Raw genomic sequence first — 72089 nt, 5'->3', positions numbered from 1 at the left:
GAAAGTGCAGTTCCATGGGGACAATCTGGGGGTGGTTCAGGTGATTAACAGAGTGACGGCGTCCTCTCCCCCGGTTATTCGGCTATTGCGGCACGGTAAACGTGTGGACTGACGACCAGGTTGCCGCCTTGCATGTACGAGAAAGAAAAAGGGATTTTTAATACAGCTTACCTGTAAAATCCTTTTCTTGGAGTACATCACGGGACACAGAGCGGCATATTCATTACTATACGGGTTATATGGAGTACCTTCAGGTGATGGACACTGGCAATCTCAAACAGGAAGTCCCCTCCCTATATAACCCCCTCCCATAGAGGGAGTACCTCAGTTTTGTAGCAAGCAGTATGCCTCCCAAAATGTTCCCCATAAGAGGGGTGGGAGCTCTGTGTCCCGTGATGTACTCCAAGAAAAGGATTTTACAGGTAAGCTGTATTAAAAATCCATTTTTCTTTCTCGTACATCATGGGACACAGAGCGGCATATTCATTACTATACGGGATGTCCGAAAGCAATGCTTTAATGAGGGGAGGGAGACATCTTCACAAGACAAAAGGATTTAATTTAAAGGTACACTCAAATAATAATAATAAATCCAACTTAGTCAAGAAAATAAATTTAAATTTAAATTTAAATCAAGGGTGCCCCCGATCCCGAGGGTCTTAAATCGCAGCCTGCAGTACTGCCTGCCCAAAGGCTGCATCTGCATTCCTTCTTACGTCTAACTGGTAAAATTTAGTAAACGTGTGGACTGACGACCAGGTTGCCGCCTTGCATACTTGAGCCATAGAGATCTGATGGTGTGCTGCCCAGGAAGCGCCCATGGCCCTGGTAGAATGAGCCTTTATTGACAAAGGAGGAGGCAACCTCTTCAAGCCGTAGGCCTGAGTGATTAACTGTTTAATCCATCTCGAGATGGTGGACTTTGCAGCTGCCTGTCCTTTCTTGGGCCCATCCGGTAAAATGAACAACACATCTGTTTTCCCGAATCTTCTCTGTAGCTTTAAGATAGGCCTTCATGGCCCTGACAATATCCAAGGTATGCAGCAACCCTTCCTTTCTAGAAGTGGGTTTCGGAAAGAAGGATGGTAGTACCAAATCCTGGTTTAGGTGAAAACTGGATATAACCTTTGGTAGAAAGGAAGGGTGAGGACAGAGGACCACCCTGTCCTTATGCAGAATGAGATATGGTTCCTTACAGGATAAGGCTGCCAATTCTGACACTCTTCTGGCAGAAACTATGGCGACCAGAAATACTAACTTCCTTGTCAGTAAAACCAAAGGAATTTCAGCCAACGGCTCAAAAGTTTGTTTCACGGTAGTGGTATGGTCAGACATTGTGGGCAGGTCATCATGGAGGATGGCCAGGTCGGTGGAGGGGGTGAACAGGGCCAGGAGAAAGATTAACCGGGATGTGGCGAAGTTCGTGATGAAGAATGGCATGTTGGTGGTCAGACATCCGGAGTTAGAGGTGGATACGTGGAGGTATCTGCGGGGAGATGGAGTGCACTTGACGGACGTGGGTATTGACATGTGGGTGTTGGGCCTGCAAGACGGCGTCCAGCGAGCGTTGAGGGTGTGGAGGTGCGCCCAAAGGTAAGGAGTTACCTTTGGGTGCTGGTGGCGGGTGTTTGGACTTTGCAGGAGAAGAAATTACCCCAAAAGTGGATGCCATTACCCAGAGGTGGTATGGGTTCTGAAGGGGCTGTTAGTCCAGTTTACCGAGTGTAGCTGGGAGGTTGGTTAATGGGGGCACTGCGGTCAGTGGTCGTCTCTGAGTCAGCTTGTCGGCTTGAGGCCTATGACCAGAGGTAAGGTACCGCAGTGCTCAAAAGGTTTTAGAATGGTTACAAGTTGTGTTAATGTGCCTGCAATGTCCAGCACTAGTAGGGTTAAAGGAAAATGTTGTTGTATCTCAGGTATACACATATTTATGTGTTAAAATGTTATTTAATATTTAAAAGGTTATTTAAAAATAAATGGAGGCTGCTACGGCCAGTTTTTTACTCCAACAGTACAGTGGTGGTCTCAGTTATTTATTAAAGGTAAAGGTTGAGTAAAATGTGGGTCTTAGCAGATAAGGGTTATGTTATGTTATACCATAGTCAAGTGAGGCCCGAAGACAGAAGCTGCAATAGGCGGAGGGCCGGCCATGACAGGGTTAACTAAAACCCTGGTCTGGTCGGTAGGAGTGGTCAATGATGGAGCAGAGCGAGGGGAGGGGAGGTTATAAATTCCCCTCCCCTCGCTTCCCGGGCTAACACACGAGGGGAGAAGTTTCCCACCCACCCTCCCTTTGTTGGTTATTTGGTAGGGGGTACTTGGTTTGCTGGTATGGTAACTATAAGTTATACGGTGTTTGGTGGTTTTTGGGTGCTTTCCTTGTTTTTGTCTCTCCCACACAGGTGCGAAGTTAAGATGTTGTGGCAGCGGCAGGTGTTTGGACTTTGCAGGAGAAGAAATTACCCCAAAAGTGGATGCCATTACCCAGAGGTGGTATGGGTTCTGAAGGGGCTGTTAGTCCAGTTTACCGAGTGTAGCTAGGAGGTTGGTTAATGGGGGCACTGCGGTCAGTGGTCGTCTCTGAGTCAGCTTGTCGACTTGAGGCCTATGACCAGAGGTTAGGTACCGCAGTGCTCAAAAGGTTTTAGAATGGTTACAAGTTGTGTTAATGTGCCTGCAAAGTCCAGCACTAGTAGGGTTAAAGGAAAATGTTGTTGTATCTCAGGTATACATATATTTATGTGTTAAAATGTTATTTAATATTTAAAAGGTTATTTAAAAATAAATGGAGGCTGCTACGGCCAGTTTTTTACTCCAACAGTACAGTGGTGGTCTCAGTTATTTATTAACCACTTCCGGACCGCCGCATGTACATTTACGTCGGCAGAATGGCACGGACAGGCACATCAACTTACCTGTACGTGCCTGCCTAGACGTGGGTCGGGGGTCTGATCGGGACCCCCCGGTACTTGCGGTGGTCCCCGTGGCTTCAGGAGCGATCCGGGACGACGGCGCGGCTATTCGTTTATAGCCGCCCCATCGCGATCGCTCCCCGGAGCTGAAGAACGGGGAGAGCCGTATGTAAACACGGCTTCCCATGCTTCACTGTGGCGCTGCATCGATCGAGTGATCCCTTTTATAGGGAGACTCGATCGATGACGTCACACCTACAGCCACACCCCCCTACAGTTGTAAACACACACTAGGTGAACCCTAACTCCTACAGCGCCCCCTGTGGTTAACTCCCAAACTGCAACTGTAATTTTCACAATAAACAATGCAATTTAAATGCATTTTTTGCTGTGAAAATGACAATGGTCCCAAAAATGTGTAAAACTTGTCCGAAGTGTCTGCCATAATGTCGCAGTCACGAAAAAAAAACGCTGATCGCCGCCATTAGTAGTAAAAAAAATTATAATAATAAAACTATCCCCTATTTTGTAAACGCTATAAATTTTACGCAAACCAATCGATAAACGCTTATTGCGATTTTTTTTACCAAAAATAGGTAGAAGAATACGTTTCGGCCTAAACTGAGGAAAAAAAATATTGAATTTTTTTCAAAATTGTCGCTCTATTTTTGTTTATAGCGCAAAAAATAAAAACCGCAGAGGTGATCAAATACCACCAAAAGAAAGCTCTATTTGTGGGGAAAAAAGGACGCCAATTTTGTTTGGGAGCCATGTCGCACGACCGCGCAATTGTCTGTTAAAGCGACGCAGTGCCGAATTGTAAAAACCCCTTGGGTCATTTAGCAGCATATTGGTCCGGTCCTTAAGTGGTTAAAGGTAAAGGTTGAGTAAAATGTGGGTCTTAGCAGATAAGGGTTATGTTATGTTATACCATAGTCATGTTTATTGCTGTTTTGGTAACTCAGCTAAAACCAAATATTTGCCAATTTGGCATAGTTATGTCTCTAGCGGACTGTGTCATAATTTACCTGCTGTGCGCTTATTTATGTTCAAATTGCCATTCGCTAAATCCAAAAGCCCAGTGGGCTGAACGAAAAAAATTATTGACAGCTGTAATAACAATCCCACGTTAGTGCAGCAATCTTCCCTGCTATTCTTTTGTGTTCTGACAGGGGGACATCTGATTGGGAGCGGCTTCTTTCACAACAGTGAGCAGTAAGGATGTGCAGTAACCTCTAGTAACCTCTAGTAACCAATCAGTGAGCCTAGACCAGTTCTTTCTTTTTACAATATTAAGGCCAAAGAGAATGTATGGCCAGGGTCCAAAAAGACGGCCCTGGTGATGAGGATTACTGGCCACAAATACACAAATAGTGCTGACAATGTCCTGATGGTATTTGGACGACCTAAGTTAGGTAAAACTTTTCCAATGGTCTAGAGAAGGTATGTCAGACAGAATGGTTGTGTACACACAGTTTAAAGCCACTAAAACCACTTAGTGGCATATCCACTCCTGTATGGCCTCCCTTACATTGTGACATTTGGCTGCAGAAAGCAAACTGATAATCCCGATCCCCTAGGGACCATTTGTAATCCAAAGGTTGTAAGTACTGCATAGCTCCCAAGTTCTTGGAGTGTAAGATATTCTTATCAGATCCAGAAATGTGGCCAACTCCCTGATGGTGCAGCGATCAGTATTCCATTGTAGGGTGCATACAAAGCAAAAAAAAACTTCCATTTGAGGATGCCCCACAGATGCTCAATAGGGTTTATAGGCCTCTTCCTGTGCTGATGTGTCCTCGGAACCAGCGGTGCTCCGTAGGCATTCAAGGGGCTACGCAGGTACGCAGGCAAAGAGATGCCATGCGGTGCTTCAGCTGGTGTGCTTGGGGGACAGAAGCTACACTGGGCCAGAGGTTCTGTCAGCTTTGCAGGGGCAGGCTCAGAGGTGGTTGACGCCTTGCCAGCTTAAGCCAGGAATGGTGGTTTGCGACAATGGTACCAACCTCCTCTCCACCGTGCGACAGGGACAACTGACCCATGTGCCCTGTTTTGCTCATGTCCTTACCTTGGTGGTGCAGCGGTTCTTGGGCAGGTACCCGGGCTTACAGGATGTCCTGAAGCCAGGGACGATCCTAGGGTCACAGACGCCTGGGTGCAAAAATATTTCTGGCGCCCCCGCCTAGGCGTGGTCATTTTAATAACTCCTCCCTTTTACAGATGTTTCTATGGCAACGACCCAAATCAGAGATGCTCCCCTAAGGAGTCTTCATTACCCTGGGATCCTCCCATGATCTCCTAACAGTGAGTGCTCTAGAGAGGGCTTCTGTTATAGAGTCTGTTAGAGAGAGCTTTCAGACATACTGCAGGAGACGGTCAGAGACTGCAGAAATGGTACAGAAGATGGTCAGAGACTGCAGACATAATACAGAAGATGGTCAGATACTGCAGACATGATACAGAATATGGTCAGAGACTGCAGAAAAGATACAAGAGATCTATGCATCAATTGCAGCCTCATCAGTGCCCATCCAATGCAGCCTACCAGTGGCTCTGTGACGGGCTCCCCCTCTGGTCCTCTCATCTGCCACCTTCTCCTTCTTCCCACCCATGCTCTTTATTCCCTAATACTTGGGCACCATGGTACCTTCACCCACCACTCCGCTGTCTACAGCGTCCCACTGCTAGGCAACCACGGGGGAGGAGCCGTGACACAGACACAGACGCTGGGATGGTAGATTGGGGCGGGCTTCAGTAGGGGCTGAGGACGATGTTTTCTAAACAGGGCGCGGTGCTGGCACACCTACACACACACAAGGAGAAGAGGAGGGAGGGTAGCACTTTGGCGTCTCCTTCTCTGCGGCGCCTGGGTGCAGTGCACCCGGTGCACCCTTCCAGGATCGGCCCTGCCTGAATCAGGCCAGGAAAGTCTGTGTGCATTTCCGACGGTCATATAGACCTCCAAAAGGAATACAACCTGCCCAAGAACCGCCTAATCTGTGACATGCCCACCAGGGGGAACTCTACGTTGGCCATGCTGCAGCGGCTGCACACGCAGCAGAGGGCCATCAATGAGTATCTGTGTGAATATGGCAGCAGGACAGGGTCAGGGGAGCTTGTTTTTTTTCCCCACGCCAGTGGGCCATGATCAGGGATGCATGCACTGTCCTGTCACCATTTGAGGAGGCCACGAGGATGGTGAGCAGTGACAGTGCATGCATCAGTGAGACTGTCCCTCTTATTCACCTGTTGGAGCACACACTGCGTGGAATAATGGACAGGGCCCTTGAGGCAGAACAGAGGGAGGAAGAGGAGGACTTCCTTACCTCTCAAGGCCCCCTTTATCCAGACAGTGTTCCTGCTTGCCCACCTATCACACAGGAAGAGGAGGAGGAGGAGGATTGTGTCAGCATGGAGGTGGAGCCTAGCACTCAGCAGCAGTCTTCAAGGGATCGATTACAGTCCCAAGGAACCCATGGACTTGTACGTGGCTGGGACGAGGTGGCTGCGGATCATGTCGTTCTCAGTGACCCAGAGGACTCCGCACCGAATGCCTCAGCAAACCTACGTTGTATGGCCTCCCTGATCCTGCAAAGCCTGCGGAAGGTTCCTCGTATTCGTGGTATCAAGGAGAGGGATCATTACTGGCTGGCAACCCTCCTTGATCCACGTTACAAGAGTAAGGTTGCAGACCTTATCTTGCCGGCACGAGGGAGCAGAAGATGAAACATCTTCGGGAGGCCTTGCAGAAAGGTCTGTGCAACGCGTTCCCAGATACTGGGAGGTTACAAAATCCTGGACAACGTGTTGCTGAGGCTTCGGTCAGTCACAGAAGGAGCTGTGGAGAAGGTGGCCATCTGACCGATGCGTTCAGACAATTTTTTAGTCCGCAGCCCCAAAGTATGACCGGTTCCAGCAACCATCGCCAGCGTCTGTTTTACATGGTGCAGGGGAATACCTAGGGGCAAGATAAGACTTGGACACCTTTCCCACCGAAAATCCTCTGGCTTACTGGGTCTTGAGGATGGATCACTGACCAGAGCTTGCACAGTACGCAACTGAGCTACTGGCTTGTTCTGCATCCAGCGTTCTTTCAGAACGCATATTCAGTGCTGCTGGAGGCTTTGTAACCGATCACAGGGTTCGCCTCTCCACCGACTTGGTCGATCGACTGACCTTCATAAAAATGAATCAGGCTTGGATCACCAACAGCTACCAAGCACCTGATGCTGATGTAACTGAATAATTTTTTTTGAAATGTCAGATCCCTTCAAGACTGCCTATGCTGATGCTGAGTGACTATCTTGTTATGCTGAGTGACTATCCTTTTCCTCCTCAATGATCATGCTGATAGCTTGTAAGAAAATGTTTGGTTCTGGGCACTGCCACCAGTGGCTAAGGCCCAATTTTTCTGCCCCTGTTTAACAGGGGCGTGTAATTACAATTTTTGATGCAATACTTTGCAACGGGCTCATTCCTGCGCTCCAACTAGAGTATCTGTGAGGGGTTGCAGTGTTGTGGCACCAGCACCAGTGCCTAAGGCCCAATTTTTCTGTGGCCTGTTTAACAGGGGCATGTAATTACAATTTATGATGCAATATTTTGCAGCGGGCTCATTCCTGCGCTCCAACTAGAGCATCTGTGAGTGGTTGCAGTGTTGTGGCACCAGCACCACCCCCACCACCAAAGGCCCAATTTTTCTGCCCTATTTCAACAGGGGCATGTAATTACAATTATTGATCTAATATTTCACAGCAGGGCCATTCCTGCGCCCACCAAGAGTAACTGTGAGGACTTACAGTGTTGTAGCACCAGCGCCAGCACCAAAGGCCCAATTTTTCTACCACTGTTCAACAATGGCATGTAATTACAGTTCTTGATATAATAGTTCACACAGCAGGGCGTTCCAGTGCCCACCAAGACTAACTGTGAGGGCTTACAGTGTTGTGGCAACACCAACACCTAGGGCCCAAATTTATGCAGAGTATATATGGCAGGGCCCTACTTTCAAACATCCAACTTACAAACGACTCCTACTTGCAAATGGAAGGAGACAACAGGAAGTGAGAGGAAATCTACCCCTAGGAAGGGAAATTCTCTTCTCTAAGAGGTGTCTCCTGTCCACTGATGCTTTATCACCAATCCTTGTTTCACTAAAAAACCCAAATTTTCAAAAAATCATTTGTCATTGGGACAAAAAGTGAATTGCAATCTTCTGAACAGATGCACACAGACAGCAAAACAAATGTTACAGGGGTGATAACCCTTCTCGATGTTTTCAGAAAAGCTTAAAAATAGATTTTATGGCTGGAGCTACACTTTAAAAAAGTACCAGTTCACAATTACATACAGATTCTACTTAACAACAAACCTACAGTCCCTGTCTTGTTTGCACCGCCTGTATACTGCCGTTCAAAGAATATAGGGCCAAAGGGGCTTGTAATGACCTGGGGGGAGTGGGGGGAAACCCACTATTTTTCTCAATGATTTTCATCCATATTGCAGGGACCAGACATTACATTAAAGCCGCAAGCAGTTTTAAATTACTTTTTTCTTATAGTAATCTAATTTTGTGCAGGGACAGTTCTAAACACGTGCCACTTCACAGGCATACTATAGACACCCAGCAGGTACTTTATTTGTTTTCACTTTAAGCATCATTAAAATTACTGCTCCAGAAAAATGACCGTTTTTAAAACTTTTTTTCCATTGATACATGTTCCCTGGGGCAAGACCCGGGTTCTCCCGGGTTTTACGACAATTACTTGCATATTAGGCTTTGAAATTAGCACTTTTGAATTCGAACGTTCGAGTCCCATAGAAGTCAATGGGGTTCTAAATGTTCGCGCGAACGTTCGGTCCGTTCGAAGGTTCTGGTGCGAACCGAATGGGGGATGTTCGGCTCATCCCTACTGATAACCTTAGACCATTTAGAGTAAGAATCATTAACCACTACTCTCTGAATTCTGTCTTTTAGCCAGTTTTCTATCCATTTACAGACTGATATTTCCAATCCTGTAGACTTTACCTTACACATGAGCCGTGTGTGGGGAACTGTATCGAACGCTTTCGCAAAATCCAGGTATACCACGTCCACTGCCACGCCTCTGTCCAAGGTTTTACTTACCTCTTCATAAAAAGAAATCAGGTTTGTCTGACAACTTCTGTCTTTCATGAATCCATGCTGTCTGTTGCTTAAATAGTTTATTTCCAGCGAGAACTCATCTACGTGGTCTTTTATTAATCTCTCCAGTATCTTCCCAGCTATAGAAGTTAAACTAACAGGTCTATAGTTACTTGGTAAAGCGCCAATCCAGTGGTACTATTCATGTCATTAATGAGTCCCTAAAGATTAGATACAGTGGCTTTGAAATGACAGAGCTAGATTCTTTTAGGATCCGTGGGTGGATGCCATCAGGCCCAGTTGCTTTATCCACCTTTATTGTGTATCATTTGGGGCTTTGTCACTACTACCCCCATTATGGACATGAGCTCCCCCATGCTCCTTTGTATACACAGAGCTGAAAAAATATTTAATAAAATAGCCTTCTCTTTGTCCCCAGTCACCCACTCTAGATTATTTTGTAAAGGGCCTACATGCTCAGACTTGACCTTTTTACTATTAATATATTTGAAGAATTTCTTGGGGTTTGTCCTACTATCTTTTGCAATCTGTCGTTTATTTAGAATTTTTGCATCCTTGATTTCCTTTTTACATATCCTGTTATATTCGTTGTAACATTTAAACGACACTAGTGTTCCTTAATTTTTTAAAAGCTCTTTTTTTTAGTTTATAGCTTTTTTTAACTTTGGCCGTGAGCCATAAAGGTTTTATTTTTAGCCTTTTAAACGTATTGCCCATGGGAATATACTTTGCAGTGAGTTCACAAACAGTCTTTTTGAGGAATTCACATTTCTGTTCTGTGCCCATTGATGCAAATATTCTCTCCCAGTCTAAGTCCTGGAGAGCAGCCCTCATCCTTGGAAAATTTGCTCTCTTGAAATTAAATGTTTTTATGTTTCCTGTATGTGGTTTTTGCTTACAGCTAACATCAAATGAAATCATGTTATCGTCACTGCTACCCAGGTGTTCTTTTATCCGAATGAACATTAGTAAAACGCTCTGCATTGTTTGAGATTACCAGGTCCAACAGAGCCACATTCCTAGTTGGGGCCTCAATAAGCTGGACCATAAAATTGTCCTGCAATAGGTTTATACTTTTTTGTCCTTTAACTGTCCTAGCAGTGCCATCACTACAGTTAATTTCTGGGTAGTTAAAATCCCCCATCATTATCACCGTCCCAGCCCTTGCTGCCCTTTCCATCTGTGCAAGAAGCTGAGTCTCCACCTCATCATTAACATTGGGTGGTCTATAACAAACTCCAATGATTAACTTTGAACTACGCACATCTGTATGCAGTTCCACCCATAATGCTTCAGCCTCATCACACTCTCCATCAACCAGGTCCTCTTTCACGCTTGCTTTGAGGTCACTTCTCACATAGAGACAGACCCCGCCATCTTTCCTTTTTACCCTGTCTTTCCGAAAGAGTGCATAGCCAGGAATATTAATGGCCCAGTCATGTGAGGAATGAAGCCAAGTTTCAGCAATACCGATTACATCATAGCTCTCCTGATGCACCAGAGCTTCCAACTCACATATTTTGCTTGGCTGATTCTGGCATTGGTGAACAAACACTTTACTGCATTAATATATTTTGACCGGTCACATATTATCCTCTTGGGTGTTCCGAGATTGCAACTAGGACCTGCTACTCTACTTACCTTGGGTTTATGTGCTTTGGTTACCCTACCTCTAATACTACCCTCTTGAATATGTGTCACTGACTATCTCTATCTCTGGACCCTCCCCCCCGTCGCCTAGTTTAAAAACCCCTCCTTTTTGGCCATCCAGCTGATCTGCACCCTCCTCATTTAGGTGCAGTCCGTCCCTTCTATAGTACTGGTTATCGACTGAGAAGTCGGCCCAGTCCTCAAGAAATCAAAACCCCTCTTTACTACACCAGCTCTTCAGCCACTTGTTTACTTCCCTAATCTTCCTCTGCCTTTCTGGTGTGGCTCGATGTACCGGTAGTATTCATGAGAATACTACCTTGGAGGTCCTTTTCTTCAATTTAGCTCCCAAGTCCCTAAAATCGTTCTTTAGGACACTCCATCTGCCTCTGGACTTTGTCATTGGTGCCAACATGCACCCCAGCCCCTCACAGTAATCTGTCCACCAGATCCGTGATGTGCCGAACCTGAGCGCCCGGTAGACAACATACAGTTTGGCACTTCAGGTCTTTGTTACAGATTGCCCTCTCTGTCCTTCTAAGAATTGAGTCCCCTACCACCAGAATCTGCACTCGCAGACCAGCGTGCACCCGCAGACCTGCGTGCACTCGCAGACCCTTAGACCTGCGTGCACTCGCAGACCCACAGACCTGCGTGCACTCGCAGACCCACAGACCTGCGTGCACTCGCAGACCCACAGACCAGCCTGCACCCACAATACACAAGTACTAACAACCAACAACAAAATATATGGTACTGTGGTACCCTGCATTTAAGTGGGAGCAAACAAACATGCAATTGATTGATGTGTGGTTCATTCTTAAATGGCACTCGTGCACAACTGCAAAAGTCAACACATTTTGGTGTGATGTGGGAAAATGCACAAACCAAAAGCTGTGACGTCATCTGTTGGTAAGATGCAGGCAGGCAGGCGGCTTACACAGCTTTCAATTCTGCTGTCAAAAGTACAGATAACTGCATAGATGGGAAGAGAGCCTGGAGGAAGAATGGGATGTGCTTTCCCTCCTCTCTGTACACAGAACCTAACACAGTAACCTTTCATTAACTGAACAGGGATTCGTGTCATTTTGCCACAGCACCCCGGTTGAAAAACACTGCTCTAGAGGGTATGTTTTAGGTACAGGTTTTCAACAGAGATACATACACTAAGGTTTAGCTGGACTTATAGATAGATAGATAATATATATTTAGATACACACACATATATACACACACACACACACACACACACACAGTGCCTTGCAAAAGTTTTCACACCCCCTTGGCATTGTTTGTGTTTTGTTGCCTCACAACCTGGAATTAACATGAATTGTTTGAGGATTTGCATAATTTAATTTACAGAACATGCCCACAACTTTGAATATGTTTTTTTTTTTTTATTGTGAAGCAAACGACAAAATAACAGAAAAAGTGAATGTGCATAACTATTCACCCCCCTAAAGTCAATACTTTGTAGAGCCACCTTTTGTGGCTATCACAGCTCCAAGTCGCTTTGGATAAGTCTCTATGAGCTTGCCACATCTTACCACTGGGATTTTTGCCCATTCCTCCTTGCAAAATTACTCCAGCTCCTTCAAATTGGATGGTTTGTGCTTGTGAACAGCAATCTTTAAGTCTGACCACAGATTTTCTATTGGATTGAGGTCTGGGCTTTGACTAGGCCATTCCAACACATTTACATGTTTCCCCTTAAACCACTCAAGTGTTGCTTTAGCAGTGTGTTTGGGTTCATTGTCCTGCTGGAAGGTGAACCTCTGTCCTAGCCTCAAATCACACACAGAGTGGTACAGGTTTTACTCAAGAATATCCCCTGTATTTTAGCACCATCCATCTTTCCCTCAACTCTGACCAGTTTCCCAGTCCCGACTGCTGAAAAACATCCCCACGGCATGATGCTGCTGCCACCACCATGTTTCACTGTGGATGGTGTTCTTTGGGTGATGTGATGTGTTGGGTTTGCGCCAGACATAGCATTTTCTTTGGTCGAAAAAGTTCAGTTTTAGTCCCATCAGACCAGAGCACCTTCCTCCATACATTTTGGGGTGCTCCTCATCAAAGATTTGGATTTTTTTTTTTATAACCTAACCCTGACTTGTACTTTTCAACAACATTGTCCCTTAGTTGTTCAGAGAGTTCCTTGGTCTTCATGGTAGTGTTTGGTTAGTGGTGCTTAGATGTTGCAGCCTCTGGATCCTTTCAAAAAAAGGTGTGTATATGTAATGACAGATCATGTGACACTTAGCTTGCACACAGGTGGACATAATTTCACTAATTATGTGGCTTCTGAAGGTAATTGGTTGCACCATAGCTTTATATGGGCTTAAGGCCGGGTTCACACTGGTCCGACAAACGCTCCGACATTGGAAGCTCATGTCGCATGACGTGTGAAAATCAATGTTTCCCTATGAGAGCCGTCTTAACTGGTCCGACTTTGAAAATGCTCCCTGTACTACTTTGATCCTACTTCAGCCCATTGAATATCATTGAAGTAGGATCAAATAGGATCCTTGTCCTTACCATCCGACTTTTGAAATCCGACATGTGATTACAGCAGCAGTAAAAGGAATTTATCTTACACTGAGATTGTTTTGATTGGTAGGGCCTCGTACAGACGACCGAACCACAAAGGATTTAGTTTGTAATATGGATAGACAGACTTTATTAGCACCAAAATCCAAAATTCCTTATCAAGGGGACATATCCTTTGTATCTGGCTTTCATAAACAGTACAAAAGCGTTGAAAACATTTTCAAACAATTTTGGCCTATTCTATTGAAAGACCCTTATCTTTCTGTGGTGTTACCAGTTAAACCCAAATTCTTATACAAAAGGGCTCCTGGGTTGAGGAATATGGTAGCACCCAATGTACCAGACCCCCCCCAAAAAAACTCACATTTCTTGATGGATCTGGTTTCTATTATTGCACCAGGTGCAGATCCTGAAAAGCCACCAACAGACAGGGTAAGAAAAAAAATTCAAATTCAAATCTAATGTGACCCAACAGGAATTTAATATTAAGCCATTGATTACCTGCCATTCGAGATTTGTTACCTATGTCCTGGAATGCCCCTGCTCTCTCCAATACGTGGGGCGCACTACCAGGGAGCTCAAAGTCAGAATTAATGAGCATGTGGGCAACATACTTAAAGGTTATCCTAATCATAGTGTGTCCAAGCATTTTGACCTTTGTCACAATAGGGATCCCAAATTAATGACTTTTTATGGGATCGATAAGGTCACTAGTCATTGGAGAGGGACCGACCTCATTAAATCTGTATCCCAAAATGAGACCCAATGGCTGTACCGTTTACGTACGATGCAGCCTCAAGGTCTATCAAAGAATATTATGTGTCCCATCTGTAAGAGAATTGCGGATTGATTGGTTTGTGCCTATTGTGTGTATAGCAATCAGGTATTATACCCAAATAAGATTATGCATAGACTGTGATAAGGGACTATTTAATCACGATGTTATGCCTATTTTAAATATATATTGTTTTTACTAATTATTGTTAATATATGGTAAATGTTATCCCATGCTCAGCAGTGAATTGCGATAGGTGAGCAAATGCCGCTGCACGATACGGGACTGAGGCTGTTGAATCGTCTCTTCATCTGTCACTCTATTCGGTTACTGGGTATTTAAAGCATTACACGACATGAATGGGTACGCTTCCTGATGACGTAATTTATACAAAACGTACGTCGAGGCGTACACTATTCACGTACTACGCAACTTCCGGGTCTGCTGGTTGTCGGCACTGACACGCACGCTTCACAGAGAGCTCCATCGCTGCAGCTTTCCGCAACGGAGACCCTCTCCCTACTGATCCACGCTTACAGCCTCAGTGCCTGGTAAGGAGCCATTTGGCTAATTTTTATGTTTTATAAGTTTTTAATAAAAGGTATCACACTATTATGGTCTCTATTCCAGTTTATGTATCTCCAAACTGACTGCGAGATTGGAACCTGGGCATATGGGACAGTGTTTCCCAAAAAGCGCTTTTGACTTCTTTTTAATTAAAGAGTCAACTGGAGCTGGTAAGGAGCCATCTTATTTGATCACGTCGGGTGTCATATTTTAATATATGGTGAAGGCTTTATGAGCACGGAGTCTCTTTCACATCAATCAATGTTTTTTTGTACACATCCAGTGTTTATTTTGGAAATTATTGAACACATTATTTTGAGGACTTTATTACATGTATTTGCACATTCGGATTTGATCATGCATGGACTGCATATGGATTTTCATGGATGCACATTTATATATCAATTTTGTTATTAGGGTATAACTTATAACTGAAAAATTGTTTTATGTATATAAATTTCCTAATAATTTTACTTCACCAACTTAGACTATTGCGTTACGATTCATCACATATCATTCAGATTAAAACATTTAACCAAAGGCTGTAATGTAACAAAATAGGTAAAAAGCCAAGGTGGGGGGGGGGGGGGGAAAACTTTTGCAAGGCACTGTAATATATAATTTTCTTTTTTTTTTATATACACTGATAACACTTTACTGATCATCTACCTAAGGTTAAATGCTTAGGTAGAGCATTTCCACCCCTTTGAAAACGTGTGTTGACACGAAATGCATCAGGGATGACCTCATTGTTGCCATCATTTTTCCGATATGCACTGTATTCCTTACCGATATGTAAGTGCAAATTCTTTATTAAATTTTGATTGATTTTTACGGTGTCACACTATGGCGTCCCCCCTTCTCTTTTTTACATTCATGTGGGATCTGTAAACACGGATGTTTATCTCCTGCCATTCCTGAGTGAGAGGTTCTCCAGTCTGGTTCCATGTTCCAGGAATTTCGCTTCACATCCATCTACCCATATTCCCATCCTGCAGAGACTTCATATCTAGTGTTCAAACACTTATCAAGCCCGATCGACTCTGGAAAAGTAATTTTCACAGAGTCCATTCATTCTGGTAAGCCTGCATCTATACCGGTGGTGGGATTTCTTTCTTTATTTGGAATTCTAACTCCATTCACATTTGCTTCATCACTGAAAGTTATTGTTTTAAATCACTCAATTCCGGTTTGAGTTGATTGGTCTTTGGACTATATGATATTCACTCATCACGTGGCACCATTTGGACTTTATATGTATATTGTTTGACGTATTTTTTCCTTTTCATGTGCATTTTTCATTTATTTTGTTTATGCAAAAACAATTTTTCTGACTTCATTGTCACATTTATTTTGATTGTATCAGAGCGCTGCACTCCTTTGTCCACATAAGGTTAAATGATTGTTTGATAAATATGCGTTAAAGAAATATTTGGTGGCTCATGCACATGTGGCATTTTTTTTTTTAAGTTGTATTCAATATATACCATCAGTGTCTCCCAGTGTTAGTTCTGCTGCAGCCCAGTCCAAAGGGCTTGGGGAAGACTGACACTGGTTTAAAGGGATACTAAAAGTTTTTTTATTTTATTTTTTAAAACAAACATGTCATACTAACCTCCACTGTGCAGTTAGTTTTGCACAGAGTGGCCCTGATCGTCCTCTTCTGGGGTTCCACGGCAGCTCTCGTGGCTCCTCCCGGCAGGAGCTAACCTCTCTCTGGGAAACTCTCCAGAAGAGGTTACCTTGCGGGCGCACTCCCATGTGATACACTCGGCGGCCATAGCTGGCACGTGTATGACTTAGCCCCGCCCCCCAGCATGGGACAGCCAATGAAGAGCCGACAAGAGCTGGGGGAAAGCAAAGCAGGATCACACTCCCCGGAGATTCGGGGCTCAGGTAAGTAAAACAGGGGCTCGGGTAGGGCAGTGACTGCAAGGTGTTTTTTCACCTTAATGCATAGGATGCATGAATTCAGGAGTGCGCAATATTTTGAAGCGCGAGGGCCACTAGTGCCTCGTTTCCACCGAGCGGATCGGTACGCTATTTTGGGTGTTTCCATTATGAAAGTGTGCCACTAAACCGAACCGGACCATTCTGGGTCCTGCTTCAGATGTGGGGCCATAGAAAATGGAACGGTTCCATTAGGGGAGGAGATGCAATACATTCCACTGATTGGTGGACGCGCTAGGCATTTTTTCTAAATCCTGTATGGTCCCCGACGGTCCGATTTGCAGTGGAAACGCTCACGAGAATAGACCAGTCCATTCTAAACCGTTCCAAACTAACTGACCCGAACCGTTCCGTGGAAACAAGGCATTAGTAACCGGTCGCGGGCAACAATGAGTGGAGCGGGTGGCATGTCCCTGTCTGCTCTGCTATTTTTTTGCAGCTCTAATTGGAGGTAGGACACAAGTCAGTTTATGTCTGCCACTACTTAGAGGTGAATGGAGGGTCCAATTGGTTGGACTGACCATGTGAAAGGGGCCCAAGGCCGCTTTCACACTGACGTTCTGCGGTTTACCCACACCGTGGGTGCAACACAGTGTACCTTTGGCTTTCCTGCACTTTGCAATAGACTTCCATTATATTCTGCAGGATTGATGCACTTTCAGAAAGCTCACAGGTAATAACAGAAGTCTATGACTCAGTGCAGGTAACCCGCAGGTCAGTTTGAATGCAGCCCAGTAACCACTGCAGAACAGATATGCCCATATATACACTGATTTTAGTAATAAACTGACCTTTAATATCAGCTTTCTATTTCATCCCAGAGTAGGAGTTTGCGGGCCACTGGTCACGCACCCCTGCATTAAGGTGAAAAATGCCCAAAGTTTTACAATCTCTTTAAGGCCAATTTGGTACTGGAAAGTTTCCTGTAAGATGTAGAGAAAGAAGTGTTTGCAGGGATATGTCTGCCAGCGAAGGGCCCCTGTGGAGGAGTGTGTTCACATAGAGGGGCTATGGCGTGTCCCTGCAGATAATCTCCCATCAGCAGGAATGGTAGAAAAATCTGGGTATGCGTTCGCTGAAAAATGCAGCATAAAGATTCATACCAATGGTAAAAACAGGAGTCCAAGTGCGTTTTGGTTTTGACCGCATTCATGATTTCTAAGGTCAGCCATGTGGCTTTCTTTGTCTATCTGAAGTGCACGGCTTACAAAGACGGGGGTGGGAAATCATACACACTGCCCCTACACAGACATGCTTATACACTCCTAGTCATTGGTTGAGATTTGTAAAACGCCTCCTGTTTGCCTGTGCTTGATTGGCTGATAGTGAAGCTACCAAACTCTATTGTTTTGGCTATAAATAAACAAAACAGACATTTAAGACAAGTCTGCCTGTGGAGTCAAGGATGCGAGGACTGGGGCAATGTCAGTTTTACTCGAGAAACAGGGTTGTACCAAGATACATTATACTAAAAGGCTGAAGAGGGGCACTTATTAGCGCAGGAGACATGGATTACACGTAGCGTAGAGAGAAATCTCCATATCACTGGAAAAAACGCAGCATACATATGCATACAGCTGTATTAAAAAAATATATATATTTATATAATCTCTATCCATCAGCAGTAAACATGTGCTGTATTTAGATCTGTAGAATCAATACTAGAAAATCTGTATCGGTTTAGTCTTCAGCCTACAGAGAGCCAATGACTGTCAACCGGCTCTCTGCTGTGCTCCAGCACTCACTGCAGCCGATCCGGACACCTGGGCAGATCCTGTGATGCTTTAGCCCACTGTTAGCTGAAAACGAACAGCACCATATAGCTGAACCATAGATGTATAGCCAAAAAAAGCTTTGGCTGTACTTTTGCGCTAGTTCCTCACTTAATCTATTAACCTCAGGATTGTATGTAGCATATGGCTGTTTTATTTTATCATTGTGGACAGATTCTTGGGTGGTGCTGGGGAGGACCCAGCTGTCATGATACAGGTGGGTACCAATATCAAAGTTAGATGGAAGCTGGAGAGTTCTATTAAAAAATACCACGCAGACACAAAATTTCAGGGACTTAGGAGATAAACTGAAAAGGACCTGCAAGGTAGTATTCTCAAAAATACTACCTCGAGCGACAGAGGCAGCAGGAGATTAGGGAAATTACACCAGCTCCTCTGCAACTTTTTAGTGAGGAGTTCGAGCTCCTGGACAACTGGGCTGCCTTCTCAGTCAGTTATCGGCTCTTTAGCAGGTGCAGAGCTGGGAGAAAAAGATGTCTGAAAGGGCTTTTAAACTTGGTGTTGGGGGATCCAGAGCTAGCCAGCATGAAGCAAGTTTCAGCGGGTAATATTGGGGACATTAGCGATAGGGTGACTACAATACCAAAACCCAAGGTAAGCAAGTTGGTGAATCCTAATTGCAGCCTCATATCTAAAATATATAGATACATAAGCCGGAACCACATTCTCCTAAGTCAGCGCCTATGCTCCATTTGGCCCTATGTGTTTGCAGCTTTGGGCCTATGGTGATCATTTCCCAACTATTTCTTTGGTTTCACACATGGGATCATATCAAACTGATTCTCTGTGCCAATGCAGACAAGTAGTACTAGACAGAGAACAAACAATTTAACTTTTCCAACCCAACCTTACACTTTCAGGTGTTGCCAAGGACAAAAAACACTTGGAATATGCAAAATGATGATCACCACAAAATGTGAATGATTGCGGTCATGCACTCCGAAAAGTCTTACATTCTTTTATACACAAAATGGAAATAACAAGGTTTCTATTTGGGTACATACTGTATTATCAAGATATACTGATTAAGTACATATTGCAGAGAACATACAATACAGAATATGAAGAAAAAAAATAGAAGTTCCCTTCCCCTTAATACTCACAACTGATATTTGGTCATGTGACTGGGTATAGAGACAGAAAGACACCTTAGATAGCCAAAATTACAAAAATCAGCTTCACAGCTCCCAAATAATGACGATACATAAGTGTTGAAGATGTCTGTACTGGCCCTAATTTACAGTTACTGGGGTAACTTTATGGTGGAGATCAGAGTCTACTCATAAGTAATAACAGCATTTATACAACATTCAGACTGCTATATGCCAAAAAAAAAAATATTCTCTCATCTGCTTTCACATGGTATACTGTGGTGTGTGTGTAGCCAGCTAATCATCTGCAAACCACTTTTTTCCCCAGCCTCATATAAAGCAATAGAACACATGATTGCAGAAACGACCCTATTTGGTTGGCTATGGGATGTATAAATAAAATGGCTTATTAGGTGGCTGTCAAGTAAAATGTGATTTTGTCATATCTTCATAACATGATGGCAAAACACTGACAGTTTGATCCAGCAAACAGACTAAGTTCCAGAAAATGCCACGGATCATTAAAACCATTCTGTGATTTTTTTTTACCACTACTTAAGTGCTTTTTTGGCCCTTACAGCGTTTACATGATTCACATGACTGTAGATACCTATGAAGAATATAAAACATGATTATTTCTGAAGAAAGGCAAAAAGGGAAAAGTCAATGAGCAACCCATTTCTTCAAAAATGACAAAACTGACTTCCTGGTAAGCCGTTTTAGCTCCAAGGTGCCATTTTGATTAATCCCATTTTTTTCCAGAAAGGCAATTGGATTAAAGTTTAACTTAGCAAGGCATTCTGTATTAAGGGGATTAAACATATGAAAAAAATATATATTCATATACACTCCATACATATATGCATGTCAATGTACACAGCTTTCTGTCCTTACAATATACTGTTTATATGAAACCTTTGAGGCCATAAATATGGGAGCGGTCACTTGCTTAGCAAGTAAAGGTGCAGACCTGTGCTGTAATCCCGAGCCTGACTTGACTACCTAGTGAGACACTGATCTGAATCAAGTATGCAAGGATTTGCAGAACTGGAGCTCAGACATTCTAATCTAGACTGTGCAGGTCACATGCTTAATCCAGATTAAATGTCACATGGTAGTGTAGACAGGAGCGGGGTGACAATACTGGAGCCTGCACGTAAAAAAAGAAAATAAAGCAATGGCAGCTCCCATGTTTTCTAACCTCACGGGTACCCTTTAAGAACTTTTGATGAACAGGTTCCTCAAGTTCGATCAGAAGCACTTTTAGCATTCTGAGAGCACCTCTACCCTTTTGTACCCACCACCAAAGCTACTAAAATGGAGGAGGGACAAGAGGGCAAGGAAATGGAAAGTTAATCAGATCATAGTTCATATTTATATATTTATAATACATATATTAAAAGTGACTTAAGACTTAAAAATTGAATTAGTATTTATACAAGGAAAAAAGTGCAGGTGGAATGAGATATCCATCAGGACGCTGATCATTTACAAACTGGAGTGGTGAAGATGGTACAATACAGGTTCACAGCGTCTATCTTAGCCCCTTCAGAGCCAGAGTTCATTCTGGTTCTGTGAGGACCAAGTATGATTAGAGTGGATTTCCAGTCTCATCTCAGATTTTCTTGTTGGTTTATTTCTTGATCTGAAGCTTTTAATGGTATTGTAATTATGGATATTTCTGTGTTTTGACTCCTTTCTCCTCTACCAAATAGGCGACAAGTGAGAAGGAAGGAACTCAGTTACTACTACAGCACTGGCTCCTAGCAGGAGGGTTGTTTTCCTGGAGATCAACCCCTCTGTTCCTTCCTGGGGCTCCTTGTGCACTTTGGGGCTCATTCTTCGGCAACTTCTTAGCTAAAAGAAGAAAAAGAAATGAGTGCGATATACTGGTGCAAGCAAAAAATAAAGTAATATTTGCAAATATTCTATGCTCAACATGTCAGAAGTAGTGGCAGCTGTATGCCTGTCAATAATTATTCTACAACTTCTTAAATTGCAAGCATAGACTTTTTTTTTTTTTTTTAAAGGATTGAAAATATTTTTTTGCCATCTGTTCTGTTGGACATTTTACTTCACTTTTTGGGGGTTGCAACAGCAATAAATATTCCCAGTGAACACAGACATAAAAACCTTATACTTTGTTTACCCAAAACACGTTAGCCTGTTATATTTGTTGCAATTTATATTAAACTCCTTAAAAAAACTCACCTTCCATCTTGCATTTGACTGGACATCGGGCGCTCCTTTCTACCTACTCTTTCTAGTTCACATGTGGATACAACCATAAGGCTGTACCCAGAGGTAGCAGCCCAGTTCCCAAAAAGGGTCACCCATCGCCTACTTTCAAAGAAGGACACAAATCACTGGAAGTAAAATCCTTTTTCAGCACGCACCCACAAACACCGACTTACTGAGTCAGTCCAGCCTGGTCTCCAACCCTAATAAGGACCTACATGGCTTTGCAATTTATCTCTTATAGGGGACGATTAGAAAAGGTAATGTATTTAGAGTATTAGATAAAAGGTCACATCAAAATCAGGCTTTAAATACTACCACCACAATCGCAGCTACTTAAAGGGGGGGTTCCGCGGGAATTCGTTTTTTTTTTTTTTTTATGTGCATCTGCCGCTCTTTATATCATTAATGGTGTACTCACGTGTCCCATTTTCATAGCCCTCCGCATTGTCATTCTGCCGTAAAAAAATAATTTATAAAATTCTTTGCTGAACGGTTCCATCTTGCTTGAGGGCACTCTGAAGCCCACAAGCAAATCCTTCTGGGATACAGTGAATGCTGATGTCCCAGCATTCACCGCTCTGTCCCGCGCATGTGCAGTGTTGATGGCGAGCGGCGCCGTCAACACTACACAGTTGCCATCACAACGGCCGGCGTACTGAAAAGGTCACGCCCCAGGAATCATGGGGGGTTCACAGCTAAACCGACACGCCCACTCCCGCGGGAGCTAAACCAGGAAGTGCCTGGTTCAGACATCGGAAACCACGGTATAGGATTTATTTAAAAAAAATAAAAATAAAATTGATAACCAACTTTAAAGATTGACACTGAGCCGGTGTGATTAACAATGACTTAAATTAGGGTGAACCTCCGCTTTAAAAGCCCAAAAAGGAGGGGGGGGGGCAAAATCTATATTCAGTGGTTTGTTATGCAGATACATGTCATGTAATAATAAATGTCAGCTCCATTTATCTTTGAACAGGAGCATTCTTATCTGATCTCATAAAAGGCTTCCTTCAGATGCCATTTGCAATTTACTGTGCAAACACTATGGCTGCGCTATGAGCAGCAGGATGATCAGTCCCCTCACGAGTGTGTAAACTGATCAGCGCTTGTGCCAAGACCTCATGTCGTCAGCGTGAAATGAACAGTGGGCAGTGTTATTAAAACGCAAGCAGGAACCCCCTTGCTCATCTCTGCCCACTCCCATGGGTCATGTAAACCTCTGTGGGTCCATAATTCTCCACTCTATCAATTCCATCTACGTTCATGTCAAGTAAAACGCAAGTATGTTTATCTCCCAAATAAAGACTAGCGAGAAATCTCACCTATAGCCATAAATATTTCATTCACATTCATAGCGGTTTTAGCAGACGTCTCCATGAATAGCAAGCTGTTGTCATCTGCATAGGCTTGAGCTTCCTGAAACAAAGAAAAAAAAGGTGGTATGAAAATATTCTGGATGCTCTCTCTGTATTGGGAGGGGAACAAAGCCTAGCAAGCTCACCTGAAAATCTACAGCTCTTTTGCTGGAGAGGTCAGCCTTATTCCCAGACAAGGCAATTACAATGTTTGGACTAGCTTGCCTCTGAAGCTCTTTCACCCAGTTTTTTGCTCTTGTAAAGGTTTCCTACAGTGGCACAGAAAGAAAAAAATATTACAATTCCATAAGTTTGATGGGAAAAACATAAAATAGTGTAATCTTTTAAATTCATATAAAGTACACATACAAGTTTGCTTGAGACTCTGACCCATGCTTCTGGAGCAGACAGGTGCACTTTTTTGCGAAAAAAAAAAAAAAAAAAGAGAAGAAATTGAAGGCTGACCATATCTTCAGGCATCTCATTTATGAACAAAACAAAGTGGAGGCACCTGACTGCATCACGCAGTCCTAGGCCTCTAGGAGACTGTCATGGTACAGCCCAAATCGAAAAAAGAACCCCAAGTAATTGTTTAACCACTTAAGCCCTGGACCAGGCCACTTTTTTGCGATTTGGCACTGCGTCGCTTTAACTGACAATTGCGTGGTCGTGCGACGTGGCTCCCAAAACAAAAATGGCGTCACCTCCCCACAAATGATCACCTGCAGGTTTTGTACTATAACAAAAAGCGACAATTTTGAAAAATTCTATAATATATATATATATATATATATATATATATATATATATATATATATATATATATAAAAAAAAAAAAAATCGCAATAACCGTTTGATTTGTAGACGCTATGACTTTTGCGCAAACCAAATAGGCGATCGTTTTTTGGCATTTTTGTTATCAGTAATGGTGATTTTTATCGTGACTGAACATTATGGCGGAAACATCGAACACTTTTGATGCCATTTTGGGACCATCCTTATTTATACAGCGATCCGTGCTATTAAAATGCACTGATAACTGTATAAATGTGACTGTCAGGGAAGGGGTTAACCACTAGGGGGATAGGAAGAGGTTAAGTGTGTCCCGTCACTAGGCAGAACAGGGAGATGCCTTGTTTACACAGGCATCCCCCTGTTCTGCCGCTCTGACACGATCGCGGGACACGAGCGGACAAAGAATCTGCAGGTCCCGCGGGCATGGAGCTCGCGGCAGGGGCGAGCCTGTGACATGTCCACATGGCGGCAAATTTAAAAGGGACATACCTGTACGGCCATTTGTCGGTCCGTGCCATCCTGCCGACGTAAGAGTGCGTGCGCTGGTCGGCAAGTGGTTAAGGGCCGGTTCACACTGGTGCAATGTCAGATTGGATGCGATTCACACCACATTGCAAAAAAACAAAACAAAAAAAACATGCGATCTCTAAAGATCGTATGGCTGAATTTGCATCAAACTCGCACAGGACCCTTTTTGTCCACAGCAGAATCGGATCGCATGGATGTTCACATGGGAGGACAACAGAACCAATTAAGTCATTATACAATTTTTAACAAAATGGCGCCATTACGATTCCACACATTGGTTTTTATGTTTGTCTTATGCACATATGTTACTGTCAGCTCACCTTATAGTCTGCTGACCATACCAATAAAGCATTCTTTTTAATTGACCACCCATGTTGCACCTCTTGTCAAAATCCACCTATACTTTTTATAACAATTTTTTGCCTCTTAGGGATTGCATCACAGGTGGCTCTCCATCCCTTTTCTGGGACGTACACAGCTTGGCTTCTCACAAGCCAGTTACTTTTATGGCTCTTGCCTTGGGGGCGACTAGGACAGGCCGGGAAATGATCTGGATAAACTTTTAAAAGTCTCTGGTTACAAGTCTCCCACCCATCCACTGTCTGTCTGTAAATATGCTTTATGTGTCCATATGGATAGTCACACATTGTGAGGAGTTATGATTTTGATGCATCTTTTAGACAAAATAATGCCCTTGAAGTTGACAACTTCATTAGGTCGAAACACATTGGTTACAAGCGTGTGGAAGCAATGCAGTACAATTTGAGTATATCCACCCCATGTCTATATGTTGCTAGTATTTGATGGACTGCGTCTACTTTCTGCAACTAGAGCTCAAATTTTAAAATGCACCACTTAAATTTTCCTATTCTTTGGAAATGGTTTTTCAGGTTGTGCAGCTTTCAAATTTAACCACTTCAGCCCCAGAAGGATTTACCCCCTGAATGACCAGGCCATTTTTTTTGCGATACAGCAGTTATTTAAACTGTCAATTGTGTGGACGTGCGATGTTGTACCCAAACAAAATTATGGTGGCATTTGATCACCTACGCCCCCCCACCCCCCATAAAACAAAAAAGGCTACATATATACATATATATACACACACATACATACATACATACATACATATATATATATATATATATATTTTTTTTTTCCCCCCCTTCATATTCATCAGTTGAAAAAAAAAAAAAAAAAATTCCAATAAGCACATATTGATTGGCTTGCGCAAAAGTTATAGCATCTACAAAATGGGGGATTTGTGGCATTTTTATTTATGTATTTTTACTAGTAATGGCAGAGATCAGTGATTTTTAGTGGGACTGCGACATTGCGGTGGACAGATCGGACACCTGACATGACACTTTTTTGGGAACCAGTGACATTACAGTGATCAGTGCTAAAAACTAGGGGTGTCAAATTTAATCGCTGCATTGCGATTCGGGCGGCACCGATGCATGCGACCGTAATAATCGATGTTTAGCCCCGTCCCTCTCGGGAGAGCGCTCCATTCAGATGTTACCTTATGGTGCGCTCATGTGACTGCCCAGCCCCGCCTCTCTCCTCTCTGCTTTTACGTCTCTGCTGGCGTCAGCCCCGCCCACTGACTATCAGATCAGTAGAAAGGCGGTAGGTGCCGACGCCAGGAGAGACTGGACTGCAGAGAGACACGCAGTGCAGACTTTTTTCACCGGACCGGCGGAACCCTGCCTGGCTGAGCCTGCCCTGGTGAGTGTAGTAGTCTGTTTGCAGTTCTCCAACTTCCGTTGCAAGGCCGCCTGCCATAATTGATAAAAAGGGTCAGGCTAGGTTGGGACACAGTGACTGACACACTAGACTGTCTCTCTCGTCTCTCTCAGAGAGAGAGCAGACAGGCGACAGCCTGCAGGACTCATCGTCTCCCCTGTCCCCTCACTCCAGTGATCTAGCCGGGAGCACTTGAGTGGGGGGGGGGGTGCAGTGTAGAGAGAGAGAATGTATTATAGTGACTCGAGTGAGTCCGACGACTTCAGTCACCAGACCCCTGGCCTGGCTGCAACATGTGATGTCTACAGGCAGCGGTTATCAGACAAGAATGGCAGTGGTGTGATTGTACAGAATTACAGATGTTCACAATCTGTCTTGCCACCTCCAGTATCCTGTCTGCCATCCTCTGACTACCTGTTCTGTACCCTGTCCGCAGTCTCTGATCATCTCCTGTACCACGTCTGCAGTCTCCGGTCATCTCCTTTAGTATTTTGGGGAGGGGGGGGTCCGAGAGAGAGCCATTCGCACTTGCGCTGCAATCGTGGAATCGAATCGTGGACTTGATAATCGTAAATCGCATCGAATCGTGAGACTGGTGAAGATGCGCAGCCCTACTAAAAACATGCGCCGACATTGTACTAATGCCATTGGCAATGAAGGGGTTAACTTCAGGGGCGATCAAGGAATTAAACAACGTGTTCCCCATTTGCATTTTGCAACTGTATGGAGGACTGTGTAACTGGGGAAACGCACAGATTCATCTGCCTGCTTAGCAGGAAGACGCATCTCAGTGTCATCCGACAGAACGGAGATCTGCCTTGTTTACTTTGTCAGAACCCCATTCTGTCCCTGCCCGGGAACAGTCCCGCTGATTGGCTCCCCTGTTGGCCAATCTTAGCGTGCACACAAAAGATAGTGCATGAATCGCCATGCCGGTAAGGCAATTTGCGCAGCCGAGCCACCTTGCCGCAGTACGCCTTTCGGCGGGCAAGTAGTTAATGTGTTTCTCCATATTTATAGGTTATAAGCACCGTTTAACCCATCATCCGAAAATGGAAAGTGTATGGCACAATAGTAAACCTACCAAAACATAACCGTCCACCTAAACTGACAGGCCAGGCAAGGAGAGCATTAATAAGAGAAGCAGCCAAGAGGCCCAAAAATACACGCCACACACTTAAGACATTTGTTATATACACACACACACACACACACACACACACACACACACGAAAATACTAGAATATCGTGCAAAAGTTAATTTCACGAATGCAACTTAAAAAGGTGAAACTAACATATGAGATAGACTCCGTGATTTGTCATAATTGTGACAATTATGGCTTACAGCTCATGAAAACCAGATTACATGCAATCAATAAAACAAGGACTGTACATAGAACAATATCGGACCTCTGAAAAGTAGAAGCATCCATATGTACTCAGTACTTTGTTTGGGCCGCTTTTGCAGCAAATACTGCCTCAAAGCGGCGTGGCATGGAAGCGATCAGCCAGTGGCACTGCTGAGGTGTTATGGAAGACCAGGATGCTTTAATAGCGGCCTTCAGCTCTTCTGCATTGTTGGGTCTCATGTCTCATCTTTCTCTTGGCAATGCCCCATAGGTTCTCTGAGGTTCAGGTCAGGCGAGTTTGCTGGCCAATCAAGCACAGTAATCCCACGGTCATTGAACCAGGTTTTGGTGCTTTTGGCAGTGTGGGCAGGTGCAAAGTCCTACTGGAAAATAAAGTCAGCATCCCCATAGAGTTTGTCTGTGAAAGGAGACATGAAGTGCTCCAAAATCTCAGGGCTGCGGTGACCCTGGACTTAATGAAGCACCACCGTGACCAACACCAGCAGATGACATGGCTCCCCAAATCACAGACTGTGGAAACTTCACACCGGACTTCAAGCATCTTGCAGTGTGTGCCTCTTTCTTCCTCCATACTCTGGCTCCATGGTTTCCAAATGAGATGCAAAATTTGCTTTCATCGGAAAAGAGGACTTTGGACCACTGAGCAACAGACCAGGTCTGTTTCTTTAGCCCAGGTCTGACGCTTCTGATGTTGTTTGTAGGTCAGGAGTGGCTTGACAAGAGGAATACGACATTTGAAGCCCATGTCCAGGATCCGTCTGTGTGTGATGACTCTTGATGCACTGACTCCAGCCTCAGTCCACTCCTTGTGAAAGTCGCCAACACTTTTGAATGGCCTTTTCCTGACAATCCTCTCCAGGCTGCGGTCATCTCTACTGCTTGTGCACCTTTTTCTTACACACTTTTCCCTTCCACATAACTTTCTATTAATGTGCTTTGATCAGCACTTTGGGAACATCCAACCTTTTACAGTTACCTTTTGAGGCTTTCCTCCGTATAGAGTGTGTCAATGATAGTTTTATGCACAACTGTCAGGTCAGAAGTCTTTCCCACGATTGCGATTACTACTGAACCAGACCCCTGACATCTCCCCTTTGAGACAGAGAAAGGGACTAAGGACAGATTCCCCAGTCCCTTTCTCAGCAGCCTCAGCTAAAATGAATGGAGAGAAGCTCATCTCCGTTCATAAACTGAAGCATCGTAAACACAGGTTACGATGCTCAGTTATGTGAATGGATAGAGTCAGTGGGGGAGAGCGGCACGGAGGGGGGAGAAGATGGCATGGGGGAGAGGGCAGCACGAAGGGAGAAGGCAGCACGGGGGGAGGGGGAAGAGAGAAGGCAGCATGGGGCAGCATAGAGCACGGGGGGAGAAGGCAGCACGGAGACTTGCAATTCCCCAGCCGCACTGATCACCCTGACTGCCCAGGTATCGGGTGAAGTATCGAAGCATCGGAGCATTTTTCTGGCTGGAAAAAAACCCAGAACTGTAAATCCAAATAAAATCCTCTCCAATAAACCAGTCATAAAGCTGAGGTAGCAGAGTTGACCAAGGCGCCAGAAATTCAGCAGTCATTCATCAGAAGGGTAAGTCATACTAGCATGATTAAACAAGAGGATCCTTGCAAGCAACTTCAAGGGCTCATTCACACTATATGCAATGATAATTTTTCAACCTACCAGTCAAAATAACATACTGAAAAGTAGGCAATTTATGACCAGATCTCTTTGCAAGAAAAATAAAAAAGTAAATATGCAGATGATTTTAAGTTGAAGTGAAAAACACATACTGTATTAGTAATGTCATATACTACAATAGCCGCTTGTGCTCCTCTGTAGTACATGGGGGCCAGGCTGTGATACCTCTCCTGCCCAGCGGTGTCCCAGATCTCAAACTTCACCGTTGTGTCATCCAAACATACTGTCTGCGTTAGGAATGCAGCTGAGGACAGAAACAAAAGGGAATTAGAACAAGGACATTAAAGTCAATTTTTTTTTCTAAACAGTACAATCTGAATCACTGTATAAAAAGTCTAAAAGCATCGTTTCCCACAGTAAGAAAATATTTTTATACAAACACGCACTTATTAACAAAAATAGGGTATTTTGCACAATCTACGGTCTTACAATAGGGCTCAGCTAAAGTAACCTGCAAATGTCAGGCGTCAGTAGTGCAAACGGGGGAACCTGAGAAGTGGAGCATCAGGGCTGCTCTGTGCAAAACCACTGCACAGAGCAGGCAAGCACGATCCGTTTGTCCTTGATTAACCTTTTGAGAGGCGTTACCTCTTCTGCCCCGATCTTGATACTGTGCTTGCCAACAACACAGGTTAATCAAGTGAGATACTACTTGAATTCAGCATCCCAACCATGCAGCCAGGGTGCTCTAAGCATATGTACAGACCTCAGTCCCATGCAAGGCACATTTCAGATGCTTGTAACAAGCCATAAAAAAAAAAAAACACCAAACACCACACACACACACACACACACACCTCAACCCAGCAGGCTATTAATGAAAAACTGAAGCGCTCGGGAGGAGATCATGTACCAACAATCCGATGTTAGTACAGCGATCTTCCTGCTGAGCTACCAGGCCGCGTGTTCAGGGCTTAAAGCACAAGGCTCCAGATTAAATGTTTTCCCTCTGCTGTATGAGAACAGTGAATCCTGAAAGGTGATCACACCCTCAGCCAGTCTAGTGGTATGCCAATTATGGTTGGTTACTGTTGCATTTACTGTAGATGCAAGAATATAAACCGATTGCTTTTGGGTTTAATACCAATTTAAGGGCGTTTCCAGCCCGCATAGTGAAATGTCTGAAATGGCAAAATGTAGAAGAAAGGTCTTCTACAGAGACCCAAGACCTGGAACCAGGGCCGCTGATAGAAATCACGGGACCTCATACAGCCTACCTGATGGTGCCCTCTTCAGCCCCACCCCTCCCCCCCTCCCCCCCAGACCCCGGCTTGAAACAAAGTGCAGGTAATGGTGGGGATCAGTGACTTGACAATGGGACATGCCAATGCCATTATGTGCTGCAGACAGTGCTCTCTATGCAAATTCCATAACGCATGAGCTACCTGCAGTGATAAAAGTGCCACCCATGCTGCCAATGCCATTACGCATGTGCTGCCTACAGAGACAGTGCCACCCATGCCGTTATGGCATTTGCAGCATGGGTGGCACTTTTGTTACTGCAGGCAGCACATGCGTTATTGAATTGGCAATGCGAAATGTGGCGATTGCTTGTTGGTGAATTTTTTTTTTTTTTATTATTTTTTCTGCATTCTTTTATCCTAGATTGTCCGGGGTCCCCCCTCCCCCTGCTGGCCAGGCCCGGTACAACAGAGCCAGTTGTACTGGCTTATCAGCGGCCCTGCCTGGAACAGCAGAGGCCAGTCCTCCAGATACAGGGCAATAAGCACTGCATCAAAAAGGTCTGGAACAACCCCCAGTAACTGAGCACAAACAGCCGAAAGGGCCTAGAGTAGACATGGAGATTCCCATGGACGTTTGCGAGGACTCTGCCTTACCTGACAGAGCTGGGGAAGACTCCAATGATGATAGCCCTATAACAATGATCCCAGATTACAGGCGTCGGGTCCTTCCGATACAGCGTACACCCCGCCAGAAAAAAAAAAAAAAAAAAAAAAGAAGGCTACTATGTTCTAATTTTTAAGCAAATTAAAATCATCAGCCTCCAGTGAATATAGTGAAAATAAACTCAGAAAAAAAAAAAAAAAAAAAAAAAGACACACACCTAACGATTATTTTCATAATCTATTAGTTGGCCGATTAAATCGGAGAATAGCCTTAATTTTTTTTTCCAAAATACTTCAATGGAGAAGCTGCAGAAAAGCATGCAATGTGTTTTTGCAGCAATTTGTGTTTTGTAATCTGCCCAACAAATAGGCCCAATTTATTTATTTTTTTAAATAATAAAAAAAAAAAAAAAAAAAATTTGGGCCCATTTGTTGTTGGGCAGATTACAAAACACAAATTGCTGCAAAAACACATTACATGCTTTTCAGCAGCTTCTCCATTGAAGTATTTTGGAAAAAAAAAAAAAAGAAGAAGATATAGAGATTATATATATATATATATATATAACACACACACACACACACACACACACACACTTTTTTTATTATTTATTAATTATAACCGTTTCGTGTTAAGTCCTTGCCCTTTCCAAAAACGCAGTAGCAAAAAAAAAAAAAAAAAAAAAAACCCACACATGGATGTGAATGTGTCCCATAGGAAAACATGTAAATGAACTGTAGTGCGTTTCTGCAAAAAGCACCAAAAAACAGAGGTGTGACCCAGACCCGAGATGTTTAGCAACATAAATGGGGTCAAAAAAAAAAAAAAAAAAAAAAAAAAAAAAAGGGTACAAAAAAAAAGAGCAAATAATCGCTACTGTAAGGGGTTCATTTTTTTTTACCGTGGGACAGTGAAAGTAATATTTACAGTAGCGATTTGCGTTTCTGTACTATAAAGGGCTAATTTAAGTTACTGGCCGATTATTCGATTATGAAAGTTGTAATCAATTAATTTCATAATCGATTAGTTGTTTCGGCCCCAATATATACACATACACCATTTTTAATTACTCACATCTACACACTGATTTGCACAGTGAGAGGTTAAATGGAAAAAGCCTGTGCACAACTGTACTTTTGACCTAATCACCTGACATAGCAAGATAAAAATGAAAGAACTTGCTGACCATTTTCCTTTTCCACTCAGCAAGGAGTTTCCTGCCCGGAAGGTCAGCATGCAGTAACAGTGAATGATGGATCTCTCATTCATAGAAAAGGCACCTCATAACAGCCACAGTCTTCTCAGATAAATATATAGTGCTGCACCGGAAAATGTCAGTCGCCTAAAATGCCCACGATTTTACTGTGCTTATGGTGTGGTTTTTCAAAGGACACGTGACTCAAAAAATGCATCAAACACACGGGCGCATTTCTGAAGCGCTCTTGCATTTCAATGGGAGGTGCATTTTTGGCACTTTATTTTACCTGACCAAATTTGCACCAAAAATGCAGCAACCAGGATTTTAACACCGCTTCAACAGGTGCCGATAATGGGGACAATAAATTCATATTAACCAATGGCACGGCTGGGCACAAGCACGTACAGGAACGTCCTCTTTAAGGTCGCGGGCGCGCGACCTGGTCTGAAGCTCCGTGACCGCGGGACCCGATCGCCGCTTGAGTCCTGCGATCGGTCCCCGGAGCTGAAGAACGGGGAGAGCTGTGTGTAAACACAGCTTCCCCGTTCTTCACTGTGGCACCGTCATTGATCGTCTGTTCCCTGTTATAGGGAAACACGATCAATGACGTGACACATCCAGCCCGCCCCCCTACAGTTAGAAAACACAGATGAGGTCACACTTAACTCCCAAACTGCAATTGTCATTTTCACAGTAAACAATGACTTTTTAGCTGTGAAAATGACAATGGTCCCAAAAATGTGTCAAAATTGTCCGTCATAATGTCGCAGTCACAAGAAAAAATAAATAAAAATGCAATAAAACTATCCCCTATTTTGTAAACGCTATAAATTTTTCGCAAACCAATCGACAAGCTTTTTGCGATTTTTTTTTAACCAAAAATAGGTAGAAGAAGAATACGTATCGGCCTAAACTGAGAGGATATTATAGCAAAAAGGAAAGAATATTGCATTTTTTTCAAAACTAAAAACCGCAGAGGTGATCAAATTCCACCAAAAGAAGGCTCCATTTGTGGAAAAAAAAAAAACAAAAAAAAAAAAAAAGAAGGACACCAATTTTGTTTGGGAGCCACTTCGCACGACCGCGCAATTGTCAGTTAAACAGTGCCGAATCGCAAAAACTGGCCGGGTCTTTTACCTGCCTAAAGGTCCGGGTCTCAAGTGGTTAATAAATAAAAAGCTCAATACATACATTTTTTTTTTTTTTTTTAAACGTAAATTTGTTTCGGCCAAGTGCATCCTGAATTTTCAGCTTCTGCACTAGAATTTTTATTTAGTTGCACAAAAAATATATTACATAAAACATTTCTGTGTAAGTATAAAGCAATTTCAGGCAACAAGGGAAAGAAAATACACCATCAACACCATTCAGCAAGTCCCTTACATACACACTGCTGATTCAGGGTCAGTACCAATTGTACTTTCTGAAACATGGGCTATGCAACTTCCTCCCACTCTGCTTCATGAAGCACCAATCCCATTTAAACGGTCAAGGCAGGTTTGTATCTGATCAGTGGCTGTAGAAATCATTTTAACATCAGGCTTTCTGTAGGCTACAAACAGGAATACACATGCAGCAGATGCCGTCTAGGATCACCAGATTAACAAAAGGGGGAGACTGGTGCAGAGAAAAAAAAAAAAAAAAAATTATGGATTTTATTTTAGAGGCACTTTATTACAGTTAAAAGTGTAACTAAAAAATGGAAACGTTTTTACTTTTGGATAGTCTGGAGAGGGATTAGAAGTCAGATTTTTATTGCCATCTGTGCCTTCATTAGAGAGATTTGTCTTACCATTTTCAAAGTGAAAAAAAAAAAAAAAAAAAAAAAAAAAAAATAATAAAAAATAATTATATTATATAAGAAAAATATATATATTTTTTTTTTTCCATTCCTGAATTTTGAAGTCACCGTTAGAACAGGAATAGAGGGGAAATCTGATAGGGTAAAGGAATAGCCGATTTATGATCAAAGTATAGATATTAAATGTATATTTTGTTAGAAGTCGTATTTTGTAAAAGCTGTTGTGTTCAAATGCCATTTACACCTCCAGCTGTGAAGATGGCCATCTCTGCCTTTTCCCACAGAGCCACTGGAAGTAACAAGTTTATGCGAACAAGTATTTTGCATTTGAATCAAGATTTGACTTCAAATCTTTAGCTAGTTACCTTTAGTAGTTACCTTTAGCTAGTTACCTTTTTGTAAGACATAACATTTGTATTAGCTATTCTAGCCAGTTAGAGCAATAGTGAATCCAACACCATGTTGTGCTGCTCTCCCTGCATGTAGCCAACTACATGCTTGTATAATAAACACATCTATCGTGTTTCCCTGAAAATGAGACCTACCCTGAAAAAGACCTAGAATAATAAGCCCTAGTTTCAAAAGTTTGTAAAATCCTTTAACCCACTCTATTACAGTAGTATATAATGTACAATGTGCGTGTTCCTGTAATAAATGTTGGGAAGAGAGCTGCAGCAGGTCACAGTAGTGCAGAGCAGTATTTGGCACAATTACAGAAACATACACATTGTACATTATATACTACTGTAATAGAGTGGATATTAGGATTTTACAAGCATTTTAACTCAATTCACACTGGGGATTTTCATCAGGCAGGGAGGGAGAGAAGACAGCACATTACATGGCAAGACTTAACCTGAAAATAAGCCCTACTAGGTATTTTGTTGGCAAAATTATATTTGTACTCAGAGTCTCAGGTAATCGTGCTAGGGAAAGGTCTGAGGGGAAACAGGGAAATTGACCTGAGGTGTGCCGGGGTCACGTGGTCGGTATGCCTAAAAGGGGGCATACCCAAGTAGAAGTAAAAGAAGAAATAGTAAGAAAAAAGGGGATGGGTGGGTGGGACACAAGAAATCGTCGCCCAGAAGGAGGAAGGAGGGTGGGTTTAAATACCAATCAATTCACACTGGGGATTTTCATCAGGCAGGGAGGGAGAGAAGACAGCACATTACATGGCAAGACTTAACCTGAAAATAAGCCCTACTAGGTATTTTGTTGGCAAAATTATATATATTTATTATATAACACACACGCTTATTTTTGGGGAAACGCAGTATTTTTCAATCTGGCTTCAACAGTCAAAATGTAACTGAAACCCATGAGTTTTTGGGCTACCCCTGAACTTCCAATGGGGACGCCAAGTTCCGATGACCCTGCATTCACCCAAAAAAAGTTGGTATTGGGAGGGTGAATTTGTGGGCAGAAAAGTGAATGAAAATTCCCCCCCAATTGGACACAAATTTGCAAAATAAAACAATGTAATCTGTCAGGGGTTATGACCCTCTGTTACTCTATCCAAAAAGTCAGTTTTAAATCAGAAAAATGTTTTGGGCTTCATGTACACTGCTGCTGGTAAAAATAGGATTTTTTGTACTCACCGTAAAATCCTTCTCCGTTGTCCATGGACACAGCTCCTTAAATATTGACAAGTGGCTATGTTCCTGTTCATAGGACGTCGAACCCCCTGCACAAAATTACCTACCAGCGAGCGGGTCGCTGAAAGAAAACAGCCAAGGCTGAAATCTATCCCTTAAGGCAAGTTTCTGATCACTCCACGCTGTAAAAACAGTAGGACCCTGGAAACCGAATATGTCTGTGGATGCCACTTCATCATCTCCTCACACATTGAGGCCTTCCAAGTGCGATGGTAGATCTTCCGTGAAGAAGACTTCCGTGCCCTTAGACCTTGGTCCCTTAGTACCTGGCTTTCAATAGCCATGCCGTTAAAGCCAGCGACTAAAGCAGGATGAAGTATGGGACCTTGAGACAGAAGGTCCTCCCTCACTAGCAGCCTTCAGGGTGCATCCGCCACCAGGTGCACAAGGTCAGCGTACCAGGGACGCCAGGGCCAATCCAGAGCAATTAGAATTACCGGGATCCCCTCGACCTCTACTCTGCGGAGACAACAGATTTGTTCCATTTGGACAGGATCTCCTTCTGCAAGACTCGAGTGTGGAATTGGGCATATTGTACTGCCTCGAAGGAGGCCACCATGAGGCCCAGAACTCGCATGCAAAAAGCGGAGACACGACCATTTGCGGGATGCTAACAATTTCACCGCCAACTGGAGTGTCTGCAACTTCTCCAAAGAAAGAAAGACCTTTGCCTCCAAGGAGTCCAGAATTAATTCTAGGTATTCCAGACACGTCGATACCAAGACAGACATCTGAATGTTCAGTACCCAACCAAATTCCCGGAGGGTCTGACTGGCTATAGACACGTCCTAATTCTGAGCCAGAAGCAGCTCTTAGAAGATAGTCTAGGTAGCCCACAATAGCAATGCCTAGCCTGACTCAGCAAAGCCAGAATCGGGGCGAGCACCTTGGTGAAAACTCTTGGTGCCGATCGCTAGGCCAAAGGGAAGAGCCACAAATTGATAGTGGTCTTCGCCGATCGCAAAAACCTCTGATGGCTGGTGCAGATGGGGACATGCAAGTATTCGTCCTTGATGTCCAGGGATGCCAGAAAATCCCCGGATGGAGCGCAGCAATCACTGAACGAATGGATTCCATGTAGAACTTCCTTACCCTCACAAAGGCATTGAGGGCCTTGAGGTCCAAGATCGGACGCACACCGTCCTTTGGGACTACAAACAGATTCGAATAGATTCCCTGAAACCTTTCCTCCAGGGGCACAGGTAAAATTACTCCATACCTGAGCAAGTCTTGTACTGCTCCCATCAAAAGCAGTCCGACGAGCCGGAAGGAGAGGAAGGATTTGAGGGAAAGAATCTGTTTGGCGGACAAGAAACAAAACTCGATTTTTTACCCCAAAATTACCACCTCGCAGACCCACCGGTCGGAGAGCAGGGAGGTCCACTGAGTTGCAAACTCAAAGCCGCCCCCCCCCCCTTTTGAGTCGAGCGGGGGCAAAACTTCACGTGGTAGCAGGCTTGTTAGGCTTACGCACCTAGGGTAGCTTCTGTCCCCCAGCTGGAGCCTTGTCAGTCTGGGAAGATCTCCCGACTGACGAAAATACTGCTTATGCGTGTAATAGGAGGGCCCGGCTTAGGGCGCGGATCCCTCCCCTTAGAGGACTGCGGGAAAAGTGTGCTCTTACCTCCAGTGACATCCTTAATAGTGTCGTCCATCGAGGTACCAAAAAGCCTCCCACCTTTGAAGGGCAAATCTGCAAGAGCTTTTTTGGATGCTTGGTCAGCGGACCAGCATTTCAGCCAAATCAGGCGGCGCAGTACCAGCGCAGATACAGAAGCTGTGGAGATCAAGGGGGCCACATCCAGAGTGGCATTACAAGACATACACAAGGCCCTGTACCAATTGGTCAGACAGCTTTATGCACTCTGGAGGAAGCTGATGCTCCTCTGTCTGTTGCAAAATCTTTGCCCATTCAGTGAGTGTCTGAGACACCAAAGTCGCAGCCAATATAGGTCGCAACGCCTACCCCAGCATGGTAAACATGGAGCTTGTCACCGCTTCGGACCTCCTATCAGTAGGGTCCTTAAAGGCAGGGGTCCCCTCTACCAGGAGAGTGGTTACCTTATTTAGCCGAGACCAGGGGGGGTCCATGACCTTTTTCCCAAAGGCTCTCCTCAAAAGGATAACCGACCGCCCTGCGCTGAGGGACCACAAAGGACTTCTGTGGTCGTTCCCATTCCTTATCTATGAGCTTATCAAAGAAAGTAACAAAGGAAAAACTTTCACAGAGCAGTTAGATTTGTGAGACCCAAAGGAGACAGACCCCTCAGTGAAGTCCCAGCTGCATCTTCCAGCTTGAGCAAGTCCCTCGCAGCATCAATAAGTGCACTCACAAGTGCCCTGTCTTGCACTTGACCCAGACGAGGGGTCCTCCTCACCAGGAAGGTCCTGGTCCGCATCCTCTGACATACCGGAACCGGGGTCCTGAGCTGCAGGCAGGCCCGAATCTGAGTCAGAGCATTCCCCAGAAGATGGCGGGAGAGGGGGCGCTTTTTACCCCTGGCAACAAATGATTCCAGGACTGCCGACAGTGTATCCATGGGAACCGCAGGTGCAGGGGCATGGTTTGCTGCCTCTGGCAATTTAGGGGAAGAAAAGGTCAGATACCGACTCCATTATCACCCACTGACAGCCCTCAGGGACTAAGTGAAAAAACACTTAAAGTGGAGGTTCACCCTATAAAAAATTTATAACACTGCATCCAGCCCAGTTGTGCATATAAAATAACTGACTTTTTTTTTTTGTAGATAGAGTGTAGCCGTGGAATTCACAGCGGCTTCCGGGTAGGGAATCCCGCGGGAGTGGGCAGTCCTATTGACATGCCAATTGATTGACATGCTAAACGACGGCGCGCACACAGCGCGTCACGACTTCTCGAAGGAAGCTCGGGTCGGCTCTATTCGGCGCCGAATAGAGCCGAGCTTCCTTCATGAAGTCCTGAGGCACTGTGTGCGCCATCGTTTAGCATGTCAATCAATTGGCATGTCAATAGGAACGCCCACTCCCGCGGGATTCCCTACCCGGAAGCCGCGGTGAATTCCACGGCTACAAAAAAAAAAAAAAAAAAAAAAAAAAAAAGGTAAAAAGGTCAGTGTTATTTTATATGCACAACTGGGCTGGGTGCAGTGTTAGAAATTTTTTAGAGGGTGAACCTCCACTTTAAGTCCATCCTCCTTGCTGCACCGACCAGGGGGGGTTACCCAGGGGACTCACCACCCAGAGAGACCACTCGGCACCACTGCCTTCCTTGTATACACAGCGCATGTGTGAGGTTAAAAAAAAAACACTGAGGAGAATGAGATGTGCGCCATTCAGAAAGCCAGTGCTAGAGGCCAAAACCCACTCCAAAATGGTCACCAGACGCCTCAGATAAAAAATAAAAAGCGCGGACAACAAGAAAATGGCCGCCCGCAATACCGACCTGCGGCACAGCGTGGCCACGACAAAATGGGCGCCAATGGAAATTTACAATAGAGAAAATAGGCACACTAAAAATGGCGTCAGCGCTGCAAAAAATGGCGCCCGAGCCCCAGGATGTGGGCGAGAAGGCAATGCAGAGACTTCACAGGAGATTGACCCCCCCCCCCTCACAGAAAGCAGACCCCGACGCCCCAAGGTACACCACAGATGCAGCGGGCCCCAAGGCAGGAGGGGAAAAGGTGAACAGGATGACCCCTTAATCCCAGTAATGCCCAGCTGTTCCATCCTGCCGAGACAACAGCAGCCCAGTCATATGTAGACTACAGAGCATATGCTCACCGGCCACCCCTGGAGCATGTCGTGGCTGACCCAGAGCGTAGCCAAGGACTGCTCACGCTCGATGGCCAGACTGGGGAGACTACAAGGATCTATAATATCCAGCCGGCAGTTGATTGAAGAATCACAAAAATAAATAAAAGTAAAAAAAATTTCCTCAGGACTCTGGGCCCAAAGTGAGCCACATCCTTCTCTGCTAGGCAAGAAAAAAAACTGAGCTGCATGAGGCAGGGTGAGGGGTTATGACCAGAGGGACTGCTGTTCAAGTTGAATGTTTTAAGATAAAAAAAACATGTTCTGCCTAGTCCTCTATGAACAGGAACATAACCACTTGTGAAGATTTAAGGAGCTGTGTCCGTCCATGGACGATAAGAGAAAACTGACCTTTAGAAACAGTTGAGCGTTTATTTTTAGCTGCCCCTGAACTTTCCTCAGTGTTATCTCATCAGTACATGTACACAGGGTCGTTTATAGGCAGTCGAGTTTAGAAGCATTTTTTGGAAAGCAAAATTTTTTTATATATATATATATATATATATATATATATATATATATATATATATATATATATATATATATATATATATATATATATATATATATATATATATATATATATATATATATATATATATATATATATATATATATATATATATATATATATATACACATATATACATATATACATATATACACACACACATACATACATATATATACACATATACACACACACACATTTTTGACTACCTGCTCAAATGCAGCATGTAAGCACGGCATAACGGACTTTTAATCGTTGGTTATTATCTGTCAAGTTAAATCGTTCAGGAGGAGGTTTTAAAAACATCATGTGTACATTAAGCCTTAGAGATAAACAGTTTGGCAATCCAGGACAAAGCGATACAAAATCAACTTGCACAGAAAAGTACATTTGTAAGAAAATAAATAAATACATATATGGTAAATGCCATCCAACTCTCCAGCATAACATCTGCACAAAGAGACATCAACAGTACCCAAAGGGTTTTGTCTTTAGTTCTACTTCAGATTCAGTTCTGACTCGCGTAACAAATTTTTTTAGTTTGCATGGTTTTGACAAACTGGTAAAGCTGTGTAAGCATATCAGCAGCATTTGCAACAAACTTATTTTTTTGCACAAGGAACGTTCCATTATAAAACAGCAATCCATCAGTCCAGAAAACGAAAGTTGTTGTTTGTTCTCACAATACAGAAAAGAAAAAAAAAGAAAAAACCTGACTTATATTCTCACATAAGTCAATAAGGTCAGCAAACATATAATGGAAACAGAAAGTGATGAGAGCAGTGTTAATCCGCTCCTGCACCACACCTTGGCTTTAGTTCAAAGTACGTGTGCTGTGACCAGACAATTAACCCAGATAGGCTTTTTACGTCAGTGATATTGAACTTACCTCCAATTGTGCTCTCTTGGTACTCGTGGAACTGACCCTTGACAAAACGCAAGACAAGACTAGATTTCCCCACCGCAGACTCCCCTAGTAAGACCAATTTGAATTGGCAGATTTTGTTGCCGGCAGCCGGCCCGTTTGGTCGAGCATTTCCGCCTCGACCGGCCATTTCCTTGGGAGATCAGTGGGCTGCAACAGCAGAAGACAGCAGTGGCGTTGAAGGCACAGGAGGTGATGGAACGGTTGGTGGGATCACTGGCAAATAACCTTAGAGAGTCACAGCTATACAAGAAAAAAAAAAAAAAAAAGTCAGATTTAAAAAAAAAAAAAAAAAAAACACACAACCATAATAAAAACACGACAGACACATGGCAGCCTTCTTATAAAAATGTAATAATGGTAAAGCTAGGTTCACACCTGTGTGGCCGCGGTTTGCATGTGCACGAGAGCCCATACATTTGAATGGACTGCTGTGCCCTGCAACAAGCATGGAACCTCAGTTTCCATTACGGTTAAGATTTCCAGTGCGGGCGGCGTTTCACCATCTACATAGATGTGACCCTAGCCCTAGGGCTCCTTTCCAGACTGATACATTTTCTTGCTGAGTAACCCCCCCCCCCAACACAAAAAAGAAAGACGTTTCCCCTTTAAATCCTATGGGCATTTCACACAACTGCGCTGTAGGTGCTGTGCGTTTTGAAAAGTCCTGCAGACTGCATCTTTGAAGCAGTGTTGTAAACCACACCAGGAACTCGGCTTGCCATTGAAATGAATGGAAATTGTGGCAAAAAACACACCGTGATGTGCATTGAGTCACATGTCTATTTTTCACAGGTGCAGGCAACCCAAAAATGCACAGGAAACAGCAAAAACCTTAGTTAGACTTACCGGTAACGGTATTTCTATGAGTCTTTCAGGACAGCACCTGGAGAGAGCGCAGCTCCACCCACTTCCCAGGAAACACTGCAGTCAATGCTATAACTTCCGCCCCCTTCCACCATGGCCTCAGTTGTTCACGAGTACCTCCGGCCACGCTGAAATTAGATAAGCAGAACATAGAAACTACACACATTAGCATATATATATATTATCTTTAATAATAAAAGGGCGGGTTATCGGTGCTGTCCTGAAAGACTCATAGAAATACCGTTACCGGTAAGTCTAACTAAGGTTTTCTCACCTCGTCTTTCAGGACAGCACCTGGAGATGATAACCGAGTACTTACTCTAGGGTGGGACCACCGCTTGCAGGACCTTCCTGCCAAAAGACTGCTCTGACACAGAGAGCAAATCCATCCTATAATGACGAGCGAAGGTGGAAAAGCTCGTCCACGTTGCCGCTTTACAGATGTGTTCTGGTGAAGCTCCAGCCCGTTCTGCCCAGGAAGTTGCCACCGCCCTAGTAGAATGGGCCATTACTCCTGGAGGAGGATCCAAACCTTTAGCTTTGTATGCCTCATGGATAGCCATGCGTAACCATCTAGCCAGAGTACTTTTGGAAGCCCCATGCCCCTTAAGTGGGATCCTGAAAACAGAACGAAAAGCGAATTCGCCTTTCTGTACTCGCTAGAGACCTCTAGATAGCGTCTAATGCATCTCCTGACATCTAAGGAATGGAATTCCCTCTCCTTCGGACAAGAAGGAGTTGGACAAAAAGGTAGGTAACACTATTTCCTGCGTTTTCTTAATACTACCCCATCAGGGAAGATTGACAAAAAAGGCTCCAAAAACGGAAAGCGCCTGAAGCTCGCTAATCCTCCTCGCTGAGGTGATCGCCACCAAAAGCACCAATTTTAAAGTCAGAAACTTTACAGAGGCGTCTACCAGTGGTTCGAAGGGCTTTTTAGTCAAACCCCCCAGGACCACTGATAAATCCCACTTGGGGAAAAATTTAAACGGGGAAGGCCTAGCCCTGGCTAAGGCCTTAAAAAATCTGATGACGTAGGGCTCTAGAGATAAACGTCTCTCTAGAAACACTGACAAAGCCGCCACCTGTGCCTTCAAGGTGCTGGCTGCCAGACCCTTATCCATACCGTCTTGTAAAAACTCCAAGACGGAACAAGTATTCAAAGGAGAATAATTTTTAACTTCACACCAAGAATTGAAAACCTTCCAAGTCTTGAAATAGATGGCCCTCGTGACCTCTTTCCTACTACTAAGTAGCGTATCTACCAAACGTTTAGATAGACCCTTCCTGCTAAGAATTAGCTCTTCAGTAACCAGGCCGTGAGCCTTAACCGACTCACGTCTGGATGAAGTAGAGGGCCCTGAAAAAGTAGATCTCTTCTGACTGGTAGTACCCAAGGGTCTTCTACTGCCAGTTCCAACAGACTCGAAAACCAAGGCCTCTTGGGCCAGTACGGGGCTATCAGGATCAGAGTAGTCTTCTCCTCCTGAAGCTTCCGTAACACTAAGGGAATGATCTGAACCGGGGGGAAGGCATAGCACAGGCGGAAGGGCCAGCGTTGAACTAACGCATCTAGACCCTCTGCCTGGTCCATTCTGTTTAGAGAGAAATAAGCCGGAACCTTGGCATTGGACTGGGCCGCGAACAGGTCTATCTGAGGAGTTCCCCACTTGTTTACTAGCTCTTGGAAGACCTCCGGGCATAAACACCACTCCGATTCCAGAACCCTCGTCCGACTTAAAAAGTCTGCCAGCAGGTTTAGGCTGCCTTTTAGGTGTACTGCCGATAGGGAAGCCAAGTTCACCTCTGCCCAGGACAGAGTCTGTAAGGCCAGACTGAGGAGTACTCTGCTTCTCGTGCCCCCCTGTCTGGAAACATACGCCACTGCTGTGGCGTTGTCTGACAGAATCTGGACATGTTGGTCCAGAATCAGCTCCTGGAAGGCCCTTAGCCCTAACCAAATGGCCCTGAGTTCCCTCCAATTGGAGGACCTTCTGGACTCTTCCCTCGTCCAGGATCCCTGTGCCATCTGCCCGTTCAGGTGAGCACCCCATCCCCACGAACTCGCGTCCGTAGTTAGGACCCTTGTAGTGAGGAAGGACCAAGACAGACCTAGGCACAGATTTGCCTGGCCTCTCCACCACCAAAGTTTCCTCTTCACTGAAGACGGAACTCTGAATCTCTTCTCTAGGGATTCCCCATGGGTCCAATTCTGAAGGATCACCTGTTGTAGGCCCCTTGAATGGAGACGAGCCCACTGCACCGCCGGAATGGCGGCCGTGAGTAAGCCCATTGTGGACATGGCTGAGCGCACAGAAATCGGCACATTCGTCTGAATTGTCTTCACCGCAGCCTGAACTTTCTCTATCTTTTCTTCTGGTAGAAAGATTTTCCCCTGAACAGAGTCTATAACGTATCCTAGAAAGACTATCCTCTGGGAGGGCACTAGATTTGACTTTTCTTTGTTCAGGATCCAACCGAGCCCTTCCAAATGAGCCTGGGTCCTCCTCAGGTCCAGGAGAAGCTGCTCCTCCGACTTGGCGAACAGCAGGAGGTCGTCCAAGTATGGAATTATAGAAATCCCCCTGAGCCTTAGGGGTGCCAAGGCCTCTGCCACCACCTTTGAAAAGACTCTGGGAGAGGAGGAAAGGCCGAATGGGAGGGCTCTGAATTGAAAATGTCTCACTCCGCTCTCTGTTCTGATGGCTAGACGCAGATAGCGCTGGGAGGAAGTCCTGATCGGGACGTGCAAATAAGCATCCCTTAAATCTATTGATGCTAGAAAGCACCCCAGGGGAAGAATATAGAGTCCATGCGGAATCTCTTGTACCGGATAGCTAGATTCAGGACCTTCAGGTTTAAAATTAACCTGAATTTGCCCGACGGCTTCTTTACAAGAAATATATGGGAATAACAGCCCTCCCCCTGTTCTCTCTGGGGAACTGGCGTAATCACCCTCTGTTGGAGAAAATCCTCCACTAATGTCAGCATAGCCCGAGACTTCTCTTGCTCCCTGGGCAATTGGGTCACATAAAACCGCGACTGTGGTTTTCCCGAAAACTCCAGTGCGTATCCCTCTGCAATCAGTTTGAGTACATACGGACTGGACGTCGCCTCTGCCCACTGTGGAAGGAAGGCTTGGAGCCGACCACCCACAGCTGGGAGACAGTCACTGGGGCTTAGCAGGTTGGCTGGGGGAGCGAAACAACACCCCAGGCTTCCCGCGGCCCCTCTGGGACCGCCAGGGTCTACCACCCTGACCTCTTTGTGCCTCCTTAGGACCCTTGGCTTGGAAAAAAGGACGAAAATTTTTCTTGGGCCCCGAATCTACCTTTTTTAAAGGAAGAGCCTTCTTTCTATCCGCCGTCCTATCCAGGACGGTGTCTAGTCCTGTGCCAAAAACCAAGTCTCCTTCAAAAGGTAACCCACACAGTTTCAGTTTAGAGGCTGTGTCCCCCTGCCAGGTCTTAACCCATAAGGCCCTTCTGGTTGAATTTATCAACGCCGAGGATCTGGCGGAGAGCTTCACGGATTCAGCCAAAGCATCCGCTATATAGCCTACCGCTTTAATAAGGACTGGAAAGGACTCCAAAAGCTCTCTACGAGAGGTACCGGCCTCGATGTGACCTTTAAGCTGATCCAGCCAATGCTCAAGGTTTCTGGCCACCACAGTGGATGCCATAGCTGGTTTAAGATTAATCAAGGAGGTATCCCAGGCTTTTTTGAGCAGGCTATCTGCTCTTTTATCCAGGGGATCCTTAAGGGCACCTGTATCCTCAAAAGCTAGGTCCGTATTGCGAGAAACTTTTGAGAATGCTGCATCCAGTTTAGGCCTTTTATTCCAGGCCTGCGTTGGATCCTCATCGAAAGGAAATCTCCTTTTCAGAGATTTAGAAAAGAAGGGTGCCTTCTCTGGGTCCTTACATTCTCTTTTAATTGTCTCAGACAATACTTTATGTACCGGGAAGGTACGATGCTTTACCTCATCCAAACCCTGGTACATCCTGTCATGCAAGGACAGCTGAGTCGCATCTTCCTTAATGTTTAGGGTAGAATGAATTGTCCTTAATAGGTCATCAACCTCCTCTAAGGACAGTTTATAGCGTGAGGAAGAAGTATCCCTTTCTTCTTCATCCTCCGCCTCTGATCCTGAAACAACATTTTCAGGTTCCTCCTCCTCGGACTCACTGTCTAACCTTCTAGATGTGGAGGGGGTACTGGCCCTGGCCTTAGATCCTTTAGTCGGACCCTTGTCCAGGAAGGAGCGAAAAGACTGGAAAGTCTGGTGCAACTCCTCCCTGAATGAAGAGAGCAACTCCCCCGTTCCCTTGACGGTGGGTTGCTCAGAGGCCGAACTAGTAGAGGCTTCCCCCCTGACAATCTCCGCAATACAAGTTTTGCATAAAGGTTTGGTCCAGTTCCCTTTAAGGGAAGCTTTACAAGTAGCACACCGCTTCTTGGAAGGAGGAGGTTCTACCACTTTAAGTTTTTCTTTAACTTTCTGAAACGACACAAAGGACAACAACGCTATGTTTAACCTTTGTACGCCAGCCAACAAATCACACAAGTGCACACAGCTAGTGAACAAATAAAAACCAGAACCCATCACCGCTGTACCAGAAAACTACACGCACCCACAGAAGTGACTAGGGTGAGTGAGGCAGGCTCCCCTCCCCCGAAGGGGTAGAAAAGAGGGACATAACACCCTGGTACATTGACCCTCGCTGGGTCTCCTACCTGGGCCGGGCTGGTGCTTGTGGCTCCTGCTCCCGCCACCTCCGCTGCGTCTTCTGGCTCCATGGTCCCAGAACGCTGCGGGCGTGCGACAGCTTTTTAAATTTCCCGGGTTCCTCTCGCCGCTGCGAGACCCGGAAATAGCACCGCCGAGGCTCACTCCTCCTCCTGCGTTCCAGGCGGCCGGAACCGGAAGCCGCCACGCGCCGCCGGAAGTCCCGCCTCCACCCGGAAAGGACGTCACTACGCCCTCCGCTCCGGAGCCTCGTATGCCGGAAGAACGGCACCTGACCGCCCCCCCCGCAAGCTACGATGCCCGGACTAAGGGAGCGGGACCTCCAGCAGCCTCTGTCCTCGCCGGACCGAAGAGGAGAAGTACCCGACCTTCACCCGCGCGTCAGGGGAGAAGTCGAGTCCGCCTCCTAGAGGATCACTCCTAAAACACCGGTATGCTCAAACAAAAAACCTCCTTCCCCGCCTGGGGAGAGAACAGCACACCCCTGGTTCCCTGCAGCGCTTCCACCATGGCCGGAGGAAACACTACAACTGAGGCCATGGTGGAAGGGGGCGGAAGTTATAGCATTGACTGCAGTGTTTCCTGGGAAGTGGGTGGAGCTGCGCTCTCTCCAGGTGCTGTCCTGAAAGACGAGGTGAGAAAAAGTTGGTTTTCTTTTTTTTACCCAGATTTTGCTACAGAGCAGCGTGAAAGGCCCTAAAACTGATCAACTTTGTAAATAGAACCAAAAATTATAGGAGTCTGTTACTTCAACCAAGGTGTCTTCAGGCATGTTTGTTCATCTAAAATGTATGCGTGTTTTAGGACCTAACCCAGATATGACAAAATGGGGATTCCCTGTGAACATGGGCAAGGGCAACAAACTGGAAGCATTGCTTCCCCACAGAAAAACAAGAATCAGGTGGCATGGATGTGCTGGTATGGAGAAGTGCATGTAGGTCTCCAAAAAATCCCAGAAAATTCCCCAGGTGGAGGGATGCTATGACAGATCTGATAGATTCACTGTGGAATTTGTGCATGCGAAAGAAGAGACCCATGCTTAGATCCAGAATGGTGCGTATGCCCCGTTTTGCTTTGAGAGCAGTGAACATGTTTTAGGAGAAACCTTTCTGCCTCTGGAACAATGGCAATGACTCCCTGTCAGAGGAATTGAGCCAAGACAGTGTTGAGGTGTTGGATAGATGAGAACATAAACAGGTGGAGGCGCGGAATGGAAAAAATAAACCCACAAACTTCCAGCTACAAATACTACATATTTGACCAATGCATCCAAAAGGCTTTTGGATTTAGGTGGTTGCAAAGGCCAACAGTCGTTCTAAACTTTCAGAAGTAGGGGTATGCCTCAACTGTAGAAAAGACTTTCTCCTGGATTTGTAAGGTTTTGGGGGTCCATGGTCTGGGGGAAACACAAAGGAACTTTTCTTAGCATTAGATGTAGATTCCGCCCTGGTTCACACTGGGCTGCGGGAGTGAAGCCGTGCGAGTTCAGCTGATTTAAGAGACATCTGTGCAGGTTTCTGTAAATCGCGGCCCGAAATCGCAAATAGTACAGGTACTACTTTTTGAAATCGGTGCAGCGCCGCAGATGCGGCATCGCACCGATTAGGACAGTGTCATTGCCGACAATTGCCGGCAAATGCCGCCGATTTGAGATGCGATTTCACATGCGAAATCGCATCTCAAATCGAAGGAAACCGTACCCAGTGTGAACCTGGGCTCCAGGCTTTATATATGGGTAGAATATCCACAAACTCATCAAAACATTAGGGCAGAGCAACAAGTCATCAGTTCAATTGTTGGAGAACTGAATGATCAGCTAGGATTAATCCAGGAGCTCTAAACCAATGGTTCCCAAACCTAGTCCTTAAAAAGGAGTTGTAAAGGAAAACATTTTTTTTTGCTGAAATGACCGTTTACAGGGTATAGAGACATAATAGTTAACCGATTCCTTTTAAAATCGATTAAAAATAGATAAAAATCAATCATATAATGTACCTGTAGTTTCGTTTTTGCATGTTATCCTGCCTGTGTGCATGTACAGAGCCATAGAGCAGTGATGGTTTAAAAAATAAAACTAGAATCTCCCAGTACTGTGGTCCTCAGGAAACAGACAACCAGGAAGTGTCCAGAACAGAGGACAATTACAGCAACATCAGAGCAAAAACGAACAATTATGACATGAAACCAGGACTGCAGTAAGGTAAATGAAGCCATTTAGCTAAAACATTTTTTTCTTTTAGTGACCCTTAAAAGTGGTTGTAAACACGTTACAACCACTTTTACCTACAGGTATGCCTAGATTAAGGCGTACCTGTAGGTGCTCGAAATATCTCCCAAACCTCCACGGTTTAGGAGATTTTCCCCAAATGAAACTGGCACCGACGTCTCTGGCTCATGCGCCGTAGATGACAATGGCGCACTTTAGAATCGGCGAGCGTGCCATTTCTAAAGGAGATCGTGCCGTGACTGGTGGCTCCCACGCATGACGTCATCACGGGTCTGGCCAATCACAGCGCCTAAGCTGCGATACCCGGAAGGAAGATGGACGCTTCGTGAAAGAGGGGGCAGCAGTGACATCACAGGCTTCAGTTTCAAGCAAGTGACACATAATGGGCTACCATGCAATGCATAGTAGCCCATTATGCTTCACCTTTGCAGGGAAACAAAGAGGAAGTAAAACCCATCAGGGTTTTCTTCCTCTAAGTACCTCCAACAGCTAAGTTTTGGGAAGCTTTGATGCAATAGCTGTCAGTTATGAAGCCATTACCAATGATTTAAAAAGCAGTGGTCTCCAAACTGCAGCCTGGGGGCCAGATGTGACCCATTGCTTACCTTTTTCTGGCCCCTGCTCCCACTGACACCAACATAAGAGCAAACATTCCTGCACTGACACAAATGGGATATTTTTTTTTTCCAATGACACCAAATGGGGCACTATTCCTTCTACCGACACCAACAATGGAGCACCATTCTTCCCTGTAATACCAAAGATGTAACACGGTTTACTCCCACTGGCCACAGTCTGGCCCCCTTAAAGTCTGAATAATAACCTGGCCCTTTGTTTATAAGGTTTGGAAACCCTTTTAAAATGCAACTGTACAAGGTGAAAAAGTACTGAAAATGAACATTTTAGTTGGCATGGGTTTGACAAACTGGTAAAGCCGTGTAAGCATATCAGCAGCAGCATTTGCGAGAAATATATACGGATAGTGTGTGTGTATATATATATATATATATATATATATATATATATATATATATATATATATATATATATATATATATATATACATACATACATACACACATATATACACATATACACACACACTTTATATTCCTGTGTGCAGACCGTTCTCATTTTGCTTGTGGGCATTGTGAAGCCCACAAGCAATTACTTTCGGGAATACTGTGGATGACGAGCTGAAAGGGCGGTCTTTTAAATACAATTTTCAGGGGAATACACTTTAATTAAAAACACACACAAATTTGTAGAATGTGACAGAATGTTACACTTCGAGAATCGTGATCTTTATTCTGAGCAAATAATAAATTACGGTAGCGATTCTCATTTTAGCCAGAATTGTGCAGCTCTACTACAGGGTCCCTGCTTTCAGAAACGTGTTAAGGGGTATGGAATTATTTTCAAGCCTAAATGGGCATTAATGTCCATTTTTTTTTTTTTTTAAATGGCTCAGGCAGGGGGAGGGGTGAGTAATGCAATACCAGAACCTAGCATGTTAGAGGGAGAATAATTTAACAGTGTACTTAAAGCGGGGTTCCAACCACATTTTTCAATTTTTAAAACCATGTCTTTTCATCTCTCTTTCTATATGCATCTATATACGTTTAAGAGTGCCGACTTATTCCGAACGCACACTTTATATTCCTGTGTGCAGACCGTTCTCATTTTGCTTGTGGGCATTGTGAAGCCCACAAGCAATTACTTCCGGGAATACTGTGGATGACGAGCTGAAAGGGCCGCCCGTCCCGCCCCATTCTCGCGCAATAGAACTGCAGCGTTGCGCTGTCAAACACTTGGGTTGCCATCACAACGAGCGGCGGCGGCAGAAGTGCAAGCCGTTGTGATGGCAACCCATAAACATCAACAAGCCAGGAGATTTGTACAGGGCTATGGCAAGACTGAAAATGGCGCCAAATTATTCAGGGAATCGCGTCCCTTCCGGGATCGTAGGAACGCGATTCTTGCACAGTGGAAGCGCACGGCATCCTGGGAAATGACACACATTTCCCAGGAGCATTAGCGATGCGAGGAGCCGAGGGAGCTGACGTCAAGATCCGAGGTAAAAAGGAAGGCAGATTTCGTGGGACCGCATAGCAACAGGCATTTCCAGGTGAGTAAAACATTTTTTTTTCTTTTTTAGGTCTAATCTCCACTATAAAGCACAAACACTTTTTGGATGAAAACTCCACTTTAAAGTCAAAATGTAACATCTGTCCAGTCTTATTGCCATCTGAATCCTTGTTAAGGAGATTCGCCCTTTGTATTAATCCTGGGTAACCACTGTCACTAGGAATGAAAAGTAAAGTACAGGGGAAAAAATCCAAAATTCTGAGCGATCACCAGAACAGCAATATAAAAAAAAAAAAAAAAAAAAAAAAAGGGAGGACACACTTGAAGTCCTTTTGATCAACAGGGAACCAAATACAGAGGGTTCACCTGCTTCAAGCAGATCTCAAATAGCAGCGCACACGGTAGTCTCGGTTCACACTGGGGCGACTTCAAAGTCGCCCCGACTCTGAAGCCACCGCGCACAGCGCGACTTCAGAGCCGCTAGCAAACAACTTTTGTAATAGTCAATGCAAGTCGCCCCCAAGCAATCCAGGAACCTTTTTCCAAGTCGGTTAAAATGGTTCTATAGCGACTTGTCGGGCAGCTAAGAATCAGCACTTTCTTGGAAAGTGAATTCAAGTTGGAAAATTAACAGCTTAGAAGTGAAGATCTGAAAAGTATTCACAAGATACACTGTAAATCTACACTCATCTGCTTCCTAGGACTGAGCGGAGAACTAAGCCACTACTTCCCCTGTACATGAGGAAGTGAGGTTGAGTAAAATTACTCACCGATTTAGCAAGTTCTGGACATTTAAACTATACTTCTTCACCAGTGAAGCAAAAAGCCTTCCACCTCAGAACACACACACGTTCTTGCATCAGACTTGTTCTAGATTAGGGTGACTGTGAAAGCTAGCAAAGCAATGGCTCATTCTACTTTGATGAAAAATGAAAACAGAAGTCCTAGTCACCCGGCATCTAATGAAAATGTCTAAGAATCCAATCAGGTGATAGGTGGGTACGCTTTAGCTGCAGGGAACACTACTCATATCCAAAGTCATTTAGTGACGGGCTTTTCTGGGTACTAATGAACATTTTCAAATTCACAAACAGTGCAATAGCTGGCGACTTGTGGCTTCTGTTCTTTTTTGAATTTCAAAAAAGGACTGAGAAGTTCCCTTTAAAGAACTTAAAATAAAAATAAATATAAAACCACACACTTGCATATAAAAAAAAGTTAAACCACCACCACTTTCTGTAAAGAGAAAATAAAACCAGTTTATGGGGGTACAGTGCTACTAGCAGCCATAACACAAGAGGAAGAATTGAAAAAATAAAAAGAAGAAGCAATTACTATTTTGCCTTAGTATATCCTAGCTATGTTAGGGCACACAGACAGCAAGACTCCTATTGGCTGACATTTACTCTACAGCAGGGTTTGACAAATTTGCTTGGAATCTAGGAGCCAGCTAAAAAAAGTTAGGAGCCAGAAACGCGCCCTGCCGAGCTCACACAAAAGTGAACGCATACGTGAGTAGCGCCCGCATATGAAAATGGTGTTCAAACCACACGTGAGGTATCACCGCGATTGGTAGAGCGAGAGCAATAATTCTGGCCCTAGATTTCCTCCAACTCAAAACATGCAACCTGTAGAATTTTTTTAAACGTCGCCTATGGATATTTTAAAGGGTAAAAGTTTGTCTCCATTCCACGAGCAGACGCAATTTTGAAGCATGACATGTTGGGTATCAATTTATTCGGCGTAACATTATCTTTCACAATATAAAAAAGAAAAATTACCGGCCGGCATAATTACGCGGCGGGGGAGCACGGAGACACAGGATGGGGCCGCGCCGGCCGGTAATTGAGGCCATGTCTGGCGGCCTTCTGCAGGCCTATGCTTCCTTTCACAGGCGCCAGGTCGCCAATTCTAGTCGCAAATTGCGACCTGGCGCCCGGATTTCGTCGAACCCTGCTCTATAGTATGTTGCATTTGCCTATCCAATTACTTAGTATCTTATTAAGGGGATCCAATATTAAATTTGAGTACTTTTAAAAACAATATTTTAGATAACTAAACAGCTCCAAACACACACACACACACACACACACACACACACACACGCTTGGGGATCAAATACTAATTTTACTCACTGAACTGGGACCCGACAACACCGTTTCAAAATTATTAATGTTATCATTAAAGGTTCCTCTACAGGAGGCCAAAAGATTCCAAGAAGCACTTGAAGGATCAACAGACAACACAAACAGAAGGGGGAGAATGAAGAACTGTTCTCGTTTGTATAATCAAAAAGCAACACAAAAATGCAGATGAATTTAGTGTTTGGGTGGAATTCTACTTTCACTGTTAACTTTTTTTCCTATGAGTCACTTCTGCTTTTTTATTAAAATGAAAAATAGTAATTTCTTGTAATGGGCAGTGTTAACAATCCAGATGCCACGAAGCAGCATTTGCAACTTGTTGTTGGGGCCATATCACTCATCATTGTCAGGATTCCCAACGTCTATTGCTAGCAGGCCAGACTCTAGTATTGTGGGCTAAGAAAGTTTACAATGGAAGCATTTGCTTCATCTCAGTAAAATGCCAGTGACAATCGTTTTATCTAGGCACAAAACAAATGCCACCATATGGACAGTTTAACAGGCAAGACAGTCATAATGCAAAAAAGGAACGTTTCCCCATTCTTTGTTAGGCTGCATTCACACCTGAGCGTAGGGCGTTCGGTCGTTTTTTCGGGCGTTTTTTTTCGCGCGTATTCATGCTTATTTGCGCGTTTGCATACAGCGTCATGCGACGTTTTTGTACTTCGGCGTTTCTTATTTTAGCCAATAGGAAAAATTATCATCTTTTCATCACTTGTTGCTATGTTGGTAGATTTTTTTTAATCTTCTGCATGGGCGACAAGTTCTATTGATTAAAGCGACGAAACGCCCATAGCAAACGCCCGTTGTCGCGCAATACGCGCGTTTCCCATTACTTTCTATGGGGGGGAAAAAAAAACGCTCAAACGCCGCTGTCGCGCGATTCGCGCGACAAAAAAAGGTCCGGGACTTGTTTGAGCTTCGCGCGACAGGCGTTCATGTGTGAACAGTCACCATAGGGAATAATGTTAATTCTCCCCTCTGGCGTTTGTGAGCAGTGCGCTTCAGGCGTAAAAACGCCTAGGTGTGAATGGGGCCTTACCCTGAGGCCACATGCACATTGGGAGTCTGGCCCTGTGAATCATGCCACGGAATGCAGCTATACTGTTCTAGGTCTACTTCCCTGCATGCATAGGGCTCTAAACACTTGGTACGCTGAACCTGTGCACCTCCTGAGTGCACAAAAAAAAAAAAACACTGGGGCTAGATGCTTGTTGTGCCAGATCATTAAAGCGTTTGTATACTGCTGGCCTTTTCTTTTTCCCCCTGCAAGATCGGGGACCCTTCAATATACCCAGTCAAGTGACTGGACTCATGATACACAAATGCGACAAATCCTCCTACATAAGTTGTAGCCGTTTATCTTTAGTCTTCTCTTCTTTGCGTCCATTCTAGGGCATCAGGATCATGGCTGATCATGTAGCCAAGATGACGAGCAAAGAATATGTTCTCGGCTTCTCATCACAGAAACACATCTGGAACATGTTTCTGTGGTGTGAACCTGCCCTAATCTTCCCACATTCAGGACGGGTTCACACTATTGCGAATTGGATGCAGAGAATGCACATCCAATTCGCAATAGCAGGAGTCCTTGACTGGCTCTTGATGGATCCGGTTCACATAGCTCTGCTGCAGCTCCGGAATTTGCACAGAGGTCCTGTGGGTCTTTTGGTCCGTTTCTGGTCCAAATTTTGCCCAAAATTTGGGCTGAAATCGGACCTGTGAACGGGGATGCACTGACCCCCTGCTGGGAGGCACATGCAGCAATAGTGTGAACCCCGCCTTATTATTCTATCCACCCTTTTAGAAATGAATGTCCCCACTCACTCTGCAGAAACACCAAACATCAGAATATAAAAACAAACAGTCATAACACTTTTAAAGCCCCTTTCACACTTGTGCAACCTGAAAGTAATGTGACTTGAAGCATTGCCTGTGTAATCTTGAGGTCTATAGACATCAAAGTCAGACCAAAGTAGTGCAGGGACTACACACAGATATGAACAGTACTTATTGGAAATCATGGGGTATGACTTTGCAGTCCTAAGTCACACAAGTGTGAAAGTGGCCTTAATGGTGGGTGGGCAGAATCCTAAATGACACACTCATCTGCAGTACGGCCTTTCCTCAGGTGTCCCAGTCCTCCTCATACATCCCACACCAGAACTGGTCACAACTGGCTGACAAGATGCTGAGCTGTGCACCGATAGGCTGCAACTTTCTCTGACTATTCATAATGGGCAATGCTTATATAAAGAAAATCTTGTCCCCGGAACATGAGGCAAAGAAAAATCCTCCAATGAGAACATCTATTCCGTGGAAAGCTGTTAGGAGTTGAATTCCCCTTCGTTTCCAAACATTTTCTCCAACTTCTTCCAGAAGTAATTCTGAAGCTCAATAAGCCACCTGAAGAAACTTGTGAACAAAGCTGGCATCAGACAAGGCCTCAACCTCCACCTTGAGCCTAGGTTCACATTGGAAAGATTTGCCATGTGATTCGAGAGCTCAAATCGCATAAATCCCAGCCTATTAGAGGCAATGGCACTTTTCCAATTGGTGCGACACAGATTTTTGCAGCGCTGCACCGATTTGCAAAAGTAGTTTCTGCACCACTTTTGCTGATTTCAGGTGCGACTTCAATAGGCATCTATACATGAAGCCACACAGATGTCTATCAAGTAGCATCTGAAATCGCGCTACTTCAATTGAAGAGGTTTTAAGGGCAATTCAATTGGCAAGATTTTTTACCATAAAGCAGGGAATGCATTAAAAAAAAAAAAAAAAAGTTAAAGCATTTTACCTTTAGAACTACTTTAAAAGTGGGTATAAAAATTGAACGGGGGGGAAAAAAAAAAAAAACACACATCTGAGCTCCCTCTCGATCCAGCGATGTGCAAGAGAGCTTTCCTAGGACTCCCTCTTCTCATTGGCTGCGACAGCTGCTGTCAATCACAGTCAGTGAGCCAAAGAGCGTGAGGCAGATCCGTGGCTCTAGGTGTTTTATGAACGCTTAGAGCAGGGCTCGGGGTGAGCATGCACCATTGCAAGCGGCTTGCTATTGGTGGCCCCCACCAGCAGGAAACCTAAGAAAATACCACTGCAACCACTACATAGAGCAGGCAAGTATGACATGTTTGTTATGTTCCTAAAAACCTTTAAATACCACTTTAGCTATGCCAACTCAAACTCACCTTGCAGAGGTGATGGCAAAAAAGGCGGCAAAATATCAGAACTTTTTTTTAGGAATTTGTAGAATTTGGGAGTCGTCGTCCCCCAATACGCACCAACATTCAAGGGCTCATGGGTGCAATGTCAGGCTCCTGCAGACTATTCCTACAGCCTGTCCGTTTAAGAGCTGCAGGAATAGTGAATGGACTAGAACCATGTGAGAAGACTCAAGGACACCGTGATCCGGGCTGTGAAAGATCCTTAGGAGGTACAATGCAAGCTGCCCCAGAGCTGTTAGCGGATCATAAGTTTGAAAGGCCCGCAGGACCCCTAACCTTGCAACCTTAGTAACAGGTGCTGAAAGCAGGAAGGGTTTTATTGCCGTCTGACTAGGTCACAGTAAGGAGGATATTTCCTGAACCTTGCAAGGAGCCGTTTGGATCTCACATGCAGAGCATAGAAGTGTGATAGTACAAGGGTGTGGGAGGGATTACCACTCAGAGTATGTGGCAGCCACGATGGAAGGAAAAAAAAAATGCATCACAGCACAATGGGGTGTCTGACACAAATGTTTTGCAGCACATAGAAATCACCCTCGAGGGGGGAAGCAGGAATACACTCCGTTTCATTAAACAGTGACAAGCCCTGTTATTTACCAAATGCCTGGTTGGTCTGGATAGCCAACAGGATCCCAGGCAGGGCAGAATGCACATACCAGACATACTCCTGAGGAAGTCTTCATCAGATGGGTGCATCACAGTCCTGCACATCATACAAGGCCATACACAGTGCAAAATTTATTTTCTGCAACCACAGGCAGTGCTGACAGGAGAATCGGTACTTGTTTTCTCCCAGCGGGGGAATCCCTACCCACTAGGAGAAGACAACGATTATCGCTAACGGCTATGGAATCCGGCAGGCTGACTGTACTAAAGTTGATCGATCAACTTGGTACATTCAGCCTGCCCATTAACGGTTGGAATCTCAGCCAGTTCCTGTTGAACCGGCCAAGATTCTAACCGTGTATGGCTGACCTTACTCACTTGGTATACAAGGTGTTTGGAGAGCACCACAGCAGAGCCCAGTGCTCGCAGGTCATATTATAGGCTGGTCCTGTTTATTCATTAATGCAGTCTCTGAGCTATACTCTGTGGCTATACTGCAGATTGTCTGATCCAGAGAGGTGCAAAGTAAGCTCTTCCAGCTCAAAAACAACTGGAGAATTTTGAGAAAATGTAGACAAAGAATTGAATTGCTTCGCTCTGTAAAAAGATGCCGTTCTCTAACCTAATGCAGATATTTGCCAGCACATCATGGATCAAAACAGCATCCAAACTGATTTTTTTTATTGCATGATCAAATCAAGTGGTGCAATGTTTCAGAGCCACGCAGGGCCCCTTCATCAGGCATGTAATCATCAACCAATCAAAACAGAGAGAGAAGCAGAGAACCACCCACCCCATGACAGTTACGACATCATAGGTCCTGCCAAAAAAAGTAAACATTAGCAGAGAATACACACACACACACACACACACACACACACACACACACACACACACACACACACACACACACACACACACACACGCGGTGGTTCACATTCCTCTCCACCTGTTGAGATGGCGGCGTCTCTCATCGCCTCATGCTTCACCATTTCTGGATCAAGCACAGCCTGCACCCTTACACTAGTGTGAGACAGCAAATTTTGTAGAGCACCTTCAAAAAACGGCACTACAACTGGTTATAGGAAATTCAGAGCATATCTGTTCAATGTATACTATATAACCCTCAAAGATGTAGGAGCTTAAAAATCAGCAGTCTCACAAGGAAGTATTTCAGCAGGGAATTCCAACAAGCTGCTAACTCCAGTATATATCTATACAAAAGGTAACCTGCTAAACTAACGCTGTATAAGAGATACAAGGAAACAGCGAGTGGAAAAAGTTATAGAATTCTACGCCACCCTGGGCAACGAAACTAAAACAATGCATTGTGTGTTGTAAAAGTGAAAGGATCACATACAGACATTCAAGCCCAACTCCAGGTATTGTTTTTGAAACCCCTTAAAGTGAAATCTAATGAGGTTTATTCCATGTCTGGACTGCTGCGTAGTGTAAAAGTCACTTTTCCTGCTGGAAAGTACAGCTATTGCTGTACATTTGGCCCACGGTGCATTTCATACACAAAGTAATGGTGTTTATCCACCTCACTCTTCCTAGAAGAGAAGGCTTTCTGTGAAATGACTGAGTACAAGGTGTTCTGTGAAGTCACAAAAACCTTTACACCTAGCATTCTGCTTCCAAACCCCCCATAGTCTTATGATGTCACATGTCTTTTCTTTTTATCCTCCGATGGCAGCGGTGGTTGTGCTTTACCCCTAGACAGCATAGCACTCATGTAATCATATGTGAGCCCAGACTAGTATAATGAAGAACAGAGACTCTGCAGGGAACAATGACAGCGAGAAGAAAAGTATTGCAGCCAGAGCCATTTTTTTGTGAAGGTAAAGTTGGGCTTTAATGCCAAAACCTCCATGGAACTTAAATGCCAGGCCAATTTTTCTTTGCGACAATGGGGAATGCCCCTTTTGGCAAGGATCACCCTCACAGTTTGTTCCCATAAGAAATGTCACAAGACAGGAAGAGGGGAAGTCATGCTGTAACATTACACCTGCTGCAGATTTGAAGTACTGATGTGCAATCACCCCCAATTGTAAATTTAGGCTGCACTTCTGGGTTCAGAACGGTCATATGCCAGGTAAGTAGCAGTTTGGGAACTCATGTGCTTGACCTGAATTGGCAGTAGGACAACTGATGTTTCTATAAAGAGTACCTGTCCCTGCATCTGTACTATCAAGCAGAGGGCGTTTCAGTCTCCCTGTGATAGTAATGAACTTGAAAAAACCGTACATACATACAAAAAAAAAAAAAAAAAAAAAAAAAACACAAGCCATCTCCTTAAGCCTTTAATGCATTCGGGTAAACAAAAAAAAGCCACCTCTTAAAGCAGGAGTTCACCCATAAAACAATGTTTCCCCTTAGATGGATGCTCGTTTTGTCTAGGGGAATCGGCTAGTTGTTTTAAAATATGAGCTGTACTTACCGTTTGAGATGCATCTTCTCCGTCGCTTCCGGGTATGGGTCTTCGGGAGCGGGCGTTCCTTCTTGATTGACAGTCTTCCGAGAGGCTTCCGACGGTCGCATCAATCGCGTCACTAGTAGCCGAAAGAAGCCGAACGTCGGTGCGGCTCTATACTGCGCACCGACGTTCGGCTTCTTTCGGAAAATCGCAACGCGATGGATGCGACCGTCGGAAGCATCTCGGAAGGCTGTCAATCAAAATAGGAACGCCCATTCCCGCAGCCCATACCCGGAAGCAGCGGAGAAGATGCATCTCGTAAACGGTAAGTACTGCTCATATTTTAAAACAACTAGCCGATTCCCCTAGACAAAACGAGCAGGAATCTAAGGGGAAAAAGTATTATGTACGGGTGAACCCCCGCTTTAACCTTACCTGAGCCGATCTTGATCCAGCGCTGTGCCTGAGAGCATCATATCTCTCTCCTCACAGGACAGAGGCAGCAGTCAATAGCATCCTATGACTAGGGAGCAGGGCCAAGCCACACTGTCTGTCTATGGACACAGGCAGCGTGGCTCAGGATTAAGTTTGCCGTGTTTTGGCAGTGAGACGGGGCCAAGTACCGCTCAGTCATTCACGGGAAGCATTATATTATTTGAATGAATACAAGGCTTCCTCTGATTTGTTGAGACACATGGGGGGGTGCATCACAGATGAAGCTACAATCGCTGTCTCAGTCAGAGGAAGCTTTGTATTCATTCATAGAACATAATGCATTCCGTGAATGGCTAAGCAGTTCTCAGCCCGGCTTTATGCGTTTCCAGGAGTGACACAGGAAGTCCCTATCACACTGCCAGAACACAGCACTGTATAATGTATGTAGCGCCACCCAGCAAGTTACAGTTACGTAGATGAGGTTGAAAACCTGTGCGCGTGATTATTTCAGTATTACATTGTATATATCTGTATGTTGCGTTTGTTCAGCTGCTTATCCAATAGTTTCTTAAAACCATTGATGCTCCCCGCTGAGACCACCACCTGTGGAAGGGAATTCCACATCCTTGCTGCTCTTACAGTAAAGAACCCTCTATGTAGTTTAAGGTTAAACCTCTTTTCTAATTTTAGCGAGTGGCCACCTGTCTTGTTAAATTCCCTTCCGCAAACAAATGTTTTATCCCTTCTGTGGGGTCACCAGTAGGGCATTTGTAAATGGAAATCATATCCTCTCTCAAGCGTCTCTTCTCCAGAGAGAATACAGAGAGCTTCATAGACAGCCCAAGTCTCCTCACAGGATACTCCTAGTCAACAATGATCTAATGCTCCAGGGGCTCAATTCTACTCTGAGGCCACTGCATGGCTTAGTGACTATTCAGCATGTATTTCTTGTATATACTGTTGGACTAGCACCATTATTTTTAGGACATTTAGCCTTCACAAAATCCCACTATACCAGTGGCACTCTAGCCGTGTCCTCAGGACCCACTAACAGGCCAGGTTTGTAAGATAACTCAAATACATCACAGGTGATATCATTTGCCACTCAGCGATTGCAGTATTCTAGTCTGCATCGCCCCAAGGTAATCTGGCCTGATAGTGGGTCCTGAGGAGAAGAGTTGAGAATCACTGCATTATACCAGACTGGTTATTTGTGAGAATAGATATCAGGTTCTGAATGGCTAAGCTTCGGGCTTGGGTATTGGCGATTTCTCCCCCATTTTCAAACCCATCCTAAGAGGAAATAAAGACATAGTATTTTATGTTAAGCAATGCAAATTATGGTAAAAGTTAAAGTAGCCATTTGGTACACAGGACCCAAGTCCATTGCTCGGGTGTCCAAGTACACTGTAGGCAGGTGGATCACAGTCACCTTTTCAGGGCACGTTGTACATCATTTTAAAAGTTGAACTGCCCAGTGGATCAGGTTCATTTCTCAGGTCTTTGAACTCTGCATGGACAGAGAAGTAAAGTAGTTTTGCCTCAACAGCGCTACAAAGCCACCACCTGGTCGAATTTTCATACAGTGTTTTGGCACATCCGGATTGCTCTGCTGTCCTTTCACCTTGTGATATAGTTCCTGGAAGCAGTAGCCCACCTTAATAGGTTATTTCTATAATGGCCTCATGTGCTGTCCTGGAAGATTAAATGGGAAAACTAGAGCTAATTACCTGGCAACTCCATTCCCATTAATCTTCCAGGATAGCATGGACTCTCACCCTATATTCTGTGTTATATTGGGTTATTATGTTATAACAGTTGCCTACAGTTCTTCCTTACTACTGACGACACTAGGCGACTGTGCTCTTTGTATTTGAGTGTGGATGATGCATTTCCTGTTTTAGATGGGCGGAGCCACTCATGTGCTGTCCTGGAAAATGTATGGAAATGGAGTTACCAGTTTTTCAGGCAAGTGCATCCTGCATGCGCGCTATTTTGGCCATATTTCTATGGATCACAGGAGTGCAGTTTGTTGTGATCCGTTGTGACACTAGGCTAAAGCCCTCTATTGGCTGACATCACTCAGTCGCCTAGTGTTCTCAGTAGTAAGGAAGAACTGTAGGCAATCACTCACCCGGTCCAGGCTGGGGAAAGATCCCGAGCAGAGAGCTGGCGATTGACAATCATAGCTCAGAGGAGGCGAGAACTCAGCAATCAGCGGTGTATGATCACCCAGTTCTCAGTACAGAGGTGGCAGGGGACAGATGCAGCATCCACCTAGGCAAGTATAAATTATTTTTTTATATACCATACTTTTTAGGACTAAATCCGGGCGCTAGGTCGCATTTGGGACTAGAATTAGCAACCTGGGGAAGGAAGCATAGGCCTGCAGAAGGCCACGGCCTCAATTACCGGCCGGCACCGCCTGACGCGATCGTGTGGTGGGGGAGTGTACGGAGACACAGGATACCCCATCCTGTGTCTCCGTGCACCCCCACCGCCCAGCGATCGTGTCAGCCAGTAATTGAGGCCACGGCTTTGCGGGCTTCTGCAAGCCTATGCTTCCTTCTGTGATCTGGCGCCATCTTGTGGTGGCCGCTGGTATGACGTACAACCAGCAATGCTAATGGAGCTTCCCCTGTGTTTTTACTGTCATCTCCTTGCCTCTAATAAGAACCCCTACACACATATATCCTGACACCCTAGAGAATAAAATGGCGGTCGTTGCAATACTTTCTGTCACACAGTATTTGCACAGCAGTCTTACAAATCGCACTTTTTGAAGAAAAAAAAAAAAAAAAAAATAAAAAAACCCTTTAAATTAAAAAATAAGACAACGGTAAAGTTAGCCCCTTTTTTTTTTTATATTGTGAAAGATAATGTTACGCCAAGTAAATTGATACCCAACATGTCACGCTTCAAAATTGCATCCGCTCGTGGACTGGCGACAAACTTTTACCCTTTAAAATCTCCATAGGCGACGTTTAAAAAAAAAGAAATTCTACAGGTTGCATGTTTTGAGTTACAGAGGAGGTCTAGGGCTAGAATTATTTATCACGCTCTACCAAATCGCGACGATACCTCAAATGTGTGGTTTGAACACCGCTTTCATATGCGGAAGCTACTCGCGTATACATTTGCTTCTGTGCGCAAGCTCGGCGGGACGGAGCGCGTTTCTGGCTCCTAACTTTTTTAGCTGGCTCCTAGATTCCAAGCAAATTTGTCAAGCCCTGTTTTAGGATCAATACCATCAGACCAAGTTTACCTACACTGTATGCATCAATAATGAAAACCGAGGTACATCGTTAGATTCTCAAATGTGAAGTAGGTCTCACAAAGTATTAATATTAGTTCTTCCAGCATTAGAGCTTCAGCCCATCACAGTGCTCTTATCGTGTGTTAAGCAGATGCAGGATTAAAAATGTATTGGTCAGCTGCCGCCCAAACTGTACACATTTCTGGCTGAAGTCTACATAATGTGGTTTATTATATTCCCTGAGTGTCAGGATAATGTCATAACTGACTGTGGAGTTTGCTAGGAGAAGGGCCAAATCTTGGTCTGCATATTTGACATTTGTGCAGGAATACTGTATGTTTAACAGAACGAGGGTGCGTACCCCAACACACTTCAGACAACCCTAATAAAAAGGTTACGTTCTATACCATTGGCTAAAGTGCGCTGGTGTACACACTCTTGTCCTAATAAACATGCCGATTGCCAGTCAAGGCATTTTGTTTTATATATTAAATAAGAAAAACTGTATATGGGTTTACACACTATTCTATTCTTACCCTGGAGCTTCTCCTGCCTCACTATGAACGTCTTCCAAGTGCATCTCTGAAGCCGACCTCCTTACAATCTAAATGAACAGTTCCCTTTGGATTCACCAAAATGTGACAGCCTGCCAATTGGACCATTGAGGTAGACAACTCACATTACATCAGTGAGTAGCTCAGAGTCCAAAATCTCTCAAAACCAACAGCCAATCATAGCAAATCCCCACACGTGTAGCAGAAGGGTGGGGGAACGTTTCCACTGCCTGCGATTGGCTGTTGGCTTGGACAACTTCCCAGCAGTACAGCTCACACGGATTTGAACTAGTGTCCCAACACGCCTAAGCCCATCCCCATTGCTGAGAAATCTAACGGGAAACTATAGATATAAAGGAAATGAGGTCAGACAAGATGTCACCCATTCTCCCACTGCCTGCTCCATCAATAAATGTTCTAGCATGCATACTTGTGAGAAAATTCACACCACCCACCTCCACATATCACTCAATGAGTGACATTTGTCAACACATTTTGAAGAGTACCTGTCACCAACTTACATTACAGCATTTTGAACTGCAAATACATCCCCCCCCCCCCCCATTTTTTTTTTTTTACGCGCAGCGCACCTTGAAAACACTCCAAGTACTGTAAATTCTCCTAGCACATCATAGCCCTCCCCACTTTTCAGAATGTCTACTTGCTGTCGGCGCTGCTCCAGCTCCTCTGGCCCTTTCTGTACAACCATTTTATGTAGCTGCAAAGAGAGGGGAGGAGGGAAATAAACTATATAATATTAACGAGTGTGCTGCCATGACATTCATGATGGCAGCACCACCCCCACAGCTTTTACATTTCTTCACAAGAGACTCACAGGTAAAATTAACATGCATAAAATACATGGTATGCATATAATCTTTTGGTCAGGTTTTGCTGAAGTGAAAGGTCTGGAGACAGGGTGTCTTTAAAGTGTAACTTTAGGGCCAAAAACACACACTATTAAAAGTAGCAGTAAACTCTGTACTACCACATGTACCTATAATAAGGCTTACTGGTAGGTACTGCGAGCATCTCCTAAACTTGCAGTTTAGAAGATATTCAGACTCCATGCAGCTAACATCGGCGCATGCGCTCTGAAGGTCCAGCTTACAGTGGCAGATCTTTAGAGCCTGTGCCCAAAACGGCAGCTCACCTGCGCAGGAGGGACATCATTGCAGCTCCGGCCAATCACATAGCCAGACCTTGTGAGCCCGGAAGACAGACAGACAGGGGGGGGGGGCGGGGGACAGGTCATCCCTCTCAGCGCTGGAGGGCTTAGTTCCAAGGTGATTATTTCATAATGTGCTAGTATGCCATTGCCTTGCAGGTTTTTTTTTTTTTAAATCGGCGGTTTACAACTGCTTTAAAGTTACACACTTGGAGAAGTATAGCCGTCTCCTATGGATCACAGGAGTGCACGTTGTTCTGCACTCCTGAGACCAGTTTTCAAATGACAGCAGGCTAAACTCTGCTGTCGGCCGACATCACTCAGCTGGTCCAGACTCTGAATCAATCTCAACTATACAGTCAGGATCCACCCAGATGTCTGGACCGGTAGCTTGCTCAGCGATTCGCTGAGAGACTGAGCCAGCTGCTCCCACCCCCTCCACAGCCCAGTGCTACAGTGAGTGCTGGAGGGGCAGGGCACAGAGCCAGTGACCAACAGTCACCAGCTCTCTGAAGGCTGAGAACTCAGCAATCATCTGTGTTTGATTGCTCAATTGTCAGTCAGAGGTGGCAGGGGACAGATGCAGCACCCACCTAGGTGAGTATAATTGTTTTCTCCCCCACCACCCAATTCCTGAACTTCTCTTTATGTTGAATAAGCAATTTATTCAAATAACTGGTGAACCTGTCAGCCCATCATCTTCAGGGTGACAACACTATTTCACCTGCAGTGCATTCAAGTGGTTGTAAACTTCAGACATGAATTATGAACAAAGCATATCCCTCTACAGCGGGGATAAGCAATTAACGGACCTCCAGCTGTTGCAGAACTAAAAATCCCATGAGGCATAGAAAGACTGACAGCCACGAGCATGACACCCAGAGGCATGATGGGACTTGTAGTTTTGAAACAGCTGGAGGTCCGCTAATTGCATATCCCTGCTCTACAGTGTGTACTACCGTCTATCCAGAGCACTCGGTGTTATCTGTGTGCTGCATCATTTCTTTGCCATCAGCATGAGTCACCTTTGACAAGTTTTCCTGACACCAAGAGAAAAATGGTGACAGTGGAGGGATCTTCAGCCAATTGACAGCCTCATCTCAGTTGCTTTGTGGAGGAGGCGTGTCTCTCCCCTCCAATCAGCTTGTCTCACTGAGCTCCGCAGAGTGAAATGTCAACGCTCAGACAAGCTTTGTTAATTCTACACTTTGAACAGATGTAGAGAACACTAGATACAACTTATGTAGGGGGGGGGGGGGGGGGGGGGGATTTGTTTCATTGTGTGTACCACCTGAGACCAGTCACTGCATTGGGTATATGAGGGTTTGTGCAAAAAAGTAAGTGCACAACCTATATGAATGAGATGATATAGAGACAGGTCTCTATATCACGTCACAGAAAAGCGAGGCTTTTCTGGAACGGAATTCAAAATGTAGTCACCGCTATTTCAATTAGCACAGGACACATATCTGGCAGTGGGGGATTTAAAGGGGGAAACACACTGGTTGCCCTCTTGAATCCCTCCTCCCAGCTCTGGCAGAGTTAGGCCCCTGTAATGAAGGATATAGGAGGAGTTCCTGTCTGGTGGAGAAGGCAGGTTAGTAGAAAAGGGTGACATGTACAGGGGGAGGAGTGCCCACAAGGGACTTCAATAGATCTTCAGGCCAACCACCAAATACAAGGCCGTTTCCTAGAGATCCACACATTACTGCTGAGAAGAGGACAGGGTGGGGAGACATTCATCCATTAGATAGTGATCAGGAGAGGTGACACAGGAAGCTGCATCACTGTACCAGGATGTAAAGGTGTCACCTGTCCAGACTGGCAGTGTAAACAACAAGACCTGCTGAACACAATCACATGACATGTAATACAAACAGGCCATTCATCTTCAGACATTGCCCCCACACTGACATCCGTCCAGCATTGTATGACAAGCCCTGTCCATCTATAGCACCATACACAGCGCATGCAGAGCACAGCCTGGGCCCCGAAGAAGCCTCCTCTACTATACAGTTTGTGTGTCTCGTCCCCCCTCCTACTTGTGGAGGAAAGGAAATTTCCGGTGACACCAGCCCTCCGTGTACCCAATGGCGTCCCTCCTGTTCCCCCTACCTACAAAGGAACAAGGCCGCACATGCCCGGTCCTCACCTGCCTTCCAGTATCCGCCTCCTCTCTCCCGCCGGGAGATCTCCTTCTCTTCCTTCTCCTCCGGCCTTTACTTCCGCCTTTCCTATCTCTCTTCCGTGTACGCCTCACTTTCGTCCTATCTGATCAACGAACGCTGCAAGATGACAGCGGCATCAACCAATCGTTTTGTCGATTCTGGAAAGGATGCCGGAAATGACACAAGAGGAGCGAAGAATGCGGAAATGAGGCCGTAGGGAATGATGGGGATTGTAGTTGTTGGTTAAGGAAGTGCTGTGATTGACTTTCGGTTCGTTTGGTGTTCTCTAGGACCCGGTGTGCCGCCTTATGTGAAGGGGGCTGTGTGCCCATGGAGGGGGGTCCTCTAGATTGGTGTGTGCCAGCTGTCCCTCTGTTACTTCTGCCACCTCATCCATTTAACGTAAAACTCCAGCCAAAGCACTTTCCCAGTTATGGGTGGGGAAAACTTAGGACCTGTGGTGGGTTTTTACTCCTGTCTGTGTTCTCATTGTAAGGATTCACTATTTGTACTGGTGACCAGGCATTGTTATCTCCACAGACAACCTGAGCAGCCAAAATTGTGTCCCTACAAGGACCGCTGTATCTGCTGTACAATTAGACTTTAGGCCCCGTTCACACACTTCACGAATGCGATGCCTAGATTTGCATGTCATCCAAAAAGTCATTGTTTTCAATGACGGTCGTTCACGTCTATGCGTTGCGCTTCCTCTACGAATGCGATAATTAAAAGGGTCTTGTGTGAGTTTACAGTGTTGCGTTGTGAATTTAGTCTCAGAAAATAGGTGCAGGAACTCAACCACGACCCCGTTCAGATTTCACAAACAGTAGAAGGGTCTTAAAGGAGCATTAAATACCAGGATTGCATTACATACAGAGTGCAGAGCTCAGGGGGTTACACACAGAGTGCAGAGCTGTGACTTGTAAACACAGAAACCAGACTTCTGTGTTTACAAGTGATTGTGGTGAGCAGGCACCAAAGGGCCTGAGCCAGAGGTGGTGGAACTGAGTTCCCCCAAGTTTCCCCTGGAAAAAAAGCCCTGGTCTCCATAGACATCAATGTAAATCGTTCTGGAATCGCATTTTTGGTTCAGATATGTGTGAATTCCACCACACTACTCTCTACAAAAAACAGGAAGTTAACACTTTTTTTTTTGTTACATTGGACATTAACATGATTCCATTGGCTAGAACATCAATTGCAGATGTGTCCAACTCCTGAAATTCGCAGTAAAATTGCATTAAATTCGCACCTCATACAGGGCAAATTTCGCAACATATCACAGCGCAGCAGTGTGAACCCAGCCTTAGGCCTAATTCAGATGGGTGGATGAGGGCAGATAGACTGCTGCTTTCAGATTGGTGGATGAGGGCGGATAGACTGCTGCCTTCAGATTGGTGGATGAGGGCGGATAGACTGCTGCCTTCAGATAGGTGGATGAGGGCGGATAGACTGCTGCCTTCAGATTGGTGGATGAGGGCGGATAGACTGCTGCCTTCAGATGAATGGATGAGTGCAGTTAGGCTGCTGCGTTCAGAAGGGTGGATAGACTGCTGCCTTCAGATTGGTGGATGAGGGCGGATAGACTGCTGCCTGCAGATGGGTGGATAAGGGCGGATAGACTGCTGCCTTCAGATTGGTGGATGAGGACAGATAGACTGCTGCCTTCAGATTGGTGGATGAGGGCGGATAGACTGCTGCCTGCAGGTGGGTGGATGGATGAGGGTGGATAGACTGCTGCCTTCAGATGGGTGGATGAGGGTGGATAGACTGCTGCCTTCAGATTGGTGAATGAGGGCAGATAGACTGCTGCCTGCAGACGGGTGGATGAGGGTGGATAGGCTGCTGCCTTCAGACGGGTGGATAGGCTGCTGTCTTTAGACGGGGGGATGGGGTGCTGCCTTCAGACGGGTGGATGAGGCCGGGTAGACTGCTGCCTTCAGACGGGTGAATGAGGGCGGATAGGCTGTTGCCTTCAGACGGGTGAATGAGGGTGGATAGGGTGCTGCCTTCAGACGGGTGGATGAGGGCGGATAGGCTGCTACCTTCAGAAGGGTGGATGAGGGCGGATAGGCTGCTGAGTTCAGACGGGTGGATGAGAGCGGATAGGCTGCTGCTTTCAGATGGGTGGATGAGGGTGAATAGGCTGCTGCCTTTATACGGGTGGATAGGCTGCTACCTTCAGAAGGGTGGATGAGGGCGGATAGGCTCGGCATTCAGACAGGTGGATAAGGGCAGATAGGCTGCTGCGTTCAGATGGGTGGATGAGCGCGGATAGGCTGCTGCGTTCAGATGGGTGGATGAGGGTGGATAGGCTGCTGCCTTCAGACGGGCGGATAGGCTGTTGCCTTCAGACGGGTGGATGAGGGCGGATAGGCTGCTGCATTCAGATAGGTGGATGAAGGCAGATAGGCTGCTGCGTTCATATAGGTGGATAAGGGCGGATAGGCTGCTGCGTTCAGACCGGTGGATGAGGGCGAATAGGCTGCTGCGTTCAGACGGGTGGATGAGCGCGCATAGGCTGCTGCCTACAGATGCAGCAAAACAACACACTTTGCTGCACCATAACCGTGTATGGCCGCATGCAAACTGCCAGACAGTCCCTCGAAGCAGTAGCTCCTTTCATGGACTTATACAGTGTACAAATCTGCATTAAATTCGCACCTCATACAGGGCAAATTTCGCAACATATCACAGCGCAGCAGTGTGAACCCAGCCTTAGGCCTAATTCAGATGGGTGGATGAGGGCAGATAGACTGCTGCTTTCAGATTGGTGGATGAGGGCGGATAGACTGCTGCCTTCAGATTGGTGGATGAGGGCGGATAGACTGCTGCCTTCAGATAGGTGGATGAGGGCGGATAGACTGCTGCCTTCAGATTGGTGGATGAGGGCGGATAGACTGCTGCCTTCAGATGAATGGATGAGTGCAGTTAGGCTGCTGCGTTCAGAAGGGTGGATAGACTGCTGCCTTCAGATTGGTGGATGAGGGCGGATAGACTGCTGCCTGCAGATGGGTGGATAAGGGCGGATAGACTGCTGCCTTCAGATTGGTGGATGAGGACAGATAGACTGCTGCCTTCAGATTGGTGGATGAGGGCGGATAGACTGCTGCCTGCAGGTGGGTGGATGGATGAGGGTGGATAGACTGCTGCCTTCAGATGGGTGGATGAGGGTGGATAGACTGCTGCCTTCAGATTGGTGAATGAGGGCAGATAGACTGCTGCCTGCAGACGGGTGGATGAGGGTGGATAGGCTGCTGCCTTCAGACGGGTGGATAGGCTGCTGTCTTTAGACGGGGGGATGGGGTGCTGCCTTCAGACGGGTGGATGAGGCCGGGTAGACTGCTGCCTTCAGACGGGTGAATGAGGGCGGATAGGCTGTTGCCTTCAGACGGGTGAATGAGGGTGGATAGGGTGCTGCCTTCAGACGGGTGGATGAGGGCGGATAGGCTGCTACCTTCAGAAGGGTGGATGAGGGCGGATAGGCTGCTGAGTTCAGACGGGTGGATGAGAGCGGATAGGCTGCTGCTTTCAGATGGGTGGATGAGGGTGAATAGGCTGCTGCCTTTATACGGGTGGATAGGCTGCTACCTTCAGAAGGGTGGATGAGGGCGGATAGGCTCGGCATTCAGACAGGTGGATAAGGGCAGATAGGCTGCTGCGTTCAGATGGGTGGATGAGCGCGGATAGGCTGCTGCGTTCAGATGGGTGGATGAGGGTGGATAGGCTGCTGCCTTCAGACGGGTGGATGAGGGCGGATAGGCTGTTGCCTTCAGACGGGTGGATGAGGGCGGATAGGCTGCTGCATTCAGATAGGTGGATGAAGGCAGATAGGCTGCTGCGTTCATATAGGTGGATAAGGGCGGATAGGCTGCTGCGTTCAGACCGGTGGATGAGGGCGAATAGGCTGCTGCGTTCAGACGGGTGGATGAGCGCGCATAGGCTGCTGCCTACAGATGCAGCAAAACAACACACTTTGCTGCACCATAACCGTGTATGGCGGCATGCAAACTGCCAGACAGTCCCTCGAAGCAGTAGCTCCTTTCATGGACTTATACAGTGTACAAATCTGGCCAGGTCATGGCTATGCACACACTGTAAATGGGGATAGAAAAAAGATTGAATGAGTTGAAAACAACTCAATCAATAATTCAGATTTATGGGCACAAAATGAGACATTAATGTCTTTAAAGGATCACTAAAGGAAATCTTTTTTTTTTTAGCTAAATAGCTTCCTTTACCTTACTGCAGTCCTGGTTTCATGTCCTCATTGCTCGTTTTTGCTTTGATGTTGCTGTAATTCTGCTGTGATCTCCACACTTCCTGGTTGCCTGTTTCCTTATAACCATCATACTGGGAGCTTTTCACTGTAGGTCTAAGCTGTCATTACTGTGTGTCTAGAACCAATCAGATTCATTTTAAAAACAAAACACTGCCCTGGATTTGTTTGTTTTTGTTCTGTGTGTCTCTTTACTTCACATAAACATGAAACCAGTTTAAAAACGAAAGTGAAACTACAGGCACATTATATGATTGAATTTAATCTATTTTTAATCATTTTTAAAAGGAATCAGTTAACTTTTATGTCTCTATACCCTGTAAACAGTCATTTCAGCAAACATTTTTTTTCCTTTAGTGACCCTTTAAAAATATATAATCTGTATTACAAATATGCTAATTAAAATACATAAAACACCAGACTGACAGGCTCAACAAGTACCCAATACAATCAGCATGGAAATATAGATATAGACTAAATCGCTATAATTAAATAGTACTATAATACTGTATCAATAAATAGAATTCATACGTTTTTCCATGCATTTTTTGTCGACGCTTTTACAAATTGCTTCTTCAGGACATTTATTGGGTAGGTGCTGGTGAGCCACAAAGACAAATGTAGACAACACAACAAGGGGGGAGATTCGATATTATATAGATTCCTATTCATCAATTGTCAAACAAACACAAGTATTTGCTCTAGCACTTGATTTAGAAATCTCTGCTGTAGCTTCGATTAGTAGAGGTTCTCAAATCTAGAAATCAAGTAGATTGAAGTAAGTAGATTACAGTGAATATGGAGAGCGGGCTCTATATCAGGACATCACCATTGATATCAATAGTAACTATTATCAACTCCCTGAAAGAGGAACAGTATAGAATACCCAGATGTCTACTGGAAAAATCTACCCCAATATACCTACAGTTTCCAGCTAAGTATGCTGACTGGAGCCTTTAATACCGCTTTCCAGCACTTCCTCCTAAATTGAAAATTCACATTTAAA

The 72089-nt window shown here is 44.9% G+C and overlaps 1 protein-coding gene across 1 annotated transcript; it reads right to left on the bottom strand.

The window, feature by feature from the left end:
• Nucleotides 1–19327: 19327 nt before the first annotated feature.
• On the bottom strand, nt 19328–66896 carry RAB5C (RAB5C, member RAS oncogene family). The gene is made up of 6 exons (XM_040330043.1): nt 66789–66896; nt 40863–41141; nt 29264–29415; nt 23179–23301; nt 23000–23093; nt 19328–21290 (listed from the first exon to the last, which is right to left on the bottom strand). Exons 2-6 carry the CDS (start codon nt 41026–41028, stop codon nt 21172–21174), a joined length of 654 nt encoding a protein of 217 aa, XP_040185977.1. The 5' UTR covers nt 41029–41141; nt 66789–66896; the 3' UTR covers nt 19328–21171.
• Between the last annotated feature and the right edge of the window lie 5193 nt (nt 66897–72089).

Source organism: Rana temporaria, chromosome 12, assembly GCF_905171775.1.
Source record: "Rana temporaria chromosome 12, aRanTem1.1, whole genome shotgun sequence".
Taxonomy (NCBI): Eukaryota; Metazoa; Chordata; class Amphibia; order Anura; family Ranidae; genus Rana; species Rana temporaria.
The sequence above is the reverse complement of the archived record's forward strand: the minus strand, read 5'-3'. Positions and strand labels throughout refer to the sequence as shown.

Excerpts from the sequence above, each read along its gene's own strand:
- RAB5C (XM_040330043.1), bottom strand. The coding sequence starts at position 41,028 with ATGGCCGGTCGAGGCGGAAATGCTCGACCAAACGGGCCGGCTGCCGGC. Across the intron at positions 23,302-29,263 it reads TATATGACATTACTAATACA|GAAACCTTTACAAGAGCAAA; the intron begins GTATGTGTTTTT and ends GTGCCACTGTAG. Across the intron at positions 23,094-23,178 it reads AAAGAGCTGTAGATTTTCAG|GAAGCTCAAGCCTATGCAGA; the intron begins GTGAGCTTGCTA and ends TCTTTGTTTCAG.